The sequence below is a fragment of the Quercus robur genome, chromosome 2 (assembly GCF_932294415.1).
Source record: "Quercus robur chromosome 2, dhQueRobu3.1, whole genome shotgun sequence".
NCBI lineage: Eukaryota > Viridiplantae > Streptophyta > Magnoliopsida > Fagales > Fagaceae > Quercus > Quercus robur.
Window position 1 is genome coordinate 19,787,884 of NC_065535.1, and position 60,948 is coordinate 19,848,831.

The window sequence follows — 60,948 nt, forward strand, 5'->3', positions numbered from 1 at the left end:
TTTTAAATGTTTAGAACAATTGACAAATTATGAACACAAACTTGTCTAGATATAGATCTTAGAGTCTATAGGTATTATTAGACAATGTTCAAAGTGATTCAAGTCAAGATTCAGGAACATACAAGCTGTAGGAAGAAGATTTCATAATCTGCCTGTTTCGATCAATCGAAGAACAGACTTGACCGATCGAAGAACAAGCTCGACCGATCGAGATTCGTATTTGCAGAATTTTAATTAAACCCAAACAGCACTTCTAGCCCATTAAGGATTAGGGTTTTAAGTCTACTTCTTCTAGTATATAAAAAAAACCCTAAGCATGTTTTTAAATGACTTTTCAGAGAGAGAAGAGTGTGCCTCTTTTGTAGATCTAGGGTTTTGTACCCAAAAGCTCTCTAGAGTCTTTGTTGAGTTATGTGTTGAATTTTTTGTGAGATTTAGAGGTGTTTACCTTCATACACACACACATTGAGCTATCAATATCAAGATTCACATCAAGAACTTGATGGTTGTTTCAATTGCTGCATAAAAAACATTCAAGAAAATCAAGATTCACAAGTAAAAGAACTTGTGGTTGCTGCAGATCAAAGAAAGAAGTAGTCTGTGGACTTGGAGCTATCATAGGGTTATGGTAGTAAGTTTTCTACTTGAGATAGTAATAGGATGTTATTGTACAAATTTCAATTTTTTCATAGTGGATTTGTTTTTTACCTTGAGAATAGCTAGGTTAAATCCTCCCCAAGTTTTTTACCGGTTTGATTTTTCTAGGTCATCATATCATTGTATTCTTTATATTTCTGCTACTTTGCATGATATGATTGTTTTGTTTTAACCTAGATTTGAATAATAAACCTAAGTATTCACTTGGTTAATTAATTAGGTTAAACAATCTAGTTTTACAGGGATCTAAAAACGTACAATATATATCATTATGCAAAATCAACTTTATCTAAGTTCATTCTTAAAAATAAAAAATAAAAAACTTTATCTAAGTTAATTTTATTATTATGTTCGTCATCTAGCAAAATTATTTTTTTATCAACATTTTCTTCACCATCATCAATATTTACTGTCTCTTCTTGTTCTTTTATTTTAATAATTTTAATTTATATTTCTTCTTAATATTCTAGCTTCTTAGATTTATAATAATAATAACATAAATAAAAAATAATTATATTTTTGTTTAATACCTTATTCACTGTATTAAAAAAAACAAAAACAAAAACGGGATTTGTAAAGTGTATAATTCAAATTTTGTTGGAAAAAGAGAAGAGAAAAAAAATTGGCGTGTTTTTTTATTATGCTCAATCAAGGGATCCTATAATTTTGTGTTATAAACAAGTCTAACAACTTGTTGGACTCAAATCAAAACACAATTTAGCAAAAATAAACCAATCTAAACAAACATATCTATGTATCGTACAATATGTACAATTTTACAATACGATACTATATGCATGTGCATTGCAGGATTCATGAACATGGTCAATATGTATCTACAATACAATACTTTTTTTCACTTGATACAATACATATCGTACAATACATATTGCATATTGTACCATGCTGAGAACTATATATACCCTTATTTTATTATAAACCAAGCCATTTGACAAGTCCAATACTCCCCCTCCCCAAAAATTATGATTGGTTATTGTGGTCAAATTGAGTAATGCTACCGACTCATCAATTTTCACAATATTTTTCACAACAATTAAATTAGTAATTTTTTATTGATTCTCGTGTGAGTTTACCACTGACATGTTATCACTATTTTTTACCAAGCAATACTAATTTGCCACCTTAACAGTTGTAATTTTTTTTTTACTTCTAGACTCATTGGGCAAATTATATGTCCACAATAATATGATGGTGGGCTAACCCTTACATATTTCTTTCTTTCTTCTTATTATTTTTAAGTGTTTAATGGTAAAAAAAATTGAAATTTAATATCTTATTCCAAATCATCAAATTGAGTTAAGATGAAATTCTGACTATCTTGATTTTATGATTTACATACTGCAAATGAGATGCTATAATATTTTTGGAAGGTATTGCGTTCAAAGTTGAGAGTTGAGAAGAATCATTGGGTAAGGCAAACTTGAAAAGGTGAACATTTTCATTTTTTGCGTTTTGCAAGTTTGAACAAAATTATATTGGTCAATATAATATACATTATGTGATTTTAAATTTTTAATGCATTGAGGTTAACTCAAGGTTTGCTACATATGTGTGACGAAAACTGACAAGCACTACTAGAGACCACAAATTGGTGGCTCTGACCAAGCTTAGATAAAAACAGAAACAAAGAACATGAAAATATAAAGCCTTAGTGAAGGGTAATTTTATATCAAATTTATATTTTGAACGATTCTAAAAAAAAAAAAAAAAAAAAAATTAAGTGCTGAAGATAAAGGCCTTAGGGTTGACACTGTACAAAAACAAATATCTTTGATTTTAGCTCAATCATGAAAATTATACAAGTAAAATATACAATACACCAACAATTCGACTAGAGTATAGGTAAGTCATGTAATGAGTTCTTCTCAAGACACAACAAAATTTCACAAGTTGAAATAAAATATTGTAATAAATTACACTGGAACCCAATATTACAACTCAAAACAAAGATATTGTGAAATTGTTCTAAAATTATGTTGGTTTCTTAGACTTTATTCTCATGTAATTTCTTCTTGTCTATGCAAACCTATTACAAGGCAATAATTACATTTAAATCACTATCAGTTAAGAGCCAAATAGTAATTAAATTGACTAATCAAACCTAGCAGTAGAAGTATATGAACCCACTTATCAGGCCAACCACTATAAAGAGGACTGCAGGAGTACATGGTCTTGAGCATAAAACTAATCCATGGCTACTCGCTTCTCCTCCTTCGTTAGGTGTATCCTCTATATCTATAGTTTCTTTGCTTTTCTATGCCTTCAAGCCTATGAAGCAAGAGAGACTACAGAAAGCTACCACCTTAATCATACACATACTGTTCAAGTCAGTTCTCTATTGCCATCATCTACTTGCACTGCTTCTACCAAAGGTTTAACTCTCTCTCTCTCTCTCTCTCTCAAATCATCATGGTCATCACTGCGTTATATCTCTATCTTTACTCCTATTGTAATTGCCGTTGTTCCTCCTACAAAACAAAAAACTAGAGAGGAAAAAAATTGGGATATTTACTATCAACTCCCTTAAGATTTGGGAAAATAATACTCGATCCCAAAACTGAACTCTCCATTGATATTTGTAATGGAATATTAGAAAATTTAAAAAGATTCTCTTTTATAAAGTTTAGCCATGGATAGTAAAACATAATTGATGAAATTAGAATAAAAGTACAAAAAGTTTATTGAGCACTAAAAGACTTGCAAAGGAAAGTTTCATCCGTTATGGGCGTTCTTTAATTTAAAACAAGAAGTTCCATATTTGATTGCTTTGTTTATCAGCATTAGTAATAGCAACATTAATTCTTGGTATATGGTTGCCTTAAGATATTTATTTTGAATCATTTAGATTTGAAAGTTGTTGCAATAACTGTGTCAATTACCAAAATGACAACTTTTATGATGGATGACTTTTTATTTCAGACATTCCATATCTATTGCCTTTCATATTTTGGCAAATAGATGTTATAAGGGAGAAAGTGTTTTTTTCCCTTTAGATTTGTAGTAGAGTGTTTTTTTCTCTAAATCTCAAAGGAGAGAAGTATAATTACCTCAAAAAGATTTTATGTTTTTATTATTACAGCACTTGTAAAACTATAAATTTGGGAGTAATGCAGTTTAGTCAAATGGAGAAACCTAATATAAGAATAGTAATTAACACAAGAATGTTCATGGAACAATGTAATAAGTCTAAGGACATGCATGACATTTTTTCACAACTTTAGGAATTGATAGTTAAAAATAAAATAAAATAATTTTTTTTCACAATTATTGACGTAATATGTTGTAATTGATATATAATAAAAATGACATCAAGAATAGATCCAATGGAAAGCAATATCATCAAATATTAATTTACCAATTTAACAAATTTTGAAAAAAAAAAAATATATATATATATATATATATATATATATGAAAAAAAATTTATCATCTATCATTACCCCAAAAAATGGTAGAACTAGGATTCTATTTATGTTGATAAGATTAAAACATGAAAGAAAAAAAATCCAGATCAAAAGAAGAAACTCATTACAAGAATTTTAAATAAGATTACTATTTGAAGTGCACATTTATGAAATAGAAATATTTAAAATTATTTAGTAGAATAAATCACAATTCCTTAATATCAGATATTGTAAAAAAATTTCTAACATCTCTTTCATCAAAAGTTTCATATATGCGGTTTTAGTTTTCCCTGAGTAGATAACGAAGCATCTGCTAGATTTTTTTTTTTTTTTTTTTTTGAATGCAACATGTCCATATATATTATAAGAAGCAGTGTGTATTCAATCTACCAACGGGGTAAACTTGATCCGATCCAACCCAATTCCAATACATTGACTTATTTTTTCATGCATTGATAGATTGGATTTTTTTTTTTAAATTATTTTTTAAAACTTAGGTTGAATTGGGTTTCAGTTTTTTTTTTTTTTTTTTTTTTTTTTTTACAAGTAACTTGATACAAACCATGCTATTAATAATTTTTTTTTTAAATTATTATTTTGGTTTATTTTGAATTTTGAGAATCTGTTTAAATTTTTTTAAAGGTATTTTTTTGATAAATTGGAAAATTATGCTCAATTATATAAATTATATTCATTTATTCAATAATGGGTTTCAATAGTTGAATGAAAAACTACTCTTTTTTTTCTTTTCTTTTCTTCTTTATTTTTTTTTGACAGAAAAACTTACTTTCATATATATATATATTAGACAAGACAAGATAGCTGACAACCCAGCCCTAAGTAACTCAGAGTCTATGGATAGGAGGGTTGGATTTTTAAAGTTATATGTTTAGGTTTGATTGAAATTTCTTAATCTGGAGAGGTGGAATTGGGTTGAAAAATAAATTAAATCCAATCCATACAAACCTTAAATATGAGGTATATCTCCTTGTCCTTGTCCTTATCTTTTTCATTTTTTTCTGCCACATATAAACATATTACATATTTTAATTTTTTCTTCTCAAAAAAAAAAAAATAAATTTTTATAACCAAACAAAAATAAGCCCCATGAATTTTAGATTTTTTTTTTGAGAGAGAGTTTCAACCTATGACGTCCGCTCCTGATAATAGCTCTTTATTATCAGACCAAGACACCAATCAGTTTTGGTGTAGGCGGGGATTGAACCCCAGATCTCTTATACAACCATCAGAGACTTTACCAGTTGAGCTAACTGGAACCCACATGAATTTTAGATTTAAAACTTTAAAATAAGGCTAACCTCACAAAAATCTCACAGAAGTTTAGACACAGGAGAAATTTTGTCCATTGAGTTGTTTGGGTTTGGTGACGTGGCCCATCATAAATAAGGGGTACCTATATATATAATGATCCCGTTGCCAAAGACTTTTCTAAAATATATTCCTCCAACCTCCCTACTATATGGTAATTCAAAAATATATTCTCAACTACTTTAAATTACATGACTTACTTAATAGTTATATAATTTTCTAAATATTTTAATAAATGATTTGATTTAATACACGTAAATGATCTTATAAATAGTCACATAATATAGGTTTAAAATACTATCTATAAAAAAATTTAAATTAAAAGTAATACGTGAGTAACCACTTATTTTATCTTGTTTTATTATTGTTTTTCTGGCATAGGTTCAAGGGCGACAGTACATTATAGTCAGGGGGTTTAAATGAATCCCTTGACTTGAAATTTTCATATATATATATATATATATATAATATTTTTTAAAAAAAATATTTTAAACCCCCTACAATACAAATTTGCACCCCCTCACCACCAACCTGACTCGATGACCCCTTTATTTTTTAAAGCCCAACTTAAACTCCAAAAAAAACAAAAATAAAATAAATAAATAAATAAAGGTTCAAAAGAAAATTTTGGTCTTTAATCTCATAAATAAAAAGCCCTTAAATCAAAATTTGAGAAATCATAAAAAAAAAAAAAAATGGACAAATAAAACCTAAGAATTTGTAGCTGCCTAACCTCCAAAATCTCTCAGTATCCTTCTTCACTCTCCAAACCCAAAGGAAAAAGGCTGTCTCTACTTCACACACACAAAATCTGCCGCCGCCGCCACTTGGTCTGCCTTCTACCGCCGCTTTATCTGGTTTTTCAGCTCTCTCTTTCTCTCTTTCTTTCACTGTGAGAGTGTGTTTTATAGGATATTTATTTATTTATTATCAATTAAACAGTATTTTTTTCTAGACGCAAAAGCATGTTGTAATAGACTAAAAGCAAGAATTATTCACAATATGCATTTGGAATTCCCAATTTTTTTTTCTTTTTTTACAGTGGAATTCTCAAATTTTTATCCTCATTATATTCATATGCATGTGTTCCAAATTCCTTTTAAGTTCAGGTCCAAAAAGGGAGGCATCCTTGACGGTGAAACACAAATATGGCCCATGCTTTCAAAGCAACAAAGACCAATTACTGGTTCTCAATCACACTAAACTCCTCCTTCAAGACCAGTCCAGGGTGAACTCAATCCACTCCATGTTCTCTAAGAACTCAGATGGCAACAAATTAAGAGAATCTCAGGCCACCACCATTCCAGCTAAATCTGGTCTCACCATCGGCTTTGGTAACTACATTGTCACCGTTGGCCTGGGCACTCCCAAAACAGATCAAACACTGGCATTTGACACTGGTAGCGACCTCACTTGGGCACAATGTAAACCATGCGCAGGACAGTGCTATAAGCAAGTAGACCCAATCTTTGACCCATCCAGATCCACATCATACACCAACATTTCATGTCCTACACCCTTGTGCACTCAACTCACTTCTTCTACCAGAGGTAAACCATATAACTACAATCCCACTCAATAAAATAGAAAGGGCATTGCTATTACTACCTAGCTATTTTAGTAAATCAATTAATTAGCTATTTTTAATAAACTTTACTTATTAAAATAAATTGGCCGTAATGTATTTTCTACATCTAGTTAACATAATGGTAACAGAAACAGAATGATGAATTTAGAATTTCCAAAGCTTGGGGATTTTGACATAAATTTGATGAGATTTTTTCTATTTATAGATTTTGTCGGTTCATTTCAAATAATATTAAGTAGCAAGATCAGTAGTATCCCAAATTCCCAATCATTTTGCAAAAAGAAAATTGAAGAAATTCTGACTTCTTGCTCAGTTTCACACACTTTTTTTTAAGGAATCCTAAATTTGAGGATTTGGTACAATAATTTCAACACTTTATTAACAATACAGGAAGCCCACAACGGTGCTCCAATTCAAAGTGTTTATACAGTGTACGGTATGTCGATGGTTCGTTTACAATTGGATATTTCAGCAAAGAAAGGCTAACCATAACATCAGACGTGGTGGACAATTTTGTATTTGGTTGTGGTCAAGACAACGAAGGCCTCTTCCAAGGCATTGCCGGGTTGCTAGGCCTCGGTCGCGGCCAAGTTTCCCTTGTGCAACAAGCTGCTCAAAAGTACAGCCAATTTTTCTCGTATTGTCTACCTTCCACAACTAGCTCAACGGGGTACCTTACTTTGGGAAAAGGCAATGGAATTTCGAGTTCACTAAAATTCACACCTATGCTACCACTTTCTCGAAGGCAATCATTCTATGGCCTCAACTTGATTGGAATAAGTGTGGGTGGACAAAGATTATCGATTCCCACATCGGTTTTTTCAACTGCGGGTACTATCATTGACTCTGGGACGGTCATTACACGTTTACCTCCTACAGCATACAATGCATTGCGAACAAAATTTCGCGAAATGATGCGTAATTATCCGATGATAAGCTCGAGTTCTTCAACATTCGATACATGCTACGACCTTAGCAAGAGCCAATCAGTTTCGATTCCGAGCATAAGCTTTTTTTTTGGTGGTGATGTGAGCGTGGATTTGGACAAAGTGGGAATACTTTACGTGTTGAGAAAAACAGAAGCTTGTTTGGCCTTCGCTGGAAATAGAGATCCAAGCAACATTGCCATTTTCGGTAATGAACAACAGAAAGGATTAGAGGTTGTGTATGATGTTGTTGGAGAGAGGATTGGGTTTCGTCCTGGTGGTTGTAGCTAATGGAGTGATAGTAATATAATAAAGTAAGTGAGTAACAAAGAGAACCTTTGTGTTAGCCCATAGTGGGCATTATTATGAATTAGGGTATAATGAATAAAACCATTGTTAAAAATCAATGGAAATGTTAATGAAGGTCATTGGACATGGTCTTGGGCCTCTTGAGGATTTAGTGATTTAGCGAATTAGAAAAATCCTAGCAATATCCTCAATGTTTGAAATAAAAGTTGAGTGAGATTAGTGGAAATCTATGTCAAACTCCTCAAGATCCTCTTCATTTATATAATGAAATTTTAGTTTTAATACATCTAAAAGTGAATATGGTTTTTTTTTGTGTGTGTGTGTGTCTGGCCGAAATGGTGTTAAGTTATTTAAAATCTTATTTCATAGTGGAATGAATAAGAGCTGATTTTTTGGGTTAGAATAGGCTTGCAACTCCAAGGTAAAATTCTTAAAATTCTAATGATTCATGGTTAAATTAACTAAGCTAAATTGTAAATTGTACTCTTTAACTTGGTCTAAAATTCAATTAAGTCTTTTTACTTTGGTTTCAATCATTTGAGTCATCTAATTTTAACAATTATTCAATGTAATCTTTTCGTTAAAATGACAGCATTAGTCACCCGAAAAAAGAGATCATTTTGAGCTTATTAAATTTTTTTAAAAAAAAATCCAAAATAACAATTTTTTTTTTTTTTTGGGTAGAAAAAGAAGAAGAAAATAAAATAAAATTATTTTTTTTCAAATATATCAATTCAATTTTTTTAGCAATCACGGGTAGTAACTATTTGTCTATCTCCCAATAATCAGAAAAAAGAAAGGGAAAAACTAGATTCCTTTCCATTTAACGCAATCTCTTTCTCTGAACGTACTTGGATCTTTAGAAAGTTAGGCTTCTTGTGCTCGCCCTTGGAGATGTTAATGGAGATGAGCTGAAACTTGAAGTTTTTCTCATAGAGACAATCTAATACCTTAGACACAGTTGTGGACATGGGTGGTCCATACACTTTTACTAGAGTCGCATTTGGAAGGAAGGAGGTTGGGTAGCTTTGGCCTTTTGTTTTGGGTTTCACTTCCTTTGCATTCTTTCTTTCCCACTCTCTTCCTTTGTGTTTGATATGTGAACTCTTGTTTCATTTTCTACCATACAAAGAAGTGGGTTTTATTTACCTCTCAAATTTCATCAAAGTAAGATTTGTGCCAAAAGTTCCTTAGGTATGAAAATTTCTTTCTCATTTTCTTATTTTGTGGGTTTTCCTATTTTGAAGACTTTTGTTGTGTATCGAGGTTCCAAAGATCAAACCTTTTCTATTGCAGCTAGCTACCAACTAGGAACCCTATGGAACAGGCTTAAAACTCATGAATGTGGATTTGGCATACCAAACATAAGGATTACATTCAGATTATGGTTCCACTTATAGAATTTCATTTCAACATTATCAAAGTTCTAATTTCTTTTGAATACAAATAATGTAACTTCAAAGTTCAAACTGCCTATGCTTTCCTTTTACTAAAATTAGTCGCATGCCCATGTGATGAGTGAGAATAAATAATTATTTTGTATGGTAATATAATGTGTAATTTTTTCTCTAAAATTTTTTGAAGAGAATTTGTTCTCCCTAAAAATTAAATAGTTTCTATTCTGTCCATTTAGGTCTACTTTGGTCTAATTAGGTCCACTCGGTCAATTTTGGTCCCCTTCAATTCATTTTAGACTAATTGGGCCTTAAATTTATTATTTTTATAGGTTGCCTTTTCAAGTTTAGCCCAAAAATTTTTTTTTTTTTTTTCTTAAATTTTTGGGTTGAAAAGTATGAAGTTTTATTATATTTAGGTTAAGATCAAGAATGAACCATTTTTCAAATGACCAAACAAGATGGCAAGAGAGCCTATGAGACGCAACCAGAATCTTTATTGTCACTATCATCAGGATCATGGACACATAACTGAGAACTGCAGGAATTTATGGGACCATTTGGACCAGTTAGTCCGAAAGGGGAAGTTGAAGCAACTCTTGCATCATTCTAGTGGTCGGATAAGCCAAGCAAGCTGGAGATGCAGGAAGATACTTCTTCGAGACTCCCCTGGGCACGATTAACGTTATTTTTGCTGCCCCGGGAAGAACTGGATCTTGTCCTTCCAGAGTAATGTCAGTATCCCAATCTCCAACCGAGGAGTATAGCTCAATGCCTAAAAGAGCTAGGATGGACATCCCATTGGTTTTGGGTTTTTCAGATGAGGACAAGGTTGAAACCATACAGCCCCATGATGATGCTCTTGTGGTCACACTAAGAATTGGCGGGTACGATGTGAAAAGGGTGATGATTGACCAAGGCAGTGCTGCTGATATAATGTACCCTGACTTGTATAAGGGGCTAGGTTTGAAATCCGAGAACTTAGTGGTCTAAAGTTCTCCTCTGGTGAGTTTTAAGGGAAGAATGGTCGTCCCAAAAGGTCAGATCAGATTACCTGTGCAGACCAGTACGGATGTGGTAGTAGACTTCATCGTTGTAGATGTTTTCTCTCCAAACATGGCTATTATGGGCAGATCTTGGCTTCATACCCTGGGAGCCATCTCCACTACTCTACACCAGAAGGTGAAATACCCATCCGGAGGCCAAGTTTTGGAGATAGTAGGAAGTCAGGCTACAGCCTGCCAATGCCTGGTGGCGGCTATCCAACATCGGCCAGAGGTGGAGACCTTGGCTACCGCCGATAATGGTTTATAGCAATCAAAAGCCCCGACATTACCCTTAAATGGACTAGCCAACGAGGCAAAATGCGAAGATCTGGAGAGGGTAATCATTGGTGATGATCCGAAGAAATTCTTTCAGGTTGGGCCTAAACTGCCTTCGCAGGAGAGGGAGCGATTGATTGAATTCCTAAGAGAAAACGTTGACGTGTTTGCATGGAGCGCATATGAAGCTCCGGGTATAGATCCAAGTTTCATCTGTCATCAACTCAATGTTAATCCTTCCATTTCTCCGAAGAGACAACCACCTTGGCGCCCATCAAAAGAGCACGCCGAGGCTGTCAAAAGTGAGGTGGCCAAACTCAAGCAAGTAAGGGCTATCAAGGAGGTTTTTTATCCTCAATGGTTAGCCAATACGGTGGTAGTGAAAAAGAAGACTGGGAAGTGATGAGTGTGTGTAGACTTCATGGACCTCAATAAGGCTTGTCCCAAGGACCCCTTTCCTATGCCAAGGATAGACCAGTTGGTGGATGCAATAGTAGGTCATCCTCGAATGAGTTTTTTGGATACTTTTCAAGGATATCACCAAATACCGTTAGCATTGGACGATCAAGAGAAGACAACTTTTGTCACCCCCGTTGGAAACTATCATTATAAAGTGATGCCCTTTGGTTTGAAAAATGTAGGGTCTACTTATCAACGGATGATGACTAAAATATTCGAACCACAACTGGGCAGAAACATTGAGTTCTATATCAATGATATGGTTGTGAAGAGCAAAGTGGTGTCCGAGCATATGGGAGATCTTACGTCTGAATGCTTCAAAGTGTTCCTTTGGTGTAGGCTCTAGAAAGTTCTTGGGATACATGGTGACTCACAGGGGAATTGAGGTGAACTCAGATCAAATTAAGGCCATGAACGACTTACAAGCACCTCGGAATCAGAAAGAAGTGCAGGAAACTGACAGGAATGACTGCTGCCTTGAATCGATTTATCTCTAGGTTAGCTGATTGATGCAGACCCTTTTTCCTTTTACTGCATAAATGGAAAAGATTTAAGTGGACCAAGGAATGTACTATAGCATTTCAACAGCTGAAAGAATACCTATCTCGGCCGCTTATCATGTCCAGTCCTGAAATGGATGAGGTCCTGTTTGCCTACCTGGCAGTCGCCTCTCATGCGGTAAGTTTTGTCTTGATACGAGAAGACAGTGGCGTTCAAAGACCAGTTTATTACCTAAGTAAGTCACTTCATGAAGCCGAGGTGCGATACTTATCACTGGAAAAGGCCATCTTGGCAATAGTCTATGCTACACATAAACTCCCACATTATTTCCAAGCACACACCATAGTAGTTCTAACTCAGCTACCACTCAAGTCCATACTTAGAAGCACAGATTATACAGGGAGGATTGCTAAGTGGGGCACGATCCTAGGGGTTTTCGACATCATGTATTTGCCTCGCACCTCTGTGAAAGGCTAGGTCCTCGCCGATCTAATAGCCGAGTTCGCTGAGCTTCTAAAAGAAGCTGAGATGAAACAACGTGGCATGGATGAAAATTCAGTTGGCCTGATCTCCACACGAGACACCTCATCCTAGAAAGTATATGTGGACGGAGCAGCAAACCAACAGGGAGCGGGAGTGGGGCTAGTTCTAGTATCCCCTAAAAAGATCATCATTGAGAAGTCCTTGAGGCTGGGATTCTCAGCTACGAACAACGAAGCGGAATATGAAGCTTTGCTGATGGGAATGAATATGGTCCAAAAAATGGGTGGAAAGGCAGTGGAAGTGTTCTCAAATTCAAAACTGATCGTCAGCCAGGTAAAAGAGGAACTGGAAGCCCGAGATGCAAGAATGCAGGAATATTTGAGTCAAGTAAGGCGTGTACAAATAAAATTTGAATCTTTTGACTTGTCACATATTCCTAGAGGTGGAAATACCCATGCAGATTCCTTGGCAACCCTTGCCACCTCCTTGGCACGGAATTTGCCGCGGGTGATAATTGTCAAGGATTTGTGCATCCCTACCCCAACAAGGAAGGACTTGCTCCAGATTCATCAAGTAAATTTAAAGCCGAGCTGGATGGACCCCATACTGCTATTCCTCGAAAGAGATATATTGCCTGAGGAGAAACTAGAAGCCGAGAAAATACAAAGGAAAACTCCTCGATTTTGGTTATTCGAGGACAAAAAGTTGTATAAACGTTCTTTTTCTGGGCCGTATTTGCTTTGTGTATATCCCGAGATGACAAAATCACTCCTAGAGGAACTGCATGAAGGAATTTACGGAAGTCACACGGGGGGAAGGTCCCTAGCTCACCGGGCCATTACTTAAGGATACTGGAGACTAAATATGCAGAAGAAAGTACAAGAGTATGTTAGAAAATGTGACCAATGTCAGATTTTCGCTCCAAACATCCACCAGCCAGGAGGAATTCTTAATCCTCTTTCCAGCCCTTGGCCTTTTGCTAAGTGGGGTTTGGATATTATAGGTCCTTTTCCTAAAGCATTAGGAAACAAAAAGTATCCGCTGGTCGGCACGGACTATTTCACTAAGTAGGTCGAGGCTGATCCTTTGACTAACATCAGAGACATAGATGTCAAAAGGTTTATATGGAAGAATATCGTTACTCGATTCGGAACTCCCCACACCCTTATCTCAAATAATGACCTTCAATTTGATAGTAAAGCCTTCAAGCGATACTGTTCTGACTTAGGGATAAAGAACAGATATTCCACTCCGGCCTATCCTCAAGGGAATGGACAGGTTGAAGCTGTCAACAAGGTTATAGTCAATGGACTTAAAAAGAGGCTGGATGATGCAAAAGGAAAATGGGTGAAAGAATTGCCACATGTCCTTTGGATGTATCGAACAACGCCTCGACGGTCAACAGGAGAGACCCCTTTTTCAATGCCATATGGAGCCAAGACCGTAATCCCTCTAGAAACTGGTTTCCCAACGTTAAGAACTAATGCATTTACCTCGGACAGTAATGATGGGCTGTTGAAAAAAAGTCTAGACTTGATCAAAGAGCGAAGGGAGAGTGCAATGGTCCAACTGGCTTACTACCAGCATAAACTCAAGCAAAGTTATGATACCAATGTAAAGCTAAGGCCGTTAGCTGTCGGAGATCTAGTGCTGAGGAAAGTTCTGGAAACCACCAGGAATCTAGCCTGGGGAAAATTGGGGCCTAATTGGGAAGAATCGTATCAGATTACTTTAGTGGCCGGAATAGGAGCCTATTATTTGGAAGACTTAGATGAAAAAACTGTACTCCATCCTTGGAATGTAAACAATCGGAAGAGGTATTATTATTAATAAAAGTAATCTTGTTTAGTCCTTTAATTTATGCTAATCATACATCTTGTGTTTCCACATCTATTGAAGTATTAAATAGAAACTAAGTTATGTTAAGTTTCTCGGACCACAAACTTAGTGGAAATTAATACCCTGTGACATCTATTGAAGTATTAAACAGAAACTAAGTTATATCAGGTTCCTCGGACAACAAATTTAGTGGAAATTAATACCCTATGACATCTATTGAAGTATTAAACAGAAACTAAGTTATGTCAGGTTCCTCGGACCACAAACTTAGTGGAAATTAATACCCTACGATATCTATTGAAATATTAAACAAAAACTAAGTAATGTCAGGTTCCTCGGACCACAAACTTAGTAGAAATTAATACCCTATGAACTATTGAAATATTAAACAGAAACTAAGTTATGTTAGGTTCTTTAGACCATAAACTTAGTGGAAATTAATACCCTGTGACATCTATTAAAGTATTAAACAGAAACTAAGTTATTAAAATGCTAGTGCAACACAAACTTGGGCATTTTAAGGGAGTAAACCCTTAAGTCCCATTCTCGGATCACAGGGTTTCTAAATACCTAATAAAGATATAAATCCCAATAAACTCATGAGCATCATTTAAAGCATATTGAGGTGCTCTGGACTTAACTTTAACCAACTTTTGGACGTCTTCTTAAGGTTAAGCTTGTTAGAATGGGTATATATGTATCCAAAATATATTAATGTGATGTTATAAACTCAATGGTTATCATCCATTTTAACTGCCAATTAAAAGTGTGTGTAAATTGTGTTTTTTCTCTTGTATGAATAAAAGGCAGTTAAGATGAAAGCTACTCAAAAACAGAATAACAAAACGAATAAAACAAAAATGGAATAAACAACAACTCAAACGAATTCCAAAAAGTAAAAATGCACACTTCATTAAAATATGTATAAAAAAAAAATTAAAAAAAAAAACAGAAACAGAATCCCTTACAAAAGTTCTAATTACATTACAAAAGCAAGCTCATTTTTTCAGCTTAATTTGAAGCTTGGAGGTTTTGTTGGCTAGGTTATCTGCCTCCAAGGTAGTTGTTTCTTCTTTATCTTTGATAGCTTCCTCGGCAGTCATAACCATTGAAGCCAAGTCTTGCTGAAATCCCTGGGAAGCTACTCCTACTTCCGGAACAGCTGCAGCCTTGTTCGAGGATACTTCTTGGGAAGCACCGGTTACTTTTGTGGGCTCTTACTAGTTGGGAAGAGGAAGATCCTAAGGCATTACTTCTGGATTTGGATCAACAGTTGTAGAAGTCACCTCATCTTAAGTGGAAGGAGGATCCAAGGCTCAAATTACAGAAGGGTAAAACACATTCTCTACTTTCCTCAACTCAGATGAAGCCTCAACCCCAGCTCGATTAAGGGCTACATCCCAAGTTTGGGCGTAGTAAATACGGCATACCGCTGGGACCTCTGCCCTAAGGGTTTCCTCGGTCTTAGCTACTCCAAGGTCATAACCCTTCTGCTCGGCCTCGTCCCTTGCATTCTCGACCTCAATCCTTACCTTCTCAGCTTCGGCCTTGGACTTCTCAGCTTGATCCTTTAGCTTTTGGGCTTCCTCCAGTTGTTTTTTAAGGGCTGCCATTTGCTCCCTAACAGCAGTTAATTCCTCAATTGCCTCGCGCAGTCACCTCATCTAGTCCTTGGCTTATCTTTCTGCACCTTCCAAGGCTGAGTCAGTGCTACGGCGAGCCTGCTCCTTACTAGTTAACTTTTTCTTTAGCTCGGCAAGATTATGTTCAGATATGGTCAGCGTTTGTATGGCTGCCGTCCGTTTTTTCCTTTCATCTTCGAACTGCAGATAGTAGTTATTGGTAATCTCCTCCAGTTTGAAAGTGTTTTGGATAGCCTAAAAGGGAAGAATCAACACCATAGCCAATAAAAAGTACATATCAATAAATAATAATTATAAATAAAAAGAAAAAAAGAGGAAAAAGAGTGAACACTATACCATGCCCAAGTATCTTTTGCAATTAAGGAAGACTTCATTCTTCCTCATGTTCTTCAGCTCAACCATATCCCTTGGGAGTAGCAAGGCCTCCTCCACGGCCGAGGCTACATGGCACCCAATGCCACCGTTAAAGTCCCTAAGTGATGCATCATCCCTCAAGGGCTCCCCACCTTGCATGGGTGCCAAAAGCCAGGCTTGTGGCTCAAGAGGCTGAGTGTCCGACCTCTCCAGACCTCGTTGTGATGTATGGCTGACCTTTTGCTGCTTCGCAGCTTGTTGGGCCTCTTCTTCTCGGGTTGGATGAGATCTTCCAGCATCAACCACGTCTTTCCCTTTCTGCTCCCTTCTCTTTTTAGATCAGCAGGTTCAGGTCTGACTGGCTAAGATTGGTGAGGAGGTTGGTGAGGAGCAGGAGGAGGAGATTTGGCAGGAGGAGGAGGAATCTGAGACTGTGTAGATCTCCCTAGGGCACCTTTTCCAGGATGATTCTCAATCAACTCCATTCGACTCCTCTGGGGCTTTCTTTGGACACCCATGTCGTCAAAAGCATCCTCGGAGTGTATAGTCTGATTAAAAACCTCGAATTTGTCCGAGGAATCTATCAAATCTACAACTTCCTCTAGATTTTCTTCTTCTTCTTCTCTTATTTCCTCGTCTTCCTTGAGAAAGACCTGGGATGAGGATGCTCCTACTGAAGGGTGGCAACGAAAAGTGGCTGGGTACGGGGAGTATCTCTAGAGAGTGGAACACCCTCTAGAACGACGAACCCTTGGTAGGCAACACTGATACGACAGAGCCGAGGGTCGCGAGCTCTGATCACGTACTTAGGAGCTTGGAAGGTGAACGAGAGAGGTGTGTATCCAAGGATTAAATGGGCTGCTCAGAGTTGACCATCAGTTTTGTTCACATATGTTAGGTTCTAAATGTTTAGAACAATTGGCAAATCGTGAACACAAACTTGTCTAGATATAGATCTTAGAGTCTATAGGTATTATTAGACAAAGCTCAAGGTGATTCAAGTCAAGATTCAAGAACATACAAGCTGCAGGAAGAAGACTTCATATTCTACCTGGTTCGATCGATTGAAGAACAGGCTCGATCGATCGAAAGTCGTATCTGCAGAATTTTATTTAAGCCCAAACAGCAGTTCAAGCCCATTTAGGGTTAGGGTTTCTAATCTACTTCTCCCAGTATATAAAGGAAATCCTAAGCACGTTTTTATATGGCTTTTCAGAGAGAAAAGAGTGTGCCTCTTTTGTATTTAGGGTTTTGTTCCTAAAAAACTCTCTTATGTCTTCTACCAATGCTATTCCTTGAAGAATCTCAAGATCCGGTATTATAGAAGTTGCTGCCTTCTCTTGTCATCAAAGGTGTTGATGATCTAAACCTTCAAGGGTGGTCTTGGAGTCACAAATAGGAGAGTTTGTGTTGCTAAACTTTTGAATGGGATCTCAAAGTCACAAACGGGGGTGTTTGTATTTTGCAAAAGCCAAAGAAAGAAGGAGTCCGTGGATTCGGAGCTTGCACGTGGTCGTGTCAGTAAGTTCTACTAGTTGGTAGCAATAAAAAGTCAAGCGTGGGGGCTTGTAAGTCTTATTGTATGAACTTCAATTCTTTCTAGTGGATTTGCTTTTTACCTTGAAGATAGCTAGGTTAAATCCTCTCCAGGTTTTTACCGGTTTGGTTTCCTGGGTGATCATATCATTATCTTATTTATTTTCCGCTGCTTTGCATGATTTGATCTTTTATATTGTGATAACCTAAACTTGTTTAATTGGACTAAGTAACAACTTGGCTAATTACTTAGGTTTAATCAATTGTTTCAGGGGTCTAAAAACTAACAACATATATTTCGGCTTGCAATACCCTATCCAAGCTCGCTTTGTTGACTAAGTTTAGTTTGGGTTTGGTAGAACGCCTATTTGCGAAATCATTGAATTAGAATGAGGTTTCATTATAAACAAGAATATTGAGACACAAAAAAAAAATGTAAACCAAAATTCATGAATCTACGGCTATGCCCTCACCTGGTTCTCCCTCCTTCATTAGACAGGGCAGGTCATCGTGCCATTCCCCCGAAAAAAAAAAAAAAAAAAAAAAAAAAAAAGAGGAAATCCTCCTTTAAATTCTTGTTTGAACTGGGAAGGCACTAGATTAGCCTTACTGCGAGATACCTCGATTTGAGGCAATATCACTACCCCTTCAAGTGGTGCAGATTATACACCCAATTCACATCATGGTGAGTCAAGTTTAGGTTTATTCTCTCGTTTAAAGCTTATATACTTCCCAAGACCCTAAACATGTTCGGGGCACACTGTGTGGGAGATAACCCAAAAAACCTAAGGTAATTCCTGGTAATAGTACCCATAGGAATGGTCATCCCACCCTCTATGAAGGCGATCATGGGAATGACCACCTCCCCTGTTTTCCTAGCACCGACCCACTCCCCCTGGGCTGCATACCTCATGCCCACAGTTGGTGGGATCCTATACTTAGCCCTGAAACTTCTCATACCCTCCTCGAACTCAACCAGACATTTGAACTTACCCATTTTCCTAAAGGGTTTCGAAGAAAAATTAACAAGTTTAAGATGAAAGCTAAAATGGTTTTAAGAAGACTTACAGGTTTGAAAGAGAGTCCTCGGACGAGATTCTAGTATTTGTAGATGCACAGAGAAACGAAAGAAAGAGACGGGTTTAGTGTATGAGTTCTAGGATTGTGTGATTGCTGAAAGTAAGAGAGAGAATTGATTTGAAAAGCTATTTATAGTAGCGCAGAAGTTACAAGCGGGAAAGTTCCCACTCGTTAAACAAGAAAAACCCTCCACCGTTCAATTTACATCTTACTGCTGAACATGAGAGACAAGGGTGTCGTCAAAATTTAATGCTGGCACGCTCTGGATGCCGAAGCATCAGGAGCGTGTCCAGAGCATACAAAAAGACATATAGGAGGTCAGGAATACAGAGTAGAACCAAAAACAAGATGGGCTGAGGACATCAAAATCATCCTTTTCTCTCGAGGAGTCAAAAAGCAAGATTTTGAATGGCTATTGTGGAGGCCACTTAATTAGGAAGTATTGTTAAGGCAATATTAACTGGGCTTATGGCCCGATCCGAGGACTTTAGACTATCCGAGGAGGTCCAAATAAGATTATGAGGAGAACAGAATGAAGAGAGGAGTAGAGATAATATAAGATAGGTCCAATAAGCGTCTCAGGACAAAAGCCCTCTCGGTAACATGTGTCCAAGGTAGATCTGAGTGTCATATCATCACAGACTTACTTCAGAGTTACATCATCACTAAGGGTTAGACGTCAGACAAGAGATAAGAAAGCAGAAGGACAACAAATATCTTCAAAAAGCTACTACCTCCACATTAAATGACTCCCAACCAATTCTCTAGCCGCATTAATGTGGAAGTGACGCCTGAATAGTGATCAAGCAGCCTTAAAGCTACTAGTTGATGGTTAAGAGAAATGCTAGATGGGACAGGAATGAGTTCTCCGAATCTAACCTACACGTGTATGGTAGGGACGACACCAAGGTTAGGATATATAACATAGAAAGACATACTAAAAAAGGGAAGGGAAAATAAAATATAAAAAATGAGGACTGGAACTCTTGTACAATTGGGATTATTCAACAAAATCATATGATACAAACTACTTGGGCTATTCCGAGGATAAATATTCTAATCTTACTTGTGTCTAACAGTCTTGATCCGATAAATCTAATAGTTTTTCTTCTGGGATAGATCTAGTTCTTCTAATCCACGCTCTATAAGTCTATTGTTTGGGCCTCTGGGGTTGGAGCCCAATCCAGTTTTGGGACCAATCCAATTTCAGTCCTTACACAACTTATAACCTAAAATTTGTTGGAAAAGTATTGTGAAAATGTTGTAGATATAGTACTTCTCATCTTTTATTCTCTTGCTAGTATGTACTATGAAAAATTTTGGAATAAAGAAATCACGTAAACTACAAGATTCACTTTTTTACCCAAAATGCATCTTTTTACCGAACCACCTAAAAATATATCCTAGAGCTGCCACTGACTCTCAAAAAAAAAAAAAATCAGTAAGAAGCTAAATAAAGTAACGTGGAACGTACATTTACATACTTCTCTTGCTGAATTTTGTAAAAATCACTTTTGAGGAGGAGCCTGTTGGTTAGTTTGTTGTCTCCTGTTTTGTATTGCTTCTTGTTTTGGTTTTGTGGAGAAAATTATCCGGTTCATCAAAATAAATAAATATATAATCTAGAACAAGAGAGAGAGAAATAAGAATAAAGAAAAGAAGAAGATTAAGATTGTTAAAATTTCTTAAAACCCTTTATATATATAAAATTCAAATTAGATAGTAATTGCATTCTAATTTTGTGTTAAGTGATTGCCAACTAATTTAATGTCAACTGTCTTTATATTTTATATTTTAGATGGACTTTAATATTTGTGCCAAGTGTCCTTTCATCTCTAGCAAGAAAAGTGTTAAGTCCACAAAATTTTCATAAGATTTTTACAAAAAATCCTAGGTGGTAAATTGTTACTGATTCTAATTTGAACTCAACACTAAAATTACTTTTTTATATATAAATAACCACTAGTAACAACTTGTCACCTAAAATTTGTCGTAATATTATTATGGACATAGCATTTCTCTTTCATGCAAAGTGTCTTCATAGGTAGATTCATGAATCTAAGCTTAAAAAAACATAAAAATGGTTAAGAGTTTTGTAATTCAATTGGTTAGCACATCATGGTGTTTTCAAGACATCCAAGTAGGGGTGTCCACGGGTCGGTCCGGGTCGGGTTTATGCCCAACCCGCGACCGACCCGATGACATCGGGTTTCCGACGAGAAGACCCGCCGCCGACCGCGAAAACCCACGGGTCAAGTTGGATCGGACCCGGTTGGTCGACGGTCGGGTCGGTCGAAGTTGAAAATATGCTGCCAGAGGTTCAAATCGGCGGCAACTACGTGTTTTTTAGCCGGATCTTCACCGGATTTGAGCAAAACCACTCGATCTGAGCAAAATAACACCATATCTTCGCCGGATTTGAGGAAAACCCACCGGATCTTAGCAAAAAATTACCAGATTTTCGTTGGATTTGAGAAAAACGCACCAGATTTGTGTTGTATTTGAGCGAAACCCAGTAAACCATAGCTGGATATGAGCGAAAATGAGGAGATCTGAGCGAAAATCAGTATGTTTTCGCCGGATTGGAGGTAGATTTGGCCTTTAGCCGGTCGGATCGGGTGGCTCGATTTTTGGAGAAGGAGATCCGCCATCCGACCCGTCGGCATCGGTTTTGAGCCTCTGAGACCCGCCGCCGACCACCTCTCTCCTCGGGTGTGACGGTTTCGGTTCGGGTAGCTCCGGGTCGGACGGGTTTTACGGGTCACGGGTGGGTGTGGACAGCCCTACATCCAAGGTTCTAATCCCTCTCCCCTATTGTAGCTATCAAATTATCAAATAAATAAATATATTATAATATTGGTCAGCATATAATATACTTCTATGTAAAACTTTAGATGTGTAATAATTTTAACTCATTTAAAACTTTTCTTATATATAAGAAAGTGGTACCCTAGCCTTTGCATAGACTATTTTAAAGACATCTAAACTACTTCTAGTGTGTGTCTATATATATATATATATATATATTTGACCCCAAAAAAGTAATTTTTATAACATTTATTTGCATGAAATACAGTGCTTATTAGCATGAATAATGAAACAACTGAGCAGGGTTTCAGAATTTAAAAAATCAATAAGCACAATCGTAACAATTATTTAACTAAAAAAAATGTATCATTTTGACAAATCTAATATAATCAATTTAAACTTATTTTATCTTGTTTTATTTATTTATTTATTTTTCTACTTTAGCTTTTATCATCGATTTAATAGTAATTTTTTATGTGGACGTAAAAGCATGTTGTAATTGACTAAATGCAAGAATTTTTTTTTTTTTTTTTTTTGAGAAAGAGAATTATTTTGTTTTGATTCCTAATTATATTCAATATTCATATGTGTATGTACTGTTCCGAATTCCAATTGATGATCCATTTTAAGTTCAGGTCCAAAAATGGAGGCATCCTTAACGGTAATACACAAATATGGCCCATGCTTTCAAAGCAACAAAGACCAATTACTGGTTCTCAATCACACTGAAATCCTCCTTCAAGACCAATCAAGAGTGAACTCAATCCACTACATGTTCTCTAACAACTCAGATGGCAACAAATTAAGAGAATCTCAGGCCACCACCAATCCAACTAAATCTGGGCTCACCATCGGCTTTGGTAACTATATTGTCACCGTTGGCCTTGGCACTCCCAAAATAGATCAAACACTAGTAGTGACCTCACTTGGGCACAATGTGAACCATGCGCAGGACAGTGCTATCAAATTTGACCCATCCGAATCCACATCCTACACTGACATTTCATGTCTTACACCCTTGTGCTCTCAAGTCACTTCTGTTATAGGTAAACCCTATAAATATAACCCCATTCAGTAAAATAGAAAGGGTTTTGCTACTGTCACTACTCACTACCTATTTTGGTAAATCAATCCAATCTTTTATTTTTAATAAATTTTACTTATTAAAATAAATTCCCAATATTTTTTATCTAGAAAATACTAAAAACACAAAAAAAAAAAAAAAAAAAAATCCATAATTTTTGCCACAACTTATCATGTGGATAGTTTTGAGAGGTAGAGTAGACACATCATTTACATTCACCACTTGCAACTCGCCATGTGCTAAATTGTGGCAAAAGTTGTGGACTTTTTGTGTCCCACGCATTACTTTTTTTTTTTTTTCTAATTAACATTACAGTAACATACTGAGGAATTTAGAATTTCCAAAGTTTGGTGATTTTGACCTAAAATTGAGGATTTTTTTTTTTTTCACTTCATTTCATGTAATGTTATTAAGTAACTAAATATATAGACTCCTCTAGTAAAATTAGTAGAATCCCAAGCATTAAAAAGTAAGTTGGAGAAGTTCTTACCCAATATTTTTTAAAAATAATAATAAAAAAAAAGATCATTTAGAGACTAAGGATATGTCACACATACACCTCTTTTTTTTTTCTTTTTTCTTTTTTTTTCTTTTTTTCTGTTATAAACGCTATAGAATTTTAACTTATAAAGTCTATTTCATAATAATAGTATTTTATCATCAAGTCCAAGATATGCAGGGTTCAAACCCCAAATCTCTTATTTGACAACCAAAAAACCTTACCAAATGAACTTAAGCAATAATAAACTTGTGAATTTGGTACTCTAATTTAATTAATTTTGACACTTTATTCACACTACAGGAAGTCCACGAAAATGCTCCACCAATTCACAATGCATATACAGTGAACACCATGATGACAAGTCATATACAGTTGGATATTTCAGCAAAGAGAGGCTAACCATAAGAGCATCCACATTGGTGGAGCTATTTTTTTAGTTATTTGGCACCACAAAAAGCTACTTTATCTATTTTACCTTCCCACTTTACAAAACATCCAACATTAGTGGTTCTATTTTTTTTACCTATTCATTTAAATATTATTTCTTTATTAATTTTTTATTATTTCTTTCACACCTATCTCTCCCTCTCTCATTTGAAGATTCTGAAGAATAACAAGCAAACCCAAAACCCCAGCCACCTCCACTGCCACCCACAACCCACAACCACCTCAACTGTTCACAAGCCACCATTAACACAACCCAAATCCACCTAATTTGCAACAAAATCATCTCAAAAACCAACCAAAATCACACATAAAAACAACTGAAATTTAACAAACCCACAAATCCAGCAACAAAAGAACCCAGTGACAACCAAAAAAAAAAAAAAAAAACCCACACCATCGCCACAGCCAACAACCACCCACAGCAATGCCAAGCCAAACCAGGCTTCAACCCAACCAATCCCAACCATCAACACAAACCCACAAACACAAACATAGTCTGATCCCAATCCTGACCCCGACCACAAACACAACCCAATCAACAACCCACCACCACCACCACAAACCCACCTCAACAACCACCACCCACAACTCTAATTTAAAAAAAAAAAAAAAAAAAAAAAAAAAAAACCAGCACCACCAGGCTTGGGTCACCAACAGCTTGGGACTTGTGTCGGCAAAGACTTGGGGCTTAGGTCGTTGGCGGCTTGGCAGGCAAGGGTTGAGGAGTGTTGAGGAATGGGTGGAAGAAAGAAAGAAATAAATAAATAATGAAGAGGGAGAAGAGAAGGGCTGGGTTTGGTGAAGAAGAAATGTGAAGTAGAAAGAAAAAATAGAGATAAAATAGTGATCTGAAGAAAATAAAAGAAATGCCGATTTGGCCCGCCGCAATAGTACGGATTTCTTGTAGTGTTTTGTTTTAAATATACAATAGCAAGTAGTAGTTGGTTTTAATCTCCACATTTTATTTAGTTAGTAGATGATGTGGCAGTTTCTCATTAAAACAAAAGAAGATTCCAGTTAAAAAAATACTATAGGTAAACCAAACCCATCAAATTATTATGGATTGGGGTTTTAACTAATAAAATGACATAATTTTAGCACATTAAAATTCCTTCATTTTGAGGTGAGTTGCTTATCAAAGGATATAAATGCTAAATGGAAAGGCTTGAATTAAAGCGATATGTAATATTTAGGGGACAAAATCAAAATGCTTCCAAATTTTATGATGCAAATTGCAAATTGTTATTAGGATAAATTGCAAATTACACTATAACTTTGCAAAATTTCAATTCAATTATGTAACTGCACTTTTGTTCAATTCAATCATCTCAGTTTCAACATCATTCAATTCAATCTTCATGTTAGTCTCTATTAGAATCGCCCATTAATGACTCCCACAAAGACATCGTTTTTGGACCTTACATTAAAAAAATCTAAAAACCTAGTAAAAATTAGGTGAAATTACAAATTACATTATTTAACTTCGCTTAAAATTCAATTCAGTCATTTGACTTCACTTTTGTTCAATTAGTCCTCCAACCTTAACCCCTTAAACAATAATAATAAAAGCTCAGATAACAATCAATAAAAATTAGTCCAAATAACAACAAAAATAGTCCAAACAACAACAAAAATAGTCCAAACAACAACAAAGTAACAAAATATTCAACAAAAAGCCCATTCAAAAACATAATAAAAAATCATAATTATTCAAATTCGTAACTTGTTCAACTCATTCCATAAAAATGATCCCTAATTTCATTTTTCCTTAGAAAAGACACCAAAAGAGATATTGTGGCTATAAGTTCTCCTTGGTTATGCTAGCAGCTTTGCTCTCCTGGAATTTGCAATAGCATCAACTCTGCTCTCCTTGGTGGCTTGGCTCACAGTTGCAGAATGTATCATTTGTTACCCTTTGCCTCTTCTATCACTTTCTCCATCTTTTTTTTTTTTTCTCTATTATTATTTTAGGCCTTTTTACTTTTCTTTTTTTTAATACAAGATAGAAATTCTAGTCTAGTCTAATCTAAGTCTATATGTATATGAAACTCCTTCTTGGAGGCTCGAACTCCGGTCCTGACCCCCCACACCCCACAAGCACTTATATTTGTGAAGTGATCATCGCACCAAGAATGTGTGGTGGTTTTTACTTTATTACTTTCATCTATTTTCAATTCTCATTTTATCTCTCATCAATACCTTTTTGCATTTTCATTTTGTTAGTAGAAGAAAATTGTAAAATTATATGTATTTGTGTGTTTTTTTTGTTAATGTCAATATATACAATTTTTGTTTTTATTAAATTGTGTATAATTAAAATTCCTTAATGACTACTCTAATAAAAAAATTTAAGGCTACCGCCACTGCCTTCACTATCAACTATTACAATATATATATATATATATATATATATATATATATATATATATATATATATATATATATATATTCTGCTAGACATCAAAAGTTTTACAGGAAATTTCACATACTCTATCATAAAGTTACCTCACTAAGACGCACCACAGCACAAACACAGTTTTGTTGAAAAAGTCGGTGATAATTTCGATTTCGCTAGACTTTTCCAATACAAAACCTATTCTACTTTCTCCATTGAAATCAGCGAGGCCACATCATTTCTCAATGAAGCCATGGAAAAACTATAGTATTCCTTAGTTTCAAATAAGGAGCTCTCTGCTCTCTGGCAGGGCAATCCCCTATATCAAATTCCGAAGTGGGTCTCTTTTCGTCAAAATAAATTTTTGTTCCAACATTGGGTTTTTTTTTTTTTTTCAGAAAATGAATTTTTGTATTTCACAAAATGTTTAAAATTAGTTTCTTGCTTTTATTAAATTGTTTTGGAAGTTAAAAATTTGCAAAGTTGAGTCGTTTTATTGAATTAAAATAGTGTAGAGTATATTGGACGAATGTGTTAGGTTTTAAGTACTTAGGAACTTATGTATTAGAACTCTAATTAGTATTGTTGGAAAACCATGATCAAAACAGGTTTTAGTCTTGTTTAGACTTGTTCAAAGTATAGGTTTTTTGTGTAAAGTTGGAATCAAGCTGTTGCAAAATTCATTGTGCAATTCGGTCTAGCTCGATCGATCGAGAATTAGACTCAATTGATCGAAAGTCGGGCAGAATGTTTTTCTGTAGATTTTTCCAACTCATCCCTAAGCCCGTATGACGTGTAGGGTTTTATGGTTTACCCTAGGTATAAAAGGGAAACACTAACCACGTTTTTGTAGTTGCTCTATTTGCTGGGTGTGTGAATCTCTTGTGAGATCTAGAGGTGGTTGCCTTCACACATGCTTAGGATTATCAAGAAGGAAATTTCATTGAGAGCTTGATGATCATTCAGTTGCTGCACTAAAGAGCTTAAAGAAACACAAGCGGGTGTGCTTGTATTTGCTGGAGAATCCAAGAAAGGAATCCGTGGTCTTGGAGCTTGCATGCAGTCGTGTCAAGAAGTTTTCTACTAGTGGGTAGTAATAGGATGTTAATGGTCTAAGTCGCTATTGTAAAATTTCGATTCTTTCATAGTAGATTCAGGTTTACCTTAAAGATAGTTAAGTTAAATCCTCCCCAGGTTTTTACCAGTGTAGTTTCCTAGGTCATCATATCTTTGTGTTCTTTTTATTCCACACTTTATATTGATATAATTATATAATTGTGTTAACCTAGATCTGTAATTTGGACTAAGTAATCACTTGGCTAATTTACTAGGTTAATTCAGTTGTGTTTTTAAGGGGTCTAAAAATGTTCAGAATGGATGAAGAACTACATTAGAAACATGATGAAAATTGAGAAATTCAATTAATAAATAAAAAATTGAAGCTTTGGAACTAAATGAAACCCACAATGTGCAAACTAAGAAGTTACAAATTATAATTTAGAATAAAGAACTACATTTAAGAGAGAGAAAGAGAGAAGTGGTCGTTTATTTCGTTTTGGGACCCATCTTAGAAAAGAATATTTCCCCCTTTTTTATATATTTAAATTGCAAAGAGTCCGAATTTAATTTTTTTTTTTTTTTTTAAATCTCATAATTAACCCCGATAAAATTTTTTTAGTGAAAGCTATTGTTAAAAATTTTTCAAATTTCTCTATTATTTCACATATATCTTCTTTTAAAAAAAAAATAATGAATTGCACGCCACTCTACCATGTGGCTTAGGCTCTAACACAACGATAACTAAAATATCTGGACTCTAAGCCTCTGTCATGAAAATCCCCACTGCAACCAAGTTCACACTACAAAACGCGGGGGTCTTAGGCCGCGTTTTTTAAGCTGTGGCTATAAAAAACGCGGCCCAAGATGGACTGAAGCCGCGTTTCATAAAAACGGGGCCATAGACGGGCTCTTAGGCCGCGTTTTTTAAACGTGGCCATAGACGGGACCTTAGGCCGCGTTTTCTTGAGCTAAAAACGCGGCCTAAGGACCTCCGTACTTTATTTTTTGGCAAATTTTTTTTTTCTTTTCCTTAACTGTGGCCGCATTTTAAAAATGCGGCCATAGACAGGTTCTTAGGCCGCATTTTTTAAGCGTGGCCATAGACGGGGTCTTAGGCCGCGTTTATTTGAGCCAAAAACGCGGCCTAAGGACCTCCGTGTTTTTTTTTTCAGCAAATTTTTTTTTCCTTTTCCTTAACTGTGGCCGCATTTTAAAAATGAGGCCATAGACGGGCTCTTAGGCCGCGTTTTTTAAACGTGGCCATAGACGGGACCTTAGGCCGCGTTTTCTTGAGCTAAAAACGCGGCCTAAGGACCTCCGTACTTTATTTTTTGGCAAATTTTTTTTTTCTTTTCCTTAACTGTGGCCGCATTTTAAAAATGCGGCCATAGACAGGTTCTTAGGCCGCGTTTTTTAAACGTGGCCATAGACAGGACCTTAGGCCGCGTTTTTTTGAGCTAAAAACGCGGCCTAAGGACCTCCGTACTTTATTTTTTGACAAACTTTTTTTTTTCTTTTCCTTAACTGGAGCCATTCAATACTAATAGCACACCAAAAAGAAACCCAAAGCCACAAAACATTTCAACCCAGAGCCATTTCGGTCAAAAAAAAAAAAAAAAAAACACACAAACCACAAACACCGTCGCCGTTGAGCTCAGCCGTCGCCGTTGAGCTCAGCCGTCGCCGATGAAGCTCAACGGCGACGCCGAGACTCCAACCCACACCGAGCGTCGCGATCGACGCCGGTCGCCAGTGCTAAAGTTCGATCGCGAACGGCGACGCTCAAGCGTCGCGATCAGCGTCGATCGCGACGCTTGAGCGCCGCCGTTGGCGATCGACGCCATGGCTGAAGTTCGATCGCGAACGGCGACGCTCAAGCGTCGATCGCGATGCTTGAGCGCCGCCGTTGGCCTACTGAGCGCCGCCGATAGACAAGTTTTTTTTTTTGGGTCAGGAATTCTTAGTAAAATTATCTCTCTTTGCTTTATTTTCTTTTGTTTGATTCTTTTGTTTGATTGTGTTTTGATTAATTTTTTGTTTGAGCATATGGACTCTTTTTGGTTGTGTTTTTGTTATGGGGATTTTTGTATTTTTGAGCTTGTGCTTTTGTTTTCCTTGAATAGTTTGTGTTCAGATTGGGTTGATTTAGTTGAAGGAGATGTTTTGTTTGTGTTCTTGTACTGTTTTCTTGTATTTTAGAACATGTTGTGGTTGATTAATTTTGAAATTTTCTGGGTTTTTGTTTGAATTTGAATTTGCTGGGTTTGTATTTTTGTTTTGAATTTCTTTATTCATTTAAAATTGAAATTTTAAAGTTTGAAAGTATTAATTTTAAAAATTTTAATTTTAATTTAAAAAAAAACTTTTGATTACCGAAAATTAATTTTTGGTAATCAAAAGTTTTTTTTTTTAAAAAAAATTTAAGGGTATATAGCCGCGTTTTAAACGTGGCCTAAGGTTAAACCTTGGGCCGCGTTTAAAACGCAGCCCAAGACCACAACCTTAGGCCGCGTTTAAAATGCGGCCCAAGACCACAACCTTAGGCCGCGTTTTAAACGCGGCTATAGGACCTGGTCTTGGGCCACGGTTAAAAAGTGTGGCCATAGGACCGTGAGTCCTATAGTCACAGGTTTTAGGCCACACTAGTAAGCGTGGCCTAAAAAAACGCGGCTATAGGCTATAGCCACGTTTTTTTGACATATAGCCACGTTTTAAAAGCGCGGCCATAGAACCTTTTTTTTGTAGTGTCAAGAACCTATCTGTAAATGGAAACAAATGGGATTTTTTTTTTTTCCGCATTTTCAGTTCTTGTTTTGTATTTATTTATAGGACCCTGCCACAATGAGAGACAGGATACTTGAGATACCTTCTCATGACTATGGGCCAAATAATACTTTTATCCCCATAAATATGAGATAGTGGATAAAATTGAAAATTCATACATGCTTGTATGCAAGAGACAACATCAAAGAAGGAACATGTATGAGTGCCAGCCGAGGCAAGGATAGAACATTTAGGATATCCTTTGTATAGCCAAAGTGACAATTTTCAAAAGAAATAAATTCAATTTGCCTTATCACAAGCCATTAGAGCATTCGCATCAGACTAGCTAAATTAGTCTGATGCTAAAAATGTAGCGAAAGACCCACAAAAACTCAAATTCATGTAGCTCATCAATAAATGAAGCTGCCTAGACTAAAATTTTGATGGAAAGACTTACAAGTGAAAGCAAGAGGAAACTAAGAACAAATTGAGAGCAAAGGAAAGGCAAACAGATTCAGACATATAGGGGGAAGGGCAAATTTCAGTTGCATGCAGAGAGAAGCTCTAGATTCCACATTTTCCTGTCCCTCAATTACAGTTAGGATTAGGTTTGATGTCACTTGTAAGGGTTATGAACTTGTTTGGTTGTCGAATTTGAGATTGCCATCTACAATTGATTATATATGGCAACGAAATTCGTTGAAGATTTTACCACTAGTTGCATACGATTGTAAAAATATAGTTATTGTAATATTTTACAGTGGAATTATGTTTTAATTTGGTCTTCTTTTTTTTTTTTTTTAGTTCGTCCATAATATTTGTTGCGGTCATTGATTTAATTTGTGTTTGCTTGATCCTTCATTATTCATATTATTATTGATGAATGGTTCAGGTTCCAAGGTTTTCTATATTTTGATAATAAGAAAAAGCTTTGCATAATTTAAAAAATTCAAAGATAAAAGATAAAATTCGGAGAATGAAATTGAAATTACAGTACTTAATTAAATTTTAGGCAAAATTATAGGGTATAATTTATAATTTATTCTTATTATTAACAATAAAGTCATAAGAAAGTTAAGAACCCTATGGAGCTGAACTATACACCTTAAATTCGCATTTCATTTCAAAAAGAAAGAAATGCACACAAGTTATAGAAGTGCATGTGTTTTGGACATTTGGCTGTGGAACTGTACACATTTTTAATCCGTTGATTTGAAACCCATCTTTTTAGCTAATGACTTCAAAAACTTGTTTACATGAACAAAAATTTAGGGATGAAAAAATAAATAAAATAAAATAAAAACAGCTTAGGCCAGGAGGCGGGAGTTCAAGAGTGAGTAAATATTTTGAGGGTTTGGCCAGATGGCATTGCACCTCTGTCATGATTTCTTTGCACTAAATTAATTTGCATTATACGTTTGCATTATTGGTAGAATCAAGAAAGCATTATTAGCTAAGAGATTTGTGGCTCACGCTCAACCGACACTTTTTGGCATTATTAGACATTAAAAGTTTAAATCTCCCTTTACTAATTATCAAATTATCAAAAAAAAAAAAGTTTCAAATCTTTCATTTTAAAAATATTTATTATATTTCCCATAAATAGTCATTGGAAATTTAATCTTTGTAATTCATGCTAAAGCAATCAGTGAATAAAAATTGGATGACTCAGCAAAAATAGTACGAAAGCCATTTTCTTCCTGTGCTATTATTATTTTCTTCTGGTTGAATTTATTTAAGTGGATTTTTTTTTTACCAAAACTAAGTGCAATTCAGGTAAAAATATCACCACAAAAAGGCCTTATGTTTGGTTAAGATAACCTTGGTTAATTAATTCAATTACCCAAGTTAATTAATTACGTTCAATTGCATGCAAATCGTGGAGGCACCAACAAATCACCAAAAATACAAAATGTAATGGAAAATAAATTTGACATGGTAATTTGTTGACAAATGGAGAAAATCTCATAAGATGAAAACTCCACCGTGTGATTTTAAGATCACCACTCCCAAGAATCCACTAATTAAAAATCAAGCAGTTACAAGTATAAGGAATCTTACCAACTACCCTAACCTATCCCGAAATATCAACTTACAGTTGAACTTTCACTCCAATACCCAATTAGACTTGACCTTGTAGTAGCCTTCTTTCCCTTGATGTACAAATCTCCAATCTATGACTAATCATTTGCACGAATCTCAATACGTGACTAACTCTAGCAACTTGAATGGTTGTTATTAGCTGCAAAGTTCTTCATTTCATCAATAATGAAGATCGGGAAGTACTTGGTTACAAAACCCTATGACGAACAAACGCTTTCTCACAGAGAAAATAATTCTCTTGGTCTCTATATCCGTATATGAAGACTTTTAAAATAAGCCTTATATATGTCTAGGATTGTGAAAAAAAAAATCCTAAACAAGCATATAAGCTTGGGTCAAATTTTAGATCTGGAAAACTAAAAATCGTAAGTCTCGATAAATCGATTTGCTGTCGAGTTATCTATCGAGACTCACATTAAGTCACAATAGGAAACATCTATCGAGCTATCTGTCGAGATTTAATAAATAACTTTTCTTCACTTGTTTTTTAGATCAATCTTCATATCTTTTATACTTGACTCGAACAACATATTTCTTGAAGTACTAAATTCATCTTAGATCTACCAAATTACAAGTGCATTTTGTCAAAATATTAGCCAATAACAAAAAATATGACCCTAACACCTTATAGCTAGGATGATAAGTAAATGTTACCTTTATAGCAAAAAATTGATTCTAAAACAAAAAAACAAAAAAAAAACCTTTATAGCAAAATTATTTATTTTAAGAATATGATAGAATTTGAATATATGATATGCACTCCGTGATTATTAATCTTTACTATTAGGTTCAAGAATCAATTAATAGTTTTTTTTTTGGTAGGTAGGTTGGATTTGGTCTCAAGCCCTTATTCAATGACAAAAAAAAATAACAATTGAGGTCATTTTGAGTAAAATTATTTATTTATTTTTGTATAGATATAATTGAATTTGAGATTCATGTAATAGTCAAAATATAAAACATTCTTTGTGATGTCCCATTTTTAAGGTTCAAATCCCATGCCTGCCCCACCATTTATATATCTCCAAAAATGAAAACACTGATAAAAAATGTTTTAGGCTATAATGGGGGACAAACACCCCTAAAGTTTGGGGTTTTTGAAATTTACACCCTGAAATAATATAATTTGGGTTTTGTCCAAAAATAAAAATTGAGATAATTCGAGTAAAATTATTTATTTGTTTTTGTATAGATATAATTGAATTTCATATTCAAGTAATAGTCAAATTATACTGACGTCCTTTGTGATGTCCCATGTTTGAGGTTCAAATCCCATGCCTCCCCCACCGTCTATATAACTAAAAAATAAATGATTTGAATTTTACACCTTGAAATATTATAATTTGGATTTTGTTCCTTAATGTTATATGCCATTTGGATCAGCATCCCCTCCGTCAATTTCTTGTTGATGTGTTTGTTAAGTAACACATCAACTTGTCATGTATACTAATTAAACCAATTAAACTTGACACGTCTTTAACTAATCCATGTAATTAACTTGTTAGAGATATATTAGCCCATTAGTATAGGTCCAAACCTAATTCTACTTTGTGTGCAAGTCAAATCTCCTACTTGTACTAGAAGTCTATCAGTCTAGGGTTTAGTCTACTATATATACGCATGTTATGATTTATTACAACACAGGATTTGTACTACACTCTAATATATTATTTATGTAACCCTTTAGAGTTTCCTCTATAAATGTAAGCCGTTAGGCTAAACCACGTAACCTTCGTATGTTTGTGTTTTATACTTTATGTTTTCACTTCCGCATCTATACTAGCATATTCAATATGGTATTTCAATGCTAATATTTAACATAACTAAACTTAAAAACCTTTAAAAGAATTAAAATGTCTCTAAAATCTATTAAACTAATTAAATTATATTTTTTACATTTTAACATTTTATCACATGAACAAATTAAAAGGATATAATACATACATGACCTGATGAGCAAATTGAAAGGATATTACTTATGATTAATAAAATTTAAGGATGTTATACATTATTTTTTTTTTAATTATATAAAATTTTCTTTTATACAAGAAAATAATATATATATATATATATATATATATATACACACACCGAGAACAGCTTAGTAGTGAATTTAATCCAAGTAAACTTCACCAAGTGGTTGATTAATTCAATTAAAATTGCAATCACAATGAATAAAACAATAAATTACAATGCACACACACAAAGACAAGATGTGATTACGAAGAGAAACTCGTAAGAGACAAAAACTTAATTACTGGGCTTAGCTAGTAAATAGGATCTACTTTGAAGATAGTTTCAATACAGAGTGATTCCTGAACGATACACTGATATAGAGAGTGGCACAAAAAAATTTCATTCCCCTAACCCCTCCGAAACAATCTTTGGTACAGTATTAACTCTGTGCTTTATCCCAAAAATATGATATAATGGATAAATTTGAAAATTGAGTTATGTTAGAGATACTATAAATTTTATTACAAATATTTTAAAAATTAGTGTGTCACCAATTACCGAAAAACAATTCAAACCTTATATATATAAATATATATATAGACATATATAATCATGCCAAAACAATCTCCAATACGGTATTGACTCCGTGCTTTATTCCAAAAATATGAGATATTGAGATAATGAATATAATTGAAAATTGAGTTATGTTGGAAATACTAAAAAATTTATTACAACAATTTTAAAAATTAATATGTCACCAATGATAATTAAGGGATGAAGAATTTGAACCATGAATGTCTTCACTGGAAACACCAAATTTTCCAACTAATTAAGTTATAAGACTCTTGGTCAAAAATTTATTTATTAAGTGGTTGAAGTCCATCAATTACATTCATCGCTATCAATTTGTAAGGTATATGTAATAAATTTTTTAATAATATTAGCATTTTTCTTCATTACACACTCAAAGAGTCAAAATGTTTGGACATAGGTGACAATATCCTATGCATTTTTCTTCTCCCATCATGTGTAAATCTTTGCTTCTTTGGGAACTTCAAGATCTCTTGATGGGTCATGAATAAGTCATACTCGCTATCTCTAGCCTTATATGCTTTTTGCTTCACTAGTGTATCTATGGGCTTCCACATGTCAACCATGCACTCGCACTTTATCATTAATGCCTAGCACCATTAACAATACTTATTTGCTGGGCTATTTTGCACACCACCATGAGGTATGATACCACTTGTTGGGAGAAAAATACATTGAGAAGACTTCTTAAGTAGTTAATATAATATACAAAAACACACTTAGCCCAAAAGGCCTAAGGTCAATAAGTATAAGGTCAACTATATTATATTATCCACTCATCCTTCTCACATTATTCAATTTGAAATTTCACTTATACATATACACTAAATAAAAGTAACATATAATTAATTATAACCTGCCACATCAAATAGCAGTAAAAAATAATTTAGTAAAAATTTTACTTCTAGAGTAACTCGTAGTGCCAATGTGACATTTTCCAAAACTCACGAATGAGATAAGAATGGAATTACTGTGTGTTTGCAGAAAAGATTATTGCAAACTACTTGACCGACTTACCCTAAAGTGTCAGTTGATGGAAAAATTATTAGGTATTTTTCAAGTATGATAAATTATCTTCGAGATAAATTATGATAAATGCATTTTTTTTTTTTTACATAAATGATGAGTCCCACAATAAATTTAATTAATAAAATTTATCATTGAAAGGAAAAAATAAGCATTTATAATACTATGAGATTACACAATCATTTCCATAGTGGATGGCTTGACTGACTTATGGGTCGTGGATGTCCTACACACGCAAATGCCAAACATTGGCGGAGCTATGTGGAGCCTACGGGGTCCATCCTCCCCGCACAAGGTTAATAATAATAATAATAATAATAGGTTTCTCATTCTTTTGTGAAAAACGTGTCCTACCCCTACCATTTTTTCCACAAGACTATGACATCCTTTAGAAAAGTTGTCATCAATCAATTTTTTTTTTAATTTTTTTTATCATGTATCATAACATATATATAAATATCCAATAAAACTTACAAATTTAAAATTTAATTACAGTATTTTAATTGTTATTTTTTACATTTATCTTTGAAAATTTAATTATATAGTTATTTAATTAAAAAATATATTTCCATTTCATGTGCAAAAATCTACATGACAGAATCTTCCATTTCATCCCCAATCATTTCCATAGTGGATGGCTTGACTGACTTATGGGTCGTGGATGTCCTACACACGCAAATGCCAAACATTGGCGGAGCTATGTGGAGCCTACGGGGTCCATCCTCCCCGCACAAGGTTAATAATAATAATAATAATAATAGGTTTCTCATTCTTTTGTGAAAAACGTGTCCTACCCCTACCATTTTTTCCACAATACTATGACATCCTTTAGAAAAGTTGTCATCAATCAATTTTTTTTTTTAATTTTTTTTATCATGTATCATAACATATATATAAATATCCAATAAAACTTACAAATTTAAATTTTAATTACAGTATTTTAGGTGTTGTTCTTTACATTTATCTTTGAAAATTTAATTATGTGGTTATTTAATTAAAAAAATATACTTCCATTTCATGTGCAAAAATCTACATGACAGAATCTTAAAAGAGAAATCTAAGGAATAACACCTAAGTACTGTACCTAAGTCTTATCCAACCTATAAATATATATATATATATATATATATATATATATTATAAATTTATAACATATTCAACTAATAATTAATTTAACATCACTTATGTGATAATATTTAATAAAATTGATTGAATAAATCAAATTAGCATATGTTTATAGCATTTACAATCATATTGATTAAACTCATAAGTGATAATATACGACATATATGAGCCAAAATAATAAATTTTTATTATCATATATATCATTATGCATGATCAACTTTATCTAAGTTCATTCTCCCAAAAAAAAAAATTTATCTAAGTTAATTTTATTATTATGTTCGTCATCTAGCAAAATTATTTTTTTATCAACATTTTCTTCACCATCATCAGTATTTACTATCTCTTGTTCTTTTATTTTAATAATTTTAATTTATATTTCTTCTTAATATTCTAGCTTCTTAGATTTATAACAATAATAACATAAATAAATAAAAAATAAGTATTGTTCAGGTCTAAAAAATCACAGTAAAATAAGCCCAAGAAAGAATAAGCTAAGCCCAAGAAAGAGTGAGTTAAGCCCAGGAAAAAAGAAAACTCAGACCAAGTCCAAAGGGATTATACGAAAGGCCCTAAGGATCCCGAAGCCCAGAAAAGGAAAAGCAACCAAAGAAAAAAAAGAGAGAGAACATCACAGCAAAGTATAAGACGCAAGGATCCTCAGGCACCATCAATAAGCGCAAAGAAAAAGAAGACCAGGACAGATCAATAGAAAGAAGACAGAAAAAGAAAACAAGAAAAACAAAAGAACGCAAGCAACCCTTCATGGCACAGACAGAAAAGGCGTCGGGGAACCAAGACAAGGAAGAAGAATGATAACAAAACGATTTCAAAAGAGCAGAACAGGATTCCGCCCAAATAGGAAAGAAACAGAAAGGTAAAAGACGCCAGAAGTGAGGATGCCGAGAAGGGCATACCTCAGCACATCCCAAAGAGGATGGTCAACCAGAAGCTTTCGAAGGAATCAGAACCAAGAGAAGGAAAGAATGAGAGAAAACGGAAAATGGGACTTACCGAGATGATGAGGACAGAACATACTCTGTTTGCAAAAGACCAAAACAGGGGAACCAACGGTTCCCCAAGACGCCCAGAAAAACTCCACTATAAAAGGAGAGGATGGGTGGTGAAGAAGGCAGCGAAAAAAAAAGGGAGAAACATAAGAAAAAAGAGATTCTTTAGGAAAAAACTATCAGAAAATCTGTGTGGAAAAGGGAAAACGAATACTGCTTCCCGATATCCCGTAAAAGCAACTATGGTACATACTCGGATTCAACGAGAATCAAACTTCGCAAGTTTTGAAGGCTGAAATAGCCATTCAAGGCTGCAATTTTTGAGCTCGATTGGACCTTGTATCACGTCCTAGTGAGCTTTCTGTAATTAAACAGATAATGCCTTAATGAAATTCTGTTTCATAATTCCCAGGATCCTCACAATACTTTTTTTTTATCGTCTTGCTAATCCTGCTTTTCTTTCTTTCTGAACTTACATTGTTAATTTCTGGCACTCCTCGATATCCTTGTTTGTCATTTTTTTTGTATGTTGTCCGGAGTATTCTCTGCATTCACTTGATTCTTAAACAGCCATTTAGCTGCGGTGAGTCAAGGCCCAGTCCACCAAATCCTTTCTTTTTCATTCAGGTTCGGGATCCTTGGGCCTGAGTATCCCGAAAAAGACACTCTCACAAGTATATTTTTGTTTAGAGATGGGTTCAAGTTACACCTGGTGTAACTCTAAAGAGTTACACATTTTTTAAACCATTGGATTTAAGTAAATCCAACGGTTAAAAAAAGACTATAATTAATACAAATATTTTGATTAGAATCTAATTAATTACTCTCATTTATTATCTTCTAAATCTATCTCTAACCACAAAAAAAGTTTGACTTCTGACTCTCTCTCTCTCATTTACGTCTCTCTCTCTCTCTCTCTCTCTCTCTCTCTCTTTCTCCTCCACAACCTCCACAGGTTGCCGGAAGGAAAAAAAAAATGGCATACAAAGATTATAAAGCATACAAGTAGCAATTGAAGAAGGTTGCACATGTTACTCCGTTGTAGAGCTTGTGGACATTTTCATAAAAGACAAGTATAGCATCATACAAAACTTAAGAAAACGTTTGATGAGAATCATAAAAAAATTAGAGCAAGTTGTCGGTGTTATCTCTCATGCCTCTCTACCGATAAGTAAATGTCTCAAGCAATGCATCACCTTCATCAGGTCCATTGTTTTGGCAAAATTCCAACCATTCCAAATCAATATACAATTGTTGACCATAGAATTAGTTTACAATGAAATGTGGGAATTCAAGTAGGAAAAAAAAATGAAAGGACACCGAAGTAGAAATTTAATGAGAGCTGTGCCTGTGCCCTTGTGTGTCATGTTGCATATATTGAAAAATAAAAATATCCTCACCCTTCTGATTATGATCAGTGATGAATCATTTGATGAGATTGACAAAAAGAAACCATCTTCAATCATTGTTGAGAATCAGCATTTGGTTCACTAATTCATTAAAATATAGCAAAACATGGGATAACAAGTTAAAATATGCAGCCTAAAGTTCTTTGACAGATCATATTCCTATATAATAATTGGCAGGATTACAACTGAGTATTGATCCCCTGGATCATAAAAAAAAAAAAAAAAAAAAAACTTCTCTCTGAATATATGTCAACCCGGTCTAGCATTTGTTTGTGAAGAAAACAAGGCTTTTCTTCTTCGCCAACTAATCTATATAGATGTTTTTTTAAAAGTAAAAGTAAATGAGTCAACAATGTGTATGATGCTATAATTATCTTTTACGAAAATGTCCACGGGCTCTACAATGGAGCAACATGTGCGAACTTTCTTCAATTGCTACTTGTATGCTTTATAATCTTTGTACGCCATTTTGTTGTTGTTGTTGTTGTTGTTTTTTTATTTTTTTTATTTTTTATTTTTTCCTGCCGGCAACCTGTGGAGGTGGTGGAGGAGAGAGAGAGAGAGAGAGAGAGAGAGAGATGTAAATGAGAGAGAGGGTCAGAAGTCAAACTTTTTTTGGGTTTAGAGATAAGTTTAGAAGATAATAAATGAGGGTAATTAATTAGATTTTAATCAGAATATTTGTAATAATTATAGTCTTTTTTTAACCGTTGGATCTATTAAAATCCAATGGTTTAAAAAATGTGTAACTCTAAAGAGTTACACCAAGTGTAACTTGAACCCATCTCTTTTGTTTAATACCTTATTCACTGTATTCAAAAAAAAAAAAAAAAAAAAAAGTGATTTGTAAAGGGTATAATTCAAATTTTGTTGGAAAAAGAGAAGAGAAAAAAAAATTGGCATGTTATTTTATTATGCTCAATCAAGTGTTCTATAATTTTGTGTTATAAACAAGTCTAACAACTTGTTGGACTTAAATCAAAACACAATTTAGCAAAAAAACCAATCTAATTAAACCAACATATCTATGTATCGTACAATATGTAAGATTTTACAATACAATACTATATACATGTGCAATGCAGGATTCATGAACATGGTCAATATGTATCTACAATACAATACTTTTTTTTCACTCGATACAATACATATCATACAATACGTATTGCGTATGGTACCATATTGACAACTATATATACCCCTATTTTATTATAAAGAAAGCCATTTGACAAGTCAAATACTCCTCCTTCCCAAAATTTATGACCGGTTATTGTGGTCAAATTGAGTAATGCTATCGACACATCAATTTTCACAATATATTTTTATAACAATTAAATTAGTAAATGTTTTATTGATTCTTGTGTTGGCTTATTACTAACGTGTTATTACTATTTTTTACCTAGCAATACTAAGTTGCCACCTTGACGGTTGTAAATTTTTTTGTACTTCTAGTGAGTGTTTGGATCCAGCGTTTGCATTTTGCTTTTTTTTTCTTTTTTCTTTTTTTCACCCGTTTTCTGCTTTTTGAGACAAATAACACTGTTCATCACTGTTCACAACACTGTTTATGTACTATTCACGCACTGTTTATGTACTGTTCACGAGACCCATAGCTACTTTATTCAAAAAAAAATATTAAAAATAAATCTTACAATACTATTCACTCATTTAAAAATTATTTTATTACATTATTTTCAGTTTTGAGTTTTTCAATTCCAATAAAAATAAGTTATATTTAAACGGACCTCAAGATAAGCAAATTACCATCCACAATAATATGATGGTGGGCTAACCCTTACATAATTCTTTCTTATTATTATTTTTATGCGTTTAATGATAAAAATATAATAGCCAATCAGCCGACATGCTAGTTCTACCCTATCAGCTTGCTAACTTTTCCTCCATTAGTTTATTAATTTTTTGGCAGTGCTATCCTGTCCTTGTCCTAGCCCAGGCTGGCATGTAGGCCTGAGTGGCTCAGGACACTTTATTATACCTTTGCACTTTTGTCTCTTTATAATATCAATTCTATCTTCTTTTGAAAAAACAAAAAAAAAAAAGGTAAAAAAATTGAAATTTAATATCTTATTCCAAATCATTAAATTGAGTTAAGATGAAATTCTGACTATCTTGATTTTATGATTTACATACTGCAAATGAGATGCTATAATATTTTTGGAAGGTTATAGCGTTCAAAGTTGAAAGTTGAGAAGAATCATTGGGTAAGGCAAACTTGAAAAGGAGAACATTTTCATTTTTTGCGTTTTGCAAGTTTGAACAAAATTATATTGGTCAATAAAATATGCATTATGTAATTTTAAATTTTTAATGCATTGAGGTTAACTCAAGGTTTGTTATGTATGTGGGATCCAAATCCTCTCCATTTCCTTTTGAAATGGAGGGGGTCCAGTTCATGGTAGAGATTCATTTTTATGTAAAATTGAAATGGAGAGGATCCGGATCCATGTATGTGTGATGAAAACTGACAAGCACTACTGGAGGCCACAAATTGGTGGCTCTGACCAAGCTAAGATAAAAACAGAAACAAAGAACATGAAAATATAAAGCTTTAGTGAAGAGTAATTTTATATCAAATTTATATTTTGAACGATTCTTAAAAAAAAAAAAAAAAAAGCATTGAGAAGTGCTGAAGCTAAAGGCCTTAGGGTTGACACTGTACAAAAACAAATATCTTTGATTTTAGCTCAATCATGAAAATTAGACAAGTAAAATATACAATATACTAACTATACGTCTAGAGTATAGTTAAGTCATGTAATGAATTCTTCTCAAAACACAACAAAATTTCACAAGTTGAAATAAAATATTATAATAAATTATACCGAAACCCAATATCACAACTCAAAACAAAGATGTTGTGAAATGTTCTAAAATTATGTTGGTTCTTTAGACTTTATTGTCATGTGATTTCTTCTTGTCTAAGCAAACCTGTTACAAGGCAATAATTACAATAATAAGACCCAAAAAAAAAACATTTAAATCACTATCAGTTAAGAGCCAAATAGTAATTAAATTGACTAATCAAACCAGCAGTAGCAGTATATGAACCCACTTATCAAGCCAACCACCATATATAGGACTGCAGGAGTACATGGTCTTGAGCATAAAACTAAACCATGGCTACTCGCTTCTCCTCCTTCGTTAGGTGTATCCTCTATATCTATAGTTTCTCTGCTTTTCTATGCCTTCATGCCCATGAAGCAAGAGAGATTACAGAAAGCTACCACCTTCATCATACACATACTGTTCAAGTCAGCTCTCTAATACCATCATCTACTTGCACTGCTTCTACCAAAGGTTTAACACTCTCTCTCTCTCTCTCTCTCTCAAATCATCATGGTCATCACTGCGTTATATCTCTATCTTTGCTCCTATTGTAATTGCCGTTGTTCCTCCTACAAAGCAAAAAACTAGAGAGGAAAAAAATTGGGATATTACTATCCACTCCTTTAAGATTTGGCAAAATAATACTCGATCCCAAAACTGTACTCTCCATTGATATTAGTAATGGAATATTAGAAAGAGCTTAACTTCAGTCAGGAGCTGGCGTAAAAGACCTGTTTTACGCCACCAATGAATAAAAGCCACGTCATAATTTTAATGAAAAATCAATACACTCTAGTACACACAATCATAGCTCAATTAAACCTACAATCCTCAAACATGAATACACGATAGTCTCTCAGACCTGAAGAACTAAACGCCTAAACCCCAAATCCATCTCCTCCTCTCCTCACCGGAGCTCCACCCCGCCACATACGCCGCCACACACGCCGTTTTTGGAGCTAGCGCCGCCGCACCCAACCTCAAGGTTTGTTTTATGATTTGTCATTTCCCCAAATTTTGTATTTCGAAATTTTGATGGGTTTAGGTTATTACTTATTTTTTGGATATCAATCTGTTCATATTGGTATGGGTTTTGTTGATTTGTTATGGATTTTGCTATTTTTTTGGTATTTTCATGGTTTTTGATTGGATTCTTAAGTGGTAGGTTCAAACCCTAAAAAAAAAAAATCTGATTGTGGTTTTTTTTTTTTTTTTTTCGTTTGCCTGGGTTCTTATGAATTTTTTTTTGGCTTCGAATCATGATTCTTGTGTGCTTCCTTTTTAGTTATGAAATTTTTTTGAGGTTTTCTATGTATTTGGATCCCTTGTATTGCTCTACCCGTAGTTAGATGAATCGTGCACAATTTTACTGGAAAGTGGTAATCATTTAAGGCTCAAAAATTGGAGAAAATTCTTCATGAAGTGATCAGCTAAAAAAAAAATTAAAAAAAATTAAAAAAAAAAACTTCACATTCTTTAGTCATGGTTTACCCCTTTAATTGGTCGATTGTGGAAAATTATTTGCTTACTTAAGATATAAAGAACAGATGCATTGGAATAAAGTTCTAGGCTGACCCTGAAATTTTTTCCTCGTTACTTAGTCAATAGGTAAAACCTAAATTCATCCCATGAATACAAACTTCAACTTGGTAAATGGAACGTGGGTTATTTCCCCAATGTTTTCTCATTATTGTTCTTAAATGGTCCTATCTAAAACTCGAATAGTTGAAAGTAATATAATTGAAACTGTGTTAAAATATGGACTATTCTAAGGTTGGACTTGGCTCATAGGAGCTTATTGTTTTCCAAAGAGTGCAGAGAAGAAATTTGTAACTATTCCAAGTTCATTGGACACTGTAGAATTCTTATATGAAATGATATGGATAGTTTAATTGGGTTTGCAAATTTTAGCAAGGTCCTAGAACTGCAGATCCAAAACTGTCTCCACAGACGCCATCCAAAAACAAAGAGACAAAGAAACGTCCAGGTGCTTAGCGGGGGGTAAGGACTGCATATCACATCTTCAGGAAGGAAGAATGTTATATGTTTTGTTAATTTATATGACTTACGAGTGTTAGAATTGTGTCTGTGTATGTCCCCTACTCTCACTATCTTTTCCATATTCTTGCAGCCATATAATGAGGAAAGTAAGAAAGAAAGGGAAAGAGTGAAAGAAATGGATGCCTTCAAAGAAGGGGAAAAAATGAAAGAAATGGCTGCCTTCAGGGATTGCCAGAACCTGCAAAATACAAAGACTCATGAAACTTGCCTGGAAGGTGACTACCATGTGACTTTGGAAGCAGAGTTAGAGAACTTCCTTGTGCCTAATGAATCAACTGTCAACTTGGCCATTACAATGATGAATGACCCTATGCTTCAAATTGACTGCTTTGGGTCTCTCGACGTACCAGCTGAAGGATCCAATTTTCTCTAGAGCTTCAGTTAGTGGAGTTGCTTTTGTGATGGGGGAAGGTGCCTATATGATCAGAAGATGGATACTTGTACTGTTGTACATGCATCCTTCTTTGGCCAATCTTTTGCATAGAGTAGTGTTTTCTTTTGGAGCTTTTGTATATGTGCACATGTTTCTCATTGGCCATATGAGCTAGCATTATCTTTTTTAGTTTTGGCAGCAGCTAAAAGAGTAGAAGTACATTACAGACCCTCCAATTGTATTAATTTTGTATCAGTAAAAGGTGCTTTTGTTGTACCTAAATTCATGTTCACTTAGCTGAAATCATGCTAGCAAAGACGCAGTGGTAGTATTGGAAAAATCATGGACTTAATCGAGCCCTCTAGGCTTGTTGATCCTCTTTACAGCTTTTGGGGAGCTATGGCCTATCTCTATTTCAACGCTTTTGACATCTTCCTTCTCTACCTTCCCAAACTTGATGAATTGCACTTTTCTGTGTAGCAAAATTGTCATAAAGTATCTAAATGCAGTGTTGTTGATTTTTTTTTTCTCCAATTTTAATTGGTGTAAGGTGATTAAACAACAATCTTTTCTTAAACATTTTTTGCCTCTGAATTGTCTGAACATAAACTCTGTGTCAAAAAACTATCACAAACATAATGTGAAAATAGTATGTTTATCCCAAGTTCTGATTGACATTGATGAGAAGGAAACTTCACTCAACACCATAGTGAGAAGCTTGCAATTGCATTTGGACTACTTAACACAACATCGGAAACAACCATCCATGTTGTGATTAATTGAGGATGTGTGAGGAATGCCATTCAATCATAAAACTCATTTCTAAAGTTTAAAACCGAGAGAGAACTGTGAGGGACTGTGTGTACTATCATCATTTCAAAAATGGAAGATGTTCATGCAAGGATTATTGGTAAGGTCTCCTTAAGAAAGTTGGGGGTGCCAATTTGGTGAGGAAGCAGAAACAATAGAGGTTAGTAATGGAAAATTTGATCCAAACTACCAATGAACAGAACAAAACCAATGATTTCAAATGGAGATGATATACTTTAAGATTGAAAAAAGAAGATTTTGTTGAAATCTAAATTCCTGCCCAACTTGATGACATGTTGATAGAGAAGAAACCAACTAAAAAATGACTTTATAGTTTTAAGTTCCTGCCATACTTGGTGGCATTTTAATAATGATTGAGAAGACACCAACTTCTAAAACATGAAAACTATACTAGCGATGATTTTATTTCATTACAGTGATTTACACATAGGTACTGGGCCAGGAGGCTATAAAACCATGACAAACTATCGATAGAGATTAAAAAATCACATATGGCATGCCTTGCTTATATGCTAAACAGCACAAAAGAAAACATCAAAGATGTGATTCAAACCTATTGTGACATATTTTGCCTCACTATCTCTATTTTATACCAGTATACATATTAATTCACACCTTCTTCTCACAATCTGGTCTTGTAGGCAGGCATGTGGTTATGTAAAGATGGTGTCTCTCAGTTGATGATCCTGAAGGATTACCATAACTTTTATAACTCTCATTCTTATCATCCTCACTGTTGTTATCTTCGTCAGAAGTGTTGCTTTCCTTGTTCTTATTATTGGCATCAACTGTTGGCACTGAACCTAATATTGGATTTCCTTTTGAGCTTGACTTCTTAGGTTGATTATTTGGCTTTACATCAGTTTCACCATTGGTCACCTCTTCTAAGAGAAACCTTTTGGCATCACCTTGGATACAAAGCAAGAGTAATCCACAGCAACCAAAACCACAAGTACTGTCTACATGATTGACCTGCACTTAAAAACCAATAAGTGAATTTTATGAGCAGTTTAAGCAACCAAACCAAGATTAACATATAATTTAACAATGCAATTACAACTCAAATGAACCAGACAATGTTGAACATCTTGGAGCAATATACCTTCTTTCTCTGTTTCTATTAGATGCAAATGATGAATATTGAACTCAAGGACAAGAATTTATAGAAGAAATGTCTTTGCTTAATCATGATTAGTAGGAAATTAAAATTTTGAATGCAGGCACTAAGAGTTGAAAATTTTAGTGGAGCAAACACAATTTCTTGCCCTTATTGGGAAGACCTGTGCATGTGTGCTCGAAAGTTGACAGCCAAAGTACTAACTATGAAAATGCGTAAATAATCAATGGAGATTTTCAGTAATGGTGTGAGAATTACATGGTGTTATTACTGTAAATAATCTAACAGAACTCTAACAACTCTAACAGATTCACATTCTCTGTCTTATACATGTACTATTTTCACAATAAAGTTACTATTACCTATTAAAATAAAATAAAAAACAACGAGTAGAGCAATAAAAAGGAAGCACAAGAATCATGATTTGGAGCAGAAAAAAAAATTCATAACAACCCAGGCTAAAAAAAAAAAAAAAAAAAAAAAAACAACAATAATTTTTTTTTTTTTTTAGAGTTTGAACCTACCATTTAAGAATCCAATCAAAAACCATGAAAATACCAAAAAAATAGCAAAATCCATAACAAATCAACAAAACCCATACCAATATGAACAAATTGATATCCAAAAAATAAGTAATAACCCAAACCCATCAAAATTTCGAAATCCAAAATTTGGAGAAATAACAAATCATAGAACAAACCTTGAGGTCGGGTGCGGCGGCGCTAGCTCCAGAAACGGCGTGTGCGTCGGCGTATGTGGCGGGGTGGAGCTCTGGTGAGGGGGAGGAGGAGATGGATTTGGGGTTTAGGCGTTTAGTTCTTCAGGTCTGAGAGACTATCGTGTACTCGTGTTTGAGGATTGTAGGTTTAATTGAGTTATGATTGTGTGTACTAGAGTATATTGATTTTTCATTAAAATTATGACGTGGCTTTTATTCATTGGTGGTGTAAAACAGGTCTTTTACGCCAGCTCCTGACTGAAGTTAAGCTCTATTAGAAAATTTTAAAAGATTCTCTTTTATAAAGTTTAGCCATGATTTTTTTTTTTTTTTTTTTAGAGAATTTCAATTTATAGGGTCTGCTCTAATTAATGATAGATCTTTATTATCAGACCAAGACACCAATTAGTTTTTGGTGTAAGCAGAGATTCAACCTCAGATCTCTTATACAACCATCAGATACTATACCAGTTGACCTAACTGGAACCCATACAAATTTAGCCATGATTAGTAAAACATAATTGATAAAATTAGAATAAGTATGTGTTTGGGAACTGAGTCTGCGTTTCACATTTTCCACTTTTTTTTTCCCTGCACGTGAACAGTAACCTCACATGGGTTCACTGTGCAGGGGACAAAAATTACTGTTCATGCACTATTCATTACTGTTCACAACACTGTTCACGTACTAAAAAATATTAAAAATGGGTCTCACGGTACTATTCACACATTTAAAAATTATTTTGCTACAGTATTTTTGGTTTTCAGTTTCAACAACAATAAATTCAATCCAAACGGACCCTTACAGTACAAAGTTTATTGAACACCAAAAGACTTGCAAAGGAAAGTTTCTTCCGTAATGGGCATTCTTTAATTTAAAACAACCAGTTCCATATTTGATTGCTTTGTTTATCAGCATTAGTAATAGCAACATTAATTCTTGGTATATAGTTGCCTTAAGATATTTATTTTGAATCATTTAAGTTTGAAAGTTGTGGCAATAACTGTGTCAATTACCAAAATGACAACTTTTATGATGGATAACTTTTTATTTCAGACAATTTAGTCAAATGGAGAAACCTAATATAAGAATAGTAATTAACACAAAGAATGTTCGTGGTTAACAATGCAATAAGTAAGGACATGACATTTTTTCACGATTGTAGGAAATGATAGTTAAAAAAAAAAAAATTGTTTTTCACAATTATTGACATAATTGTAATTGATACATAATAAAAATAAAAGACATCAATAATAGATCCAATGGAAAGTGATATTATTCCAATCATATATTAACTTACCAATTTAACAAGTTTTGAAAAAAATATATATATGAAAAGAAATTTCTCTTCTATCATTACTCCCAAACAATGGTAGAACTAGGATTCTATTTATGTTGATAAGATTAAAACATGAAAGAAAAAAAATATCGAGATCAAAAGAAGAAACTCATTACAAGAATTTTAAATAAGACTACCATTTGAAGTGCACATTTATGAAATAGAAATACTTAAAATTATTTGGTAGAATAAATCACAATTCCATAATATCAGATATTGTAAAAAAAATTCTAACATCTCTTTCATCAAAAGTTTCATGCGGTCTTAGTTTTTCCTGAGTAGATATAACGAAGCCTCTGCTAGATTTTTTTTTTTTTTTTCATTTTTACCTTTTATACGTTCTTAATATATTCTTTTTAGATATTAAAACCTTTGTCTCTTTCTTGTAGATCATAAAAAGAATCGATTTAAGGGAGAGATGGAATAAGATATAAACAGAATTTGTTTTGATTAATTCATCTAATTATTATTATACAAAAGGCTTAAATGAAATTCTTTTTTTCTTCAGATTAGAGAATGTATGGTTAGACAATATAAGCTTGATACATGTGATGTCCTGTTATCAGTTTTGAATGCAACATGTCCATATATAATATAAGAAGCAGTGTGTATTCAATCTACTAACGGGGTAAACTTGATCCGATCCAACCTAATTCCAATACATTGACTTATTTTTCCATGCGTTGATAGATTAGATTTTTTTTTTTTTTTTAAATTATTTTCTAAAACTTGGGTTGAATCGGATTTAAGTTTTTTTTTTTTTTTTTTTTTTTTTTTTTACAAGTAACTTGACACAAACCATGCTATTAATAATTTTTTTTTAATTATTAACTTGGTTTATTTTGAATTTTGAGAATCTTTCTAAATTTTCTTTAAAAGGTATTTTTTTTGATAAATTGGAAAATTATGCTCAATTATATAAATTATATTCATTTATTCAATAATGGGTTTCAATTGTTGAATGAAAACCTACTCTTTTTTTCTTTTCTTTTTTTCTTTTTTTGATAGAAAAACTTACTTTATATATATATATATATATATATATATATATATATATATATATATTAGACAAGACAAGATAGCTGACAACCCAGCCCTAAGTAACTCAGATTCTATGGATAGGAGGGTTGGATTTTTAAAGTTATATGTTTAGGTTTGATTGAAATTTCTTAATCTGGAGAGGTGGAATTGGGTTGAAAATAAATTAAATCCAATCCATACAAACCTTAAATATGAGGTATATCTCCTTCTCTTTTTCTTTTTTTTCAGCCACATATAAACATATCAAATATTTTAATTTTTATAGCCAAACAAAAATAAGCCCCATGAATTTTAGATTTAAAACTTTAAAATAAGACTAACCTCACAAAAATCTCACAGAAGTTTAGATACACGAGAAATTTTGTCCATTGAGTTGTTTGGTTTTGGTGGCGTGGCCCATCATAAATAAGGAGTACCTCTATATATATATATACATAATGATCCCGTTGCCAAAGACTTTTCTTAAATATATTCCTCCAACCTACCTACTATATGGTAATTTAGAAATATATTCTCAACTACTTTAACTTACATGACTTACTTAATAGTTATATAATTTTTTTAAATATTTTAATTATATAATTTTTTAAATATTTTAATAAATCATTTGATTTAATACACGTAAATGATCTTATAAATAGTCACATAATATAGGTTTAAAATACTATTTATAAAAAATAAAAATAAAAAGAGGTAAAAGTAATATGTGGGTAACCACTTATTTTATCTTGTTTTATTATTGTTTTTCTGGCATAGGTTATTTATTTATTTATTTATTATCAATTAAATAGTATTTTTTTTCTGGACGCAAAAGCATGTTGTAATAGACTAAATGCAAGAATTATTTACAGGTATGCATTTGGAATTCTCAATTTTTTTTTTTTTTTTTTTTTTTATAGTGGAATTCTCAAATTATTTTCCTCATTATATTCATATGCATTTGTTCCAAATTCCTTTTAAGTTCAGGTCCAAAAAGGGAGGCATCCTTGACGGTGAAACACAAATACGGCCCATGCTTTCAAAGCAACAAAGAGCAATTACTGGTTCTCAATCACACTGAACTCCTCCTTCAAGACCAGTCTAGGGTGAACTCAATCCACTCCATGTTCTCTAAGAACTCAGATGGCAACAAATTAAGAGAATCTCAGGCCACCACCATTCTAGTTAAATCTGGTCTCACCATCGGCACTGGTAACTACATCGTCACCGTTGGCCTTGGCACTCCCAGAACAGATCAAACACTGGCATTTGACACTGGTAGCGACCTCACTTGGGCACAGTGTAAACCATGCGCAGGACAGTGCTATAAGCAAGTAGACCCAATCTTTGACCCATCCAAATCCACATCCTACACCAACATTTCATGTCCTACACCCTTGTGCATTCAACTCGCTTCTGCCAAAGGTAAACCATATAAATACAATCCCACTCAATAAAATAGAAAGGGCATTGCTATTACTACCTAGCTATTTTAGTAAATCAATTAACTTAGCTATTTTTAATAAACTCTACTTATTAAAATAAATTGGCCGTAATGTATTTTCTACATCTAGTTAATATAATGGTAACAGAAACAGAATGATGAATTTAGAATTTCCAAAGCTTGGGGATTTTGACATAAATTTGATGAAATTTTTTCTATTTATAGATTTTGTCGCTTCATTTCAAATAATATTAAGTAGCAAGATCAGTAGTATCCCAATCATTTTGCAAAAAGTAAATTGAAGAAGTTCTGACTTCTTGCTCAGTTTCACACATACACTTTTTTTTAAGGAATCCTAAATTTGAGGATTTGGTACAATAATTTCAACATTTTATTAACAATACAGGAAGCCCACAACAGTGCTCCAATTCAAAGTGTTTATACAGTGTACGCTATGGCGATGGTTCGTTTACAATGGGATATTTCAGCAAAGAAAGGCTAACCATAACATCAGACGTGGTGGACAATTTTGTATTTGGTTGTGGTCAAGACAACGAAGGCCTCTTCAAAGGCATTGCCGGGTTGCTAGGCCTCGGTCGCGGCCAAGTTTCCCTTGTGCAACAAGCCGCTCAAAAGTACAGCCAATTTTTCTCGTATTGTCTACCTTCCACAACTAGCTCAACGGGGTACCTTACTTTGGGAAAAGGCAGTGAAATTTCGAGTTCACTAAAATTCACACCTATGTTAACACTTTCTCGAAGGCAATCATTCTATGGCCTCAACTTGATTGGAATAAGTGTGGGTGGACAAAGATTATCGATTCCCACATCGGTTTTTTCAACTGCGGGTACTATCATTGACTCTGGGACGGTCATTACACGTTTACCTCCTACAGCATACAATGCATTGCGAACAAAATTTCGCGAAATGATGCGTAATTATCCGATGATAAGCTCGAGTTCTTCAATATTCGATACATGCTATGACCTTAGCAAGAGCCAATCAGTTTCGATTCCGAGCATAAGCTTTTTTTTTGGTGGTGATGTGAGCGTGGATATGGACAAAGTGGGAATACTTTACGTGTTGAGAAAAACAGAAGCTTGTTTGGCCTTTGCTGGAAATAGAGATCCAAGCAACATTGCCATTTTCGGTAATGAACAACAGAAAGGATTAGAGGTTGTGTATGATGTTGTTGGAAAGAGGATTGGGTTTCGTCCTGGTGGTTGTAGCTAATGGAGTGATAGTAATATAATAAAGTGAGTAACAAAGAGAACCTTTGTGTTAGCTCATAGTGGGCATTATTATGAATTAGGGTATAATGAATAAAACCATTGTTAAAAATCAATGGAAATGTTAATGAAGGTCATTGGACATGGACTTGGGCCTCTTGAGGATTTAGTGATTTAGCGAATTAGAAAAATCCTAGCAATATCCTCAATGTTTGAAATAAAAGTTGAGTGAGATTAGTGGAAATCTATGTCAAACTCCTCAAGATCCTCTTCATTTATATAATGAAATTTTAGTTTTAATACATCTAAAAGTGAATATGGTTTGTGTGTGTGTGTGTGTGTGTTGGGGGGGTGCCTGAAATGGTGTTAAGTTATTTAAAATCTTATTTCATAGTGGAATGAATAAGAGCTGATTTTTTGGGTTAGAATAGGCTAGTAACTCCAAGGTAAAATTCTGAAAATCTTAATGATTCATGGTTAAATTAACTAAGCTAAATTGTAAATTGTACTCTATAATTTTGTCTAAAATTCAATTAAGTCTTTTTACTTTGGTTTCAATCATTTGAGTCATCTAACTTTAACAATTATTCAATGTAATCTTTTCATTAAAGTGACAGCATTAGTCACCCAAAAAAAGAGATCATTTTGAGCTTATTAAATTTTTTTTTTAAATCCAAAATAACAATTTTTTTTTTTTTTTGGTAGAAAAAGAAGAAGAAGAGAAAATAGATTTTTATTTTTTTATCAAATATATCAATTCAATTTTTTTATCAAACACAGGTAGTAACTATTTGTCTATCTCCCAATAATCAGGAAAAAGAAAGGGAAAAACTAGATTCCTTTCCATTTAACGCAATCTCTTTCTTTGAACTTACTTGGATCTTTAGAAAGTTAGGCTTCTTGTGCTCGCCCTTAGAGATGTTAATGGAGATGAGCTGAAACTTGAAGTTTTTCTCATAGAGACAATCTAATACCTTAGACACAGTTGTGGACATGGGTGGTCCATACACTTTTACTAGAGTCGCATTTGGAAGGAAGGAGGTTGGATAGCTTTGGGCTTTTGTTTTGGGTTTCACTTCCTTTGCTTTCTTTCTTTCCCACTCTCATCCTTTGTGTTTGATATGTGAACTCTTGTTTCATTTTCTACCATACAAAGAAGTGGGTTTTATTTACCTCTCAAATTTCATCAAAGTAAGATATGTGCCAAAAGTTCCTTGGGTATGAAAATTTCTTTCTCATTTTCTTATTTTGTGGGTTTTCCTATTTTGAAGACTTTTGTTGTGTATCGAGGTTCCAAAGATCAAACCTTTTCTATTGCAGCTAGCTACCAACTAGGAACCCTATGGAACAGGCTTAAAACTCATGAATGTGGATTTGGCATACCAAACATAAGGATTAAATTCAGATTATGGTTCCACTTATAGAATTTCATTTCAACATTATCAGAGTTCTAATTTCTTTTGAATACAAATAATGTAACTTCAAAGTTCAAACTACCTGTGCTTTCCTTTTACTGAAATTAGTTGCATGTCCATGTGATAAGTGAGAATAAATAATTATTTTGTATGGTAATATAATGTGTAATTTTTTCTCTAAAATTTTTTGAAGAAAATTTGTTCTCCCTAAAAATTAAATAGTTTTTATTTTGTCCATTTAGGTCTACTTCGGACTAATTAGGTCCACTCAGTCAATTTTGGTCCCCTTTAGTTCATTTTAGACTAATTGGGCCTTAAATTTATTATTTTTATAGGTTGCCTTTTCAAGTTTTGCCCAAAAATTCTTTTTTTTTTTTTTTTCTTAATTTTTGGTTTGAAAAGTATGAAGTTTTATTATATTTGGGTTAAAATCTTTCGTTTTGAGTTAAAAAAAATACAAAGAAAATAGACATTAGAAATAAAATATGAGCCCTAAAAATGCAATAAAAATGATAAATATTCAAAAGTCTTATTTGGTCCACATTGGTTCTATTTGGTCTATTCTTTCCTATTCGGTCCATATGGTCCTAATATGTCTTATTTAGTCCATTCTATCCACTAAAGTTATCATAACTTTTGAGTGGAGTTTGTGGTGTTCCTTTGTATTGGAATCCCTTTTCCCTCTCCCTTGTGTATGTGAGTGTGTTTGTTTGACCCAAAAAAAAAGTTCTATTCGGTCCATTCGATCTTATTCAGTCTACTTCGGTCCATTCAATACACATTGGCCTTATTCGGTCCACATTGGTCTTATTTTGTCCACTTTGGTCTTATTCGGTCCTCATCTGTTCTATTTGGTCCCTTATTGATCCTATTTGGTCCATTTTGTCCACTTTGGTTCTATTTAGTCCACTTCGGTCCTGTTCAGTCCAAATTGGTCCTATTTGATCCAATATGTCCACTTCGGTCCTATTTAGTCCCTTTCACTCCATTATGTCCACTTAGGTCTTATTCATTCCATTTGTTCTTATTCAGTCCTATTAGGTCCACCTTTTTTCTATTTGGTCATATTCTGTCCATTTGGTCCACTTTGTTCCATTCAGTCCATTTGACCACTTCGATCCATTTTGGACCAATTTGATCTATTTTTGTGTACTTACAAAATGGGAAAAGACATATTTGGGTTGAAAGAAAAACTAGTTTTCTTTACAATCAATACAATTTCTATCTTTTATCTTTAGGAAAAAAAAAAATTAAAGAAGAAGAAGAGAAGAAGAAGCTAGTTTCGTGCCTACCTTTTGAATCCCCAAATTATTTGATTCAATTTCTCCCATTAAACCTGTCTCTCCTTTACTTTTTAATGCGTCTTTTGTATATGTCAAACGACTCAAACCTCATTGAAAAATCAAAAGAAAAACTTTCTAGGTTAGAAAACACAATTTGATCACTTGATTAAGGCTAAGTCAAGGATGAAGTTATAGGTCCTTGATAATTTTATTTTGGAGAAGAGAGGTCCTTGATAATTAATTGAGAAGTATAATCTCCACAACATTTTAAAGTCATGTGATTCCAACTTGTCTAAGCATACATATTACAAGGTAATAATTACCCCCCCCCCCCAAAAAAAAAAGAAAAGACTAATGATAAAACCTAGCAATTGCTGAATATAGGCTTTAGTGTGCCTTTGGAATTGGTTATTTATTTATTTATTTATTCAACTTTTAGCTTCTTCTTTTTTGGTTTTTATGTTTTCCAAGAATAATTATACTTTAATACACTCTCAACATGGGCGGCTCTAAGTACAATCCAGGGGTTCAAATGAATCCCCCAAGTTGGTGCCTGGTGGGCTAAAAAAAAAAATTATATATAATTTTTTTATGTTTTTTATTTGATCCTCCTAAAATAAATTTTGTACCCTCTAGACTTAAATTTTTTTTTAAGCCTAACTAAAATGAACTTAATATGATTATCTTGACAATATCTTGATCTTTTTAAACACACACACACACAAAAAAAAAAAAAAAAAAAAAAAAAAAAAAAAAACCAAAAACAAACAAATTTGATCTAAAATATGGGAAAAAAATAGTAAGCTTAACAACAAAAGTATAAATTTGTTCATCTTAAATCTAAAAAAATCATTTAGATCTTAACAAATTTGAAATAAACTACTACATAAAAGTTTATTGTATTTAGATCTCGTGTGGAGTTCACTTAACAACAATAATTCATATGTTGATTGTATTTAAAAACAATAGATGATTTCCAAAATTTTATCTTAGCAACAATAATTAGTATCTTCATCGTATTAATAAACAAGATGCAATGAACTTAATCATAGTTTATCTTATATGAGAAACACTATATTTGTAATACGCTCACAACGAAACCTAAGTGGCAGATTGTTACTAGCTTTTACTGATGGAAGAAAAAAATAATAATAATAATAATAATTTTAGTAGTGAGTTTAAATTATAACTAATAACAACTTATAACCTATAATTTTTTGGAAAAGTGTTGTGAAAATGTTGTAGATATAGTATTCCTCATCTTTTATTCTCTTGCTAATATGTACTATAAAAAATTTTGTAATAAAGAAATTACATAGACCGCAAGATTCACTTCTTAACCCAAAATGCAACTTCTTACTAAACCCCCAAAAATATATCCTAGAGCCGCCACTGACTCTCACCAAAAAAAAAAAAAAAAAAAAAAAAAAACACACACACACACACACACACACAAACACAAACACAAACAAACAAACAAAACAAAACCAAAAAAAAAAAAATCAGTAAGAAGCTAAATAAAGTAATGTGGAATGTAAATTTACATACTTCACTTGCTAAATTTTGTAAAAATCACTTTTGAGGAGGAGCCTGTTGGTTAGTTTGTTGTCTCTTGTTTTGTATTGCTTCTTGATTTCGTTTTGTGGAGAAAATTCTCCGATTCATCAAAATAAATAAATATTTAATCAAGAACAAGAGAGAGAAAAATAAAATAAAGAAAAGACGAAGATTAAGATTGTTAAAATTTCTTAAAACCCTTTATATATATAAAATTCAAATTAGATACTAATTGCATTCTAATTTTGTGTTAAGTGATTGCCAACTAATTTAATGTCAACTGTCTTTATATTTTATATTTCAGATGGACTTCGAATATTTGTGCCAAGTGTCCTTAATTTCATCTCTAATTTCAGGCAAGAAAAGTGTTAAGTCCACAAGATTTTCATAACACTTTTACAATAAGTCCTAGGTGGTAAGTTGTTACTAATTTCAATTTGAACTTAACACTAAAATTACTTTTTTATATATAAATAACCACTAATAACAACTTGTCACCTAAGATTTGTTGTAATATTATTATAGACATAGCATTTCTCTTTCATGCAAAGTGTCTTGACAGGTAGATTCATGAATCTAAGCTTAAAAAAACATAAAAATGGTTAAGAGTTGTGGTGGGCCTTTTGTGATTTTGGGCTGAACTACCTCCTGCTGCACTAGGCCCAAGTGTTCTGGATAAGGGAGTTAAGACCAGTCCAATTGCAATTCACCTTGATTCGACCTGTGCACAAACTATGCCCCGTTTGCCGAAACTTTAATCACATGTCCATGGTAGGTGCAGCTGTTATAGAAGGGTTACGGCAGACAAATATGATAAAGCAATGATAAAAGAAATATATTACTATTAAGGCAGGACAAGCGAGAGATCCTTAGTCAAACAGGGAAGGAAGACACATTCCGAGTGAAGTTGCAAAAACGAGATAAGAAACAATGATAATAAGTGATAAAATCGAAGAATAAAAGATTAGTTTGCCACATTTGATTGCGCAACAAGGCTAAGGCCAAGGAGGGAACCACTTCCTCAATGTGGGTAATCTCTCAGGATGATCCTGCTATAGAAATTATCCACTTTGAGGGAATGAACCTGAATGGCTTGTGCCCAAATGAGTCATTTATCCTTAGCAGAGGGTAGGCTTTTAGAAGAAGAGAAGGGATTAGCCTATTGGTGCATGTCTGCCATTCTACACTTTGTTTTTCTTCCTAATTCTTTCTTTCCCTCTCTGTTTTTGTTATTCTTGATTCTTTCTCCCTTCTTTTTACTCTTTCTTTCTTAGCACTTGTAGTTTTATGGTGAAGGTAGTGCTGGGATTCTCACCTAGTGATTGTTATTGTTGTGATGATCCCACTTGTGCACGACAAGGACCCCTTTTTATACTATCTGCCGTGATTGGTTTTTTACCATTTTAGCCTTTAACACCTTTTGTCTAGCTTGGGTGTCCTTGCTGACCACCACAGGCTTGTCAGCTGTCTAGCCATTACCACTTACCTATGCTGGCTACGCCACTCCCCATCACCAGACAAAGAAGATTACTTTGTTTGCTTGCTCACCTTGGCATTCTTATCCACCACTGTGTGGGTATTCTCTCTTGCTATCCCTCATGGCATGCACTTTGTAGTTTCAACTCACCCTTGCTTCTTTTGGGTGATATGTCATCCCAGCAGGACATTACCCCTAAAAGAATCTAAGCAAAAACCTCAAAATAAGCTTTCCCTTTTCCCCACCACCAAACCATACCCTCTCTTACCTCTGACCCATGACCCACCATTCCTGTATTGGCTAGGTACAGGTTGGTGGTGTCTAGGCTTTGCGCATACTCCACTTCTGCGTACATCCAAAGCTTGTCCGCTGCTCATGCGTTTGCCATGTTCTGAAGGATCGTCTGTGCATTCTGTCACTCATCTTTGACCTCTTATGGCGTGAACTATTTTCTGATTTCTCATTCTTATGGCTTGCTTCTCTTAAGGGTGGGCCTTGTTTGATTGTGGGCTTTTCTTCCTCTAGCCTACTCTTTTGCTCATTTCGTAGTCTTGTTGCCATTCCTGCTATGCTATCCTACTATTCCTTGCTATGGTGAGCCTGTTAGGCCTCTTTGGGCCTGTTGCCTATTCTTCTCTCAATGATTCCATATGGTCATTGTATTTGTACTCATGCTACTTTGGGTTTTCTTAACCCATTACATTGTTTATGGGCTCCTTTGTCCCATTTGCTTTCCTTGGACATCCTTGGCCCATTTGCTTTCCTTAGGCATCTTTGATTCATTTTCTAATTCTGCGTTCTCATGGGTCTTTACTAACTCTTTTGTGTTTCCTTAACCCAATTACCTTATCCTTCAACCTTAGGGCTCATGGGTTTTCCATCAACCCCTTACTTTCTTTACTTGCATTACTTTGGGCTTGCTATGATCCATTCTCACTTTTCTACATCACATACTACCCATGGGCTTACTACTTTTCTCTCCAGGCTCTTTTAAGCCCGTTTGCTTTCCTCAAAACCCATTTATTTACTTTATGGGCCTGTGATCCATTATTCCTGCCATTTGGACTTAATGGTTTTTCTATCAATCCACTAACTCTTCTCTACCCATGTTGTTGGGCTTCTTCCTACTACTGGGCTTCCAAAATGAGCATCAACAAGAGTTTTGTAATTCAATTGGTTAGCACATCATAATGTTTTCAAGACATCCAAGATTCTAATCCCTCTCCCTGATTGCAGTTATCAAATTATCAAATAAATAAATATATTATATTATTGGTCAGCATATAATATACTTCTATGTAAAACTTTAGACGTGTAATAATTTTAACTTATTTAAAACTTTTTTTAAGTCTATTTGGATACCGCTTATTGCTGAAAACTGAAAACATTGTAATGAAATAATTTTTAAATGTGTAAATAGTGCCGTGTGACCCAGTTTTAAAGTTAGATTTGCTGAAATTCGTACTTATGGGTCCTGTGAACAGTGCACGGGACCCACAGGAAAAAGACGCAAACACATTGAAAACGCGTAAACGCACTATCCAAACTTACACTTTATATATAGGGATAATTACACATAACCCACCTGTGGTTTGGGGGAAAATCACTTTGCCTACCCGTGGTTTGAAAAGTGTCACTCAACCCACCTAAGGTATGTACCGTTTGTTTTCCGTAACCCACCTCTGTTAAAATTAGGGGTAAATATGTATTTTTGCTCAAATTTTATGTCTCTCTCCTCCCAAAACAAAAATTGCACAAAAATACAAATGAAACAAGATCAAAAAGTGGTATTGGTCTCTCTCTCAATTCACATAAATCTTGAACATGAAGAACATACCCAAATCAACCTACACAAATAAGAATATAAAAATACTTGTCCAAATTTGAGAAAATTTAACGCTGTAAAAAAACACTTTGTATTGATATCCTTATTCTATCCTCTCTAGTACCCATTCCTTTTTTTTTTAAATCTCCCAACAACATTGGAGAATGAGTAACAACAGTTCAAGAGAAAACATGAAGAACAATAATAATCATCAGAACTCGATTCCCGGAAAATCTTTGTTCGAAGCAGCTTTGTCTAGTCTTATAGCCGGCGCGCTTCTCATTTTCGGCTTCATCGACTCAAGATCGGGAAACTCTCTGTTTTGTTCACTAGCCGCTGTGAGAAACGACAGTGGCGAGTGGTCACTCTTCGACGCCGATCCAGCTCTGGTCACTCGGCTACGACTCATTGATGTGGACCTCGCTGAACCCACGTGGCAAAACGGTGTTCATCGAGGAAGATCCAAAGTGGTTCCAGACGGTTCTCAAGGACTCACCGTACCTAAAGGCCAACACGGTCAAGTATCGAACCCAACTCTCCCAAGCCGACGATCTCCTATCCTCGTACAGCTCCGAACACCCTTGCTCGTCGTTTGATGCTTACCTACGTTGCAACACATGGTGTCGTTTGGTGCTCGAGAATCTTCCCAACGAGGTGTACGAGACCAAGTGGGATTTAATAATGATCGAGACGCCGAGAGGGTACTTTGTCGAAGAGCAAGGTAGGATGGGTGTGATTTTCTCGACGGCGATCATGGCGAGGAACAAGATGGGATCCGGTCCTAACTAAAACCCACAAACCACTGCGAACCCACCATTGCAAAGGCGAAGAGAGGAAAAATCTACAAAGTGAACCCACCAAATCAAATATTAATTTTCACAAAACCCTCCATTTTGATCTTATTTCTCTCGCATTTTTTGTGCTATTATTTAGCCCGTGCGTTTTTTTTGCTAAATGTTAGAACTTGAAGTGCCACACATGCTTTTTCTTTAGCAAAAGCACTCCAGAGTCCAAAACTCTCAACAAATGGTTCTAAAGCAAAAGACCCTCAGCAATCACCACATGCTTGCTCGAATCCACCAATGAAATCCTCGAAATCAAACTCATAACTTTCTCTTTCATCTCAAACGAGTTCGAATCAAGCAATTTCACCAACACAGGCACCACGCCTTGAGCCACAACGATCATCACATTCTTGTCATCCAAATATTAATTTTCACAAAACCCTCCATTTTGATCTTGTTTCTCTCGCAATTTTTGTACTATTTTTTGTTTTGGGAGGAGAGAGACA

General features: G+C 34.2%; 1 protein-coding gene, 2 long non-coding RNA genes and 1 pseudogene across 7 annotated transcripts; 3 read left to right on the forward strand and 1 right to left on the reverse strand.

Moving 5' to 3' along the window:
* Positions 1-2,827: 2,827 nt before the first annotated feature.
* Positions 2,828-52,402, forward strand: LOC126712793 (aspartyl protease family protein At5g10770-like). 5 transcript variants are annotated; one of them, XM_050412260.1, is made up of 4 exons: positions 2,828-3,050; positions 6,521-6,961; positions 7,390-8,159; positions 52,048-52,402. In XM_050412260.1, the coding sequence occupies exons 1-4, from the start codon at positions 2,870-2,872 to the stop codon at positions 52,102-52,104; spliced, it is 1,449 nt and encodes a 482-aa protein (XP_050268217.1). In that variant the 5' UTR covers positions 2,828-2,869; the 3' UTR covers positions 52,105-52,402. The 5 variants fall into 5 exon arrangements, with proteins under 5 accessions (XP_050268217.1, XP_050268215.1, XP_050268216.1 ...); XM_050412259.1 differs by having other exon boundaries at positions 2,830-3,050; positions 7,390-7,722; positions 51,611-52,402; XM_050412258.1 differs by lacking the exon at positions 52,048-52,402 and having other exon boundaries at positions 2,829-3,050; positions 7,390-8,518.
* LOC126712794 (uncharacterized) lies at positions 42,445-44,683 on the forward strand. Its single transcript, XR_007651162.1, has 2 exons — positions 42,445-42,952; positions 44,099-44,683. It is a non-coding gene; the product is annotated as an uncharacterized LOC126712794 (long non-coding RNA).
* LOC126712795 (uncharacterized) lies at positions 45,602-47,265 on the reverse strand. The gene is made up of 2 exons (XR_007651163.1): positions 47,050-47,265; positions 45,602-46,204 (listed from the first exon to the last, which is right to left on the reverse strand). It is a non-coding gene; the product is annotated as an uncharacterized LOC126712795 (long non-coding RNA).
* A 7,446-nt stretch (positions 52,403-59,848) lies between the features above and the next one.
* Positions 59,849-60,446, forward strand: LOC126695951 (probable methyltransferase At1g27930; annotated as a pseudogene).
* Positions 60,447-60,948: the final 502 nt, after the last annotated feature.

Bases quoted from the DNA above. Each gene is read 5' to 3' on its own strand.
- LOC126712793 (XM_050412260.1), top strand. From the start codon at position 2,870: ATGGCTACTCGCTTCTCCTCCTTCGTTAGGTGTATCCTCTATATCTAT. The intron at 3,051-6,520 runs GTTTAACTCTCT...TTTTAAGTTCAG, and splicing joins TTGCACTGCTTCTACCAAAG to GTCCAAAAAGGGAGGCATCC. The intron at 6,962-7,389 runs GTAAACCATATA...TTAACAATACAG, and splicing joins ACTCACTTCTTCTACCAGAG to GAAGCCCACAACGGTGCTCC.